General features: G+C 43.0%; 7 protein-coding genes across 16 annotated transcripts; 2 read left to right on the plus strand and 5 right to left on the minus strand.

Moving 5' to 3' along the window:
• The first annotated feature begins 6,966 nt into the window (after positions 1-6,966).
• LOC133929680 (polygalacturonase inhibitor-like) lies at positions 6,967-8,144 on the plus strand. The gene has a single exon (XM_062376466.1). It carries the CDS (start codon positions 6,989-6,991, stop codon positions 7,985-7,987), a length of 999 nt encoding a protein of 332 aa, XP_062232450.1. The 5' UTR covers positions 6,967-6,988; the 3' UTR covers positions 7,988-8,144.
• Positions 8,145-10,412: 2,268 nt separating this feature from the next.
• On the plus strand, positions 10,413-11,791 carry LOC133929656 (polygalacturonase inhibitor-like). The gene has a single exon (XM_062376448.1). The coding sequence runs from the start codon at positions 10,505-10,507 to the stop codon at positions 11,519-11,521; it is 1,017 nt and encodes a 338-aa protein (XP_062232432.1). The 5' UTR covers positions 10,413-10,504; the 3' UTR covers positions 11,522-11,791.
• A 728-nt stretch (positions 11,792-12,519) lies between these two features.
• Positions 12,520-15,140, minus strand: LOC133928243 (eukaryotic translation initiation factor 3 subunit F-like). Its single transcript, XM_062374476.1, has 5 exons — positions 14,457-15,140; positions 13,808-14,037; positions 13,154-13,275; positions 12,964-13,077; positions 12,520-12,873 (listed from the first exon to the last, which is right to left on the minus strand). Exons 1-5 carry the CDS (start codon positions 14,936-14,938, stop codon positions 12,784-12,786), a joined length of 1,038 nt encoding a protein of 345 aa, XP_062230460.1. The 5' UTR covers positions 14,939-15,140; the 3' UTR covers positions 12,520-12,783.
• Positions 15,033-19,011, minus strand: LOC133928244 (E3 ubiquitin-protein ligase CHIP-like). The gene is made up of 9 exons (XM_062374478.1): positions 18,582-19,011; positions 18,324-18,477; positions 17,993-18,060; positions 17,852-17,915; positions 17,647-17,718; positions 16,501-16,634; positions 16,196-16,346; positions 15,982-16,092; positions 15,033-15,622 (listed from the first exon to the last, which is right to left on the minus strand). Exons 2-9 carry the CDS (start codon positions 18,432-18,434, stop codon positions 15,497-15,499), a joined length of 837 nt encoding a protein of 278 aa, XP_062230462.1. The 5' UTR covers positions 18,435-18,477; positions 18,582-19,011; the 3' UTR covers positions 15,033-15,496.
• A 2,510-nt stretch (positions 19,012-21,521) lies between these two features.
• Positions 21,522-26,468, minus strand: LOC133928245 (uncharacterized). Of its 8 annotated transcripts, none has more exons than XM_062374486.1 (12): positions 26,195-26,466; positions 25,584-25,609; positions 25,278-25,491; positions 25,018-25,176; positions 24,437-24,484; positions 24,249-24,311; positions 24,000-24,092; positions 23,763-23,906; positions 23,280-23,387; positions 22,259-22,310; positions 21,922-22,175; positions 21,739-21,838 (listed from the first exon to the last, which is right to left on the minus strand). In XM_062374486.1, the coding sequence occupies exons 3-11, from the start codon at positions 25,374-25,376 to the stop codon at positions 22,105-22,107; spliced, it is 837 nt and encodes a 278-aa protein (XP_062230470.1). In that variant the 5' UTR covers positions 25,377-25,491; positions 25,584-25,609; positions 26,195-26,466; the 3' UTR covers positions 21,739-21,838; positions 21,922-22,104. The 8 variants fall into 8 exon arrangements, with proteins under 8 accessions (XP_062230465.1, XP_062230464.1, XP_062230466.1 ...); XM_062374479.1 differs by having other exon boundaries at positions 21,752-21,838; positions 21,922-21,973; positions 22,102-22,175; positions 25,278-25,609; XM_062374484.1 differs by lacking the exon at positions 21,922-22,175 and adding an exon at positions 22,789-22,849 and having other exon boundaries at positions 21,820-21,838; positions 25,278-25,609; positions 26,195-26,468.
• Positions 26,469-27,575: 1,107 nt separating this feature from the next.
• LOC133928246 (uncharacterized) lies at positions 27,576-34,197 on the minus strand. 2 transcript variants are annotated; one of them, XM_062374489.1, is made up of 12 exons: positions 33,986-34,197; positions 33,521-33,635; positions 33,213-33,419; positions 32,946-33,125; positions 31,965-32,162; positions 31,604-31,869; positions 31,029-31,134; positions 30,871-30,912; positions 30,207-30,371; positions 29,927-30,106; positions 28,177-28,377; positions 27,576-28,084 (listed from the first exon to the last, which is right to left on the minus strand). In XM_062374489.1, exons 2-12 carry the CDS (start codon positions 33,629-33,631, stop codon positions 27,917-27,919), a joined length of 1,824 nt encoding a protein of 607 aa, XP_062230473.1. In that variant the 5' UTR covers positions 33,632-33,635; positions 33,986-34,197; the 3' UTR covers positions 27,576-27,916. The 2 variants fall into 2 exon arrangements, with proteins under 2 accessions (XP_062230473.1, XP_062230472.1); XM_062374488.1 differs by having other exon boundaries at positions 28,177-28,380; positions 33,986-34,196.
• Positions 34,198-38,021: 3,824 nt separating this feature from the next.
• On the minus strand, positions 38,022-47,094 carry LOC133928247 (methionine S-methyltransferase-like). Of its 2 annotated transcripts, none has more exons than XM_062374491.1 (12): positions 46,725-47,094; positions 43,624-43,817; positions 42,816-43,022; positions 42,628-42,723; positions 41,894-42,082; positions 41,508-41,696; positions 41,195-41,431; positions 40,965-41,099; positions 40,561-40,881; positions 40,228-40,407; positions 38,938-39,903; positions 38,022-38,639 (listed from the first exon to the last, which is right to left on the minus strand). In XM_062374491.1, exons 1-12 carry the CDS (start codon positions 47,077-47,079, stop codon positions 38,322-38,324), a joined length of 3,387 nt encoding a protein of 1,128 aa, XP_062230475.1. In that variant the 5' UTR covers positions 47,080-47,094; the 3' UTR covers positions 38,022-38,321. The 2 variants fall into 2 exon arrangements, with proteins under 2 accessions (XP_062230475.1, XP_062230474.1); XM_062374490.1 differs by lacking the exon at positions 46,725-47,094 and adding an exon at positions 44,622-45,186.
• Between the last annotated feature and the right edge of the window lie 6,003 nt (positions 47,095-53,097).

Consider the following 53,097-nt stretch of genomic DNA (forward strand, 5'->3'; position numbering starts at 1 on the left):
ACTTCGGTTTCATCATTTTTTTCCTTACTCAACCAATGAATCTTATATTCATTATCTTGTTGAGCCCACGAGAATCTGACAATCATATTTGTGATTTCATCACAAAGAGTTTTTGTTAGATAGAAACATGACATTGCATAGATTGGCACCGCTTGTGCTACTGCCTTAATAAGGATCTCCTTACCAGCCTTTGACAATATTTTAACCTTCTAGCCTTGAATTCTTTTCCATATCTTCTCTTTTAAATATTCAAAAATCTTCTTTTTTGATTTCCCAACATATACAGGAAGCCCCAAATACTTTTTATTAGTTGTCTCACCATTAGCTTGCAATTCATACAACACTTCCTTTTTCACTGCAGCCTTTATATTGTTGCTGAACATAACGATTCTGGTGCTGTATAATTCTCCATCCCTGCCTTGCCAACATTACAAGATTAAATCCATTTAAATCTCTAAAACCCAGTACACCCAAACACTTCGGTTTCATCATTTTTTCCTTGCTCAACCAATGAATCTTATGTTCATTATTTTGTTGGGCCCACCAGAATTTGAAAATCATATTTATGATTTCATCACAAAGAGTTTTTATTAGATAGAAATATAACATTATATAGATTGGCACTGCAGAAGTGCTCAGCCATGCATATATCTGGAAGGGAGGGATCCATCCAAGTCGGAGTCAAAGTGCATGCTGCGATATTTGATCAGCTGACAGTCTGTCCAGCCGCCGAAGCCGGAGGCCAAACAGAGCCGCGCCAGCTTCCTCGTTGTCCTTCCTGCTCAGTGCTCAGTTGCTCACCTCCCTCCTCGCCGCCGCCAACAAGGACCTCTGCCACTCTCTGCAACACCTACCAATTGGCGACTGGCACGTCGTCGTCAACTTGTTGACGATATTTGACCAGCTGACAGTCTGTCCAGCCGCCGGCGCCGGAGGCCGGACGGAGCCGCGCCAGCTTCCTCGTTATCCTTCACGTTCAGTGCTCACCTCCCTCCTCGCCGCCGCCAACAAGGACCGCCGCCACTCTCTGCAACACCTACCACTTGGCGACTGGCACGTCGTCGACCGCGACAGACTCAACTTGTCGAGGATATGATAGCCGTGTATGTTTTGGGGAAGGTACAGTACATACTCCTTGGTCTTGGTGCATATTTGCATGGTTTGGTTACACACATTAGGAGGAGATGCTAATCTACAAGGTACGATGGTGATTGGCTGAGCCAAGATAAAAGGGCTCCGATCCAACTACATGCTCCTACGGAAGAAATTAAATCGTCTGCAGTTGTAAGAGTAAAGGCACAACTACTGTGAGCATGTCGTTCCTCTAGACTTGTAGATCAAGTTGGTACACATATACAGGGCTAGATGTGTTTGTGTTACCATGAAAGGGGAATACATTTGTAGGTTTTGCAATGTCCTTGTATTTATATCTAAGATAGTTGTCGTCTCTAGTATATATCTTGGAGACTTGGAGTTGCCATTCAATTTACTGTGAGAGGATGGATGCCATCGATTGATAAGAGAAGCCGGCCCTTCTTATTGATTTTGGTTAACAAATTAACAATTAAGTGGTCCAAATATTTTTCTTTTCTCTCTATCAATATCTTGCTCTGATTTTCTTTATATTTTTTAAGACTACTATAGTGTCATGAATACCAACTATTGTTTTCACACATTAAAATACAACTGTCACACAACCGTAACGTGGATCGGCTACTTGTTGTAGTAACAGATGCAGTCGTATAGATGCTGTGAACTACGGGATAAACTCGCACGATTTGAAGAAGGAAGTAGAGAAAATGTCTCCAGTTGTAGTTGCAGTGTCGTAGAGAGGACCATATCATCATCTCAACAAAGGAATGAAAAGAGAGGACCGTGTCATCAATAATGGTATTAGCTAGCAATTAGCAAAGCAATGGCCACTCTAGCTTCTTGTGCATGCCCATCGACCAACATTCAAAAAAGCCACATAAATACTCCCTCTAGCCTCCAAAAACTTAAAAATATTTATGTGGTCTCGGAGGAATTTGAGCTATTTATTTTTTTGGATCGGATGATCTAGCTTGGTTAGAATATTACTTATTATTTAGATGTAGTATGAGTAATATATGAGAGAAGTATATGTAGTATAAGAGTATTTTTGGAAAAAAGAAATATCATAGTAGTTATATCGTACAAATTCATAGATTTAATGTTTAGACTGGTATGAATGCTGATTATTTGATTGAACGATTATTTAGGGATTAGGTATATAAAAAAAAAGATCGTAGTGCCCTTCAATGGCATGATGGGTAAATATTAACACTACTATCGCAATTACAGAAATATCCAATCACGTGGATGGTCAGATTAAATTTATACTACCTCCTGCCTACAGGTAGTATGGACCACCGTAAAAGGACTCAAAACTTAACATTTTGGACATGATCTCACATACCAAGGAGAGGTTAATTAGGGTGTTTTTTTTGGGGCGTATTACCTATTCTGCAAAAACTTGATGTTTTGGACATGATCTACCAAGGAGAGTAGCTTAGCAGCGGGCAGGCAAGGACCCACTTACTTACTGATCCAAAGCTGATGTCGGCAGTTGAGAATTCATTCTAACACTATCGAGAGCAGTATTCTTTGTTTTTTATTTGATCACGAGAGGTTTGTGAAAAAACTTTTATGATCATCTAATACTTTGTTCTTCTTTAATTAGATATTTGTTCTTTTTATCATATATATTTTTTACAAATCTACTTATTTTGTTATTGCGATGGCTCATTGGAATCCTTGGAGAGTTAGGGTCAGCCAGCTTGTTGCTCATCACCTGGATTTGGTTCCAGGCCCCCAGGAAACGTTGCTTCAAGTTTGAGGACGCCAGGTTCATCCAACTCGAAGCCGGTGGATGATGGTTGCTGTTCTTCTCTAGTACGCCCTGGGAACGAACAGCACATGTCAAGTTGCCTTTGATCCCTACGACAACTATTGATATGTTCTCTGCTCGTTACATGATACTGCTCTATTTCTACATGGTCATCTCTACACTGTTGATGACGATAGTGTTGTCTTCACCAGTTGAGCCACATCAACCTAGTGGAAGAGGAAGATGATCTGGCAACCGGTTTAAACCTCAGGAGGGTTTTTTAAACTATTGTAATGAACTTTTATATATGCATTATATATGAACTCTTATGTGATAAACTTTTATATATTATGGTTTAGTATTTATTAATATCATGTTATCTACATTCTGGTTACTTACTTATCTTCGCAATTTTCTATTGATAGTATCACTACCGGTTTGAGGTTACTAACCAAAAGTAATAGAATAGCTATAGTTTCAAGGAAACAACAACCAATACTAACTTGCGGAATTCTAAAAATTGCAACTACACAAGAATACAACTATGTCAAGGTTTGCAATCCTAGGGTGACATGCAACAATTCATATTCTAGAAAAGTAAATTGCACAAGGTAAATTGCATGAATGTAAATTGAGCTCAAGAGATACCACCCAAAGAGACAATGAATTTTATCCCGTGGTATCGATTACTTGCCGGTTACCCCTAATTCACGTTGAGGTGGGTTGAAACATCTAACCGCTCCTCTATCAAGTCACCGATCCTTACAAAGAGATGGACTTGATCCTGAGGCGGAATAGTCCAATGAACCACTCAACACCTCGATTCCACCATAGTTGTACTTGATCGCTCCGGTGAGGCATGCATAAAACCTCTCACAATCATAACCGAGGCTCCTTCACAATCTTCTTGAAGGGATCACCGATTCTAACTCCTTCAAGCTGCCTAGGAGGCGACAACCTCTATGAGTAGCCAAGTCGATGGCGCTTGCTTGAGAAAGAACACACACACACACACACACACACACACACACACAGAGAGAGAGAGAGAGAGATAGAGAGAGAGAGCTCAAATGATCCACCAATCACTATTAAATTCTCTCACAAACCCTCTGATGGTGAAATGGATGCACAAGGGTTTCTCTAAGCTTGCACCGGCTCAAGTGTGTTCTATGGAGGTCCAACTACATATGCAAGTTGGGCAAGAGGTGGTTTATATAGCCTCAATATGAGAAACTAGACGTTAGGGTGTTCTACTGAAAAATCAACATGATCGAACCGTCTGGCTATGGTTCGGTCATGGTCTGCTTAGTCACAACTGTCAATGACTACTGCAATAAATAAATTGATATAGCCGTTGGACTATACAAGTAGATAATCCGTTGAATGTCCAGTCATGATCCGTGTACCAAATAGAAGACTATCATTTTGAGATGAACTCTGGACCATGACACTTTGGTGGTCTGCTCAAGGTCCAGCTAACTGCATGGTCCGCCCAAGGTCCACTGATGATCCGAACCTTTGTGAAAACCGCTCACAAGGCTCCAAATGCCATGAACAAGATATAGACACGCTATATTGTGACAAATGAACAATGTATACTGATATGAGCTGCTCGTAAATGTCTACATGCAAGAATTTGAGCTCTCATCAATTTAAACCACATCAAGTTACTAGCCGATCAACCCCTCTTAATAATACGGCCAAATATAAAACAATGACTAGCAATCCGGCCTTCTAACAAAACACCTTAGGCTAGTAAAAGCTATAAAATGATCCTTTGCCTTCATTTCACCTTTGCCTTGAGCAAGTCCGATGATATTGGGTGAAGCTAGTAGATCAAACATCCTTTTTTTTTTAACCTTGCTAGGACTATTCCTTCATTACAAACTAATTGCAAATGTTAGTCCCGCTAATTCAGTTATCATTAATCATCAAAACATAAAATTAAGGGTCTAAATGCTTCAATGGTGCCTCGATTCCCGTGTCCCATGCATTTATACTATCACTGCCGGTTGTAGTTGTGAACCGACAATGATAGTATATCGTTGCTGATTGTTTGCTTGATACGGCACCGATAGTATCGCTGTCTATATAATTGTCCTTCTCCGTCCTTCTTCAACACTTAGTTGCTCCCGAGCCACCACACCGATGCTGTCACTTGATCCACCCCAACGCCGACCACCTTCACATCGATGCAACTTTCTCCCTGGCCTCCTACACACCAACGGCAAGGCTCCCTCCTCGGCCTCCTCCACATCGATGGCACGGCTCACTCCCCGGCCTCCTCCACACCGACGACATGGTTCCCTTCCTGATCTCCTCCACACAGCTCCCTCCTCGGCCTCCTCCACACCGATGGCACGACTCCCTTCCCATCCTCCTCCACATCGACAGCATGGCTCTCTTCCCAGCCTCCTCAACACCAACGGCATGGCTCCCTTCCTGGCCTCCTCTATGGCTTGCTCCCGTTGGCACAATAGCTTGCTCTTTTTTTTTTTTTATGACTAAAGTGCCCAATAGCTCGCATGGGCATGTGATGATTATACACTTATATGATTGAGGGTCAGTATCTTGACCGGCACTATTAACTCCTAAATGATGCTAATGTATGCAATTTTACATATTAATACCTACTTTTCAATTTCTGTTTAAATGAATGATGAAATCATATGTGAATGATGACATATATATGAACCATATGTGATATTTGAATGATGAACTATATGGGAACCATATGTGATATGTGATGATGAATGAGCACGAACCATATGTGTTTTTTAAAAAAATTATCACCGTTAGTTTTAGTCACGAACCGATAATGATATCAACACTATTATTGCTGATTAATATCATGAACATGCAGCGAAAATAAGCTATCACTGTTAGTTTATAGCTCAAACCGGCAGTGATACTAGGATATCAGTGCCGGTTGCAGAACCGACAATGATAATCCCAAATTATCACTGTCGATTGCACAATGCCATTTCAAAACTGGCCCTGATGGCGGTTTGTGTAGTAGTATTGATTGGTTGTGGTTTGTGTAGTAGTATTAGTTGGTTGACGTTGAGCTAGATGATGGTTTCATCATTCATTTACATAGATGATGGTGTCTGGCTCACTAATGATGCCATGCATGCAGTGGCGGATCCACCGGGGGGGCTATGGGGGCTCAAGCCCCCCCTACGCTGTGCTGCCCCTGAGGAGGAGAGGAAGAAAGAAGGGGGGCTGGAGGAGGAAGAAGGAGGGCTGGAGGAGGAAGAAGGAGATCAGCCCCCCCTTCCACTCAGACCTGGCTCCGCCACTGCATGCATGAACATGTTGTTGACGTTGAGCTAGTGCATCGGCCAATCTCGTGACACCGTCTACCGGGGAGATCAAATCACCTATATCCCTTGTGATGCAGTGGATACAATGTGGAAAGACCAAATTTTCCAAAGATGATTGCCAAACCAAAATTGCCAGAGATGATATGGAAAGTTTGGCTCCATTGACTATAGTTTGACTTATGGAGATCGAAAACAATGGGCACATGGGTTTTTATGGGACCATGCTATTTCGCGTGCAAAACCCTCCTCGCGCGCGATCAGACAACCTCTCCATCTTTCCTTTTTTTGAAAACTTTTTCCCTCCTCATCTTTTCTTTTTAAAATTTTTTCTGAAAACTTTTTTATAAAAAAATTCAAACTCTTCGTAAAACATTTTTCTTAAGCTTGTTGAGAAATCTTTTTAAGAAAAAGATAATGAGAAAAGGTTTTGAGAAAAAACTAACGAGAAAAAATTTGACTTAAAACTTTTGAGAAAACATTTGGTGGATAAGTCGTGCGCTGCTTGCTATGCTCACGCGTGTTCTTGGAACAATATTTTTAGTTTTTATGCGGTAAGAAATTAAAATTTGGAATGACATGGAAAGGATGCTATTTTCTTTTTTGTGCAACAATAACAATAGACTAGACATCTGGCTCTGGCGGGCAGGGATCCACTGCTGTCCACCCAAGTTAGAGTCTACATTGCGATGTTTGACCATGGGTTGACAAACGCGGCCGGCCTTCTTTCTCAGTTGACTCAGTCAGTGCATACATAAAGGGAGGAGTAGCTAGGCAGAGGCAGGGGCAGGCTACCTATGGTCGCCCCGCCCACAAGATGAAGACGACGGCCTTGCTCGTCCTCCTCCTGCTCACCTCCCTCCTCGCCGCCGCCTCCTCCAGCAACAATGACCGCTGCCACCCCGCCGACAATGCCGCGCTGCTCGCCATCAAGGCTGCCCTCGGCAACCCTTACCACTTCGCGTCCTGGACGCCCGACTACCCGTGCTGCCGCTGGTACGACGTCGACTGCGACCCCTTCACGGGGCGTGTCGTCGGCCTCTCCGTCTTCCAGGACGCCAACCTCACCGGCACCATCCCCGACGCCATCGCCGGCCTTACGCACCTCAAGAACCTCATGCTGCACCACCTCCCCGCGATCTCCGGCCCCATCCCGCCGGCCATCGCCAAGCTCTCCAACCTCTCGCAGCTCATCATCTCCTACACCGGCGTGTCCGGCCCGGTGCCGTCCTTCCTGGGCAAGCTCACCGCGCTCACCTTACTCGACCTCTCCTTCAACTCCCTCACGGGCGCCATCCCCGCGTCGCTCGCCGACCTCCCCAGCCTCTCCAGCATCGACCTCAGCCGCAACCGCCTCGTCGGCCCCATCCCGCTGCTCCTCCTCAGCAAATCCCCCGACCAGGCCTACCTCGTGCTGTCGCACAACAACCTCTCCGGCACCATCCCCGCCGAGTTCGCCGCCCTGAGCTTCTCGGAGGTCGACCTGTCAAGCAACGCCTTCACCGGGGACGCCTCCGGTCTCTTTGGCCGGGCAAAGGCACTGCAAAACCTGGACCTGTCGCGCAACGCTTTTAGCTTCGACCTCTCCGGCGTGGAGCTGCCGGAGCGGCTCTACTCCGTGGACGTGAGCCACAACGCCATCTACGGCGGCATCCCGGCGCAGGTGGCGAACGTGACCAGCATGCAGTTCTTCAACGTGAGCTACAACCGGCTCTGCGGCGCGGTGCCCACCGGCGGCAACATGGCGAGATTCGATGCCTACAGTTACCAGCACAACAAGTGCTTGTGTGGAACTCCACTTCCGCCATGCAACTGATCTGACCCATCACCAGTTTTTAATGGTAATCCTAAATAAACATATAGTTTTAAAGAAATAAATAAAATCATCTGCGTTACCGGATGAATACGTTGCCTACAAATTGCCTTTGTGTGCTCATCAACAAGTGGTGTCTCCTACTCTTGTGTGCCCTCCCGCCGTTGTTCTGGATCCGCCCCTGGTTAGTTGAATACCAAGTACTAAAATCTTTGGATTCGTGTGCGTGCTCATTTGAAGGCAAATATATAATCGATTAGTTACACCTTTCGGTACTAGAGATGGCAACGGGTCAATCTCTGTCGGAGAATGTTTTCTCATCCCCGTCCCCATTTAGTTATCGAAGGAAGATTTCTCCTATTTTCATCCCCGCGGGGAATTGTGCGGGGATCGGGTTCCTAATAGGAATGTAAAATTAAATGATATTCCATTATTTTTTATATATTAACAATATGTACGTTGTATAAATAAGTAATTTATTAATACATACAAGATAATTAATACAAGATTGATTAAATATCGTAGGTTAGATAAAAAAAGAGAAATTTATTATTTACTCTACGTAATGTAATATTGTACATTTATATACTAAGAAAAACGTGTATATATATGATATCAGGATACAGCGAGGAGCGGGGACGGAGAGCGTCCCCATCCTCGTATGAGTTTGCAGGGGACAAAATCTTCTTATCCCGTCCCTTAATAGAGGAATTCCCTACGAAAAATCAGGGATCGAGTCTCCAATGACATTCCTATCCGGTACCAATACTTTATGTCGTGTTTCACGGTATACAGTATATATATCGTGGTGAGTGATATGAAATGCTATAACATAACAAGGCGATAGCCGGTAGGTTTGCAAAAACTACCATGTCAAATACAATATACAGGACCAAGAGTGGTTCTACTCGAAGGCACGGTCAAATTCGCCTCCTTCCAACATAGAGTATATCCCCTATCTTTGCCTTGCACCCGGCCAGGTTAATTATCCTGCTGCACAAGGAGTTGTCACAACATTGCATTGCCTTCTCTTCTCTGAATGTCCCGTCGAGAGCAACTCCAACCTACTTACCAACTGGCTCCCTATCGCCACATATAGCGATTCGATGAAAAAAATCGCTCCAACCGGCCCTTTACTCCACTCGCTGTCGCCTGGGGTTCGCCATCTCCTCCGATCCGCTTGCTACTTTCGTCGATGCAAACTCCCTCGCCATATCCAGTTTGCTATCTCCGGCACGGATGCTGACCTGTGGACCCACGCTATGAACAGTATCAATAGCTACAATTTGCATCTTCTCTGTTCAAAACAATAATCTTCTATTGCTTCAAAAAATTTAGAACTTTTTGTACGTGTTCAATAATTTATGTACAACTCATTTTAATTAGATTCACCTAAAAAGCCTGTGTAGAATTTAAACTAAAATTCTTCAAAAAGAGCTACTTTTATAACTTTTAATAAATTTTAGTGCCTCAATTAAATCCCCAAAAATCTAAGAAATTCACAAATATTCTTCTTATATGATGGACTAATTTTTAAAATTATTTTCAGCCATAGGTTATATGGTAAAAAAGTGAGTTCGTTTGTGATGTTCCATTTATATGCATTTTATCATTTCATATTATATTATTCTTTTAATTCAATTTGAATTAAAAAAATCAAACATATACAAAATTTACCCATTGAAAATATAACCATTACAAATATTTTTTATTTATAGGATACTAATAAAATATAGGTGAGTGAAATACCACGCAAGCTCAACTCGCACGATCTGAATAATAAGCGAGTAGATCGACAAAACTATGTACGTCTTACAGGGACGGCCAGATCAATGACCGTAACATGATCTCTTTTAACCTAGCTATTTAAATCTAATATTTTAATACAGGCCACTCTTCAACTAATGTTTTAGGATGTTTGTGCCCATTGCCTAACAGTCAGTAGGTGCGATCCACAAATTAGCTACCAATTCAGTTAAGTCTCTACTTCTCTAAAGAAAATAGTTAAAAGAGGCAGGCAACAACCCACTTACTGAAATTAAAAGGAGCCCTTAATAACAACTCCTATTTTAGACTTCTCTTTTCTGCTACTAATCTTCATTCAATTCAAAGGACCCAGTTGTTTCCCCTCTTTGTTTTGTTCTGTTTTTGTAACACCCTGCGTTTAACCATTTAATAAAACTCACTAAATTTTTTTGAACTTTTTTTAAAAAATCAACAAATCAAATCTAATAAAAATTAGCTAATAATGCTATTATGTTGAAAATGTGTGTATCAATTACTAATTTTTTTTGAACTTTTTAAAAAAAAACAACAAATCAAATCTAATAAAAATTAGCTAATAATACTATTATGTTGAAAATGTGTGTATCAATTACTGATCTAGAAACTGACACGAGATGCTAAACCGGGGGAGTGCAACAGTTTTGAACAAACAAAGGGCGGCAGCCTTTTGCAACTTACAAGCTGTGTAGATATATATGCAGCTGCGCACACACGACAAGGAACAATCCTCACAAGATGGGCGCGTCACACGGACACGCGGTCCTGCTCGTGGTCCTCCTCCTCGCCGCGGCAGCAGCAGGAGCTTCGAAGCAGCAATGCCACGACGACGACAGGGCGGCGCTGCTCGCCGTCAAGTCGGCCTTCCGCAACGCCTCCTACTTCGTGTCCTGGACGCCCGACATCCCGTGCTGCGAATGGTTCGGCGTCAGCTGCGACGCCTCCGCCACGGGCCGCGTCGTCAGCCTGGCCATCATGCGCGACGCCAACGTCACCGGCCCCATGCCCGGCGCAGCCATCGCCCGCCTCACGCGCCTCCAGGAGCTGATGCTGTTCCACGTGCCCGGCGTGTCCGGCACCATCCCCCTCTCGCTCGCGCGCCTCTCAGGCCTCAGGGATCTCACCATCTCCCGGACCGGCGTGTCCGGCCCCGTGCCGCCGTTCCTGGGCAAGCTCACCGCGCTCATGTCGCTGGACCTCTCCTTCAACGCGCTCACCGGCTCCATCCCGGCGTCCCTGGCCGCGCTCCCGCGCCTGGCCAGCATCAACCTCAGCCGCAACCGCCTCACCGGCGCCATCCCGCCGCCGCTCCTCAGCAAGGCCGGTCCGGAGGCGTTCCTCACGCTGTCGCACAACAACCTGTCCGGGACCGTCCCGGCCGAGTTCGCCTCTGTGAACTTCGTGCAGATCGACCTGTCGCGCAACGCCCTCACCGGCGACGCGTCGGTCCTGTTCGGCCGGGGGAAGCTGCTGCTGGGCACCGTCAACCTGTCGCGCAATGCCTTCAGCTTCGACATGTCCGAGCTGGAGTTGCCGGCGCGGTTTGACTCACTGGACGTGAGCCACAACGCGATCTACGGCGGCATCCCGGCGCAGGCAGGGAACCTGAGCCAGCTCATGTTCTTCAACGTGAGCTACAACCGGCTGTGCGGCGAGGTTCCGGGGAGCATGGCGAGGTTCGATGTGTACAGCTTCCAGCACAACAAGTGCCTCTGCGGCGCTCCCCTTCCGGCCTGCCCGCCGATCCACGGGTGAATGAGCATCAGCAAGATTATATTCATGTCCACACCCACATCTACATTGGAGGCCTAGCCTTACATTTGACCACAAATTAATGAAAGGTAGCCTATTCTCGGTTCTCTGATAACTCATGTCAGCTATTCCATACAGAAATCAAATTAGTGAAAGGTAGATGCACTAATGAATAAAGAAAGGGCGCATCTGGAAACTATTTTGTGGCATGTAAAGAATTCTACAAATAAATAATTTTGTTGTTCATGGTGCAATACCTGGTAGTGTTCTTTGTATGGCTCTCCAAGTCTGGTCTAAGACAGAGATGCAAACACCTTGTTGCATATGTTTAAGAGACCGTATGCAGTGAACGTTCACTACTCAAGGAACTAGTGGACACCTTCAACATCTATGAAAACCTAGCAACAATTTCTGAAATCTGATCTAACAATTGTGCAGAGACGTATTCAACATTTATATGTGATAGTATATTGGATTTGTTGAGATGGTTTGTCTGAGCCGTTGAGTTTCAAACATACCAAAATATATGCAATAATGTGAATCTTATCTAGCTCAAACGGTTTTCAAAACGGACACATGGTTTGAAAGGTATTCGCATTTGAATCTTAATAATACCGTGAACTCTACACTTCCACCAAAAAAGAAACCGTTCACAATCTCCATTGCTGCAGGAGTGACAATCTCCGTTCACAATCTTCAATCTCTTTCCATTTGCGACTAGGATTGCATTGCATGATGTACTGATTATGCATGCATGCCTATCGATCGAGTACTTAGTGAAAGCTTTCCAAACATGGAACTGCATATCCCAATTAACACACTGACTGAACCAGCTGACATCAACGTATCATCATCCAGCAAAGTTCACTGCACACAGGCATGCAGTTCCATGTTTGGAAAGCTTGCACTACAAGTCCAGAACTCCAGCAAGTTCAGAGTGCACTCCAGTTGGACCGTCAACAATATACCAATAAAATCACATTTAGGCAGAGAAAAGGAAATCAAGAAATTCATGCCACCATTAACTGTGTTGCTACACAAAATCAAGCATTACAGATATTCGACTAGAAACAAAACACTAACCCCAATAGAAATGTCTCGGCCTCCATCGCTACTAACATTATGGGATCTCATCATGACTAACTCTTTTCTTTTAGATCTCATCTAACGAGTACAAAACTGCATTTCTGCCACTGAATCCAGATGTTTCAATTCGGCAGAGACGCAAAACATAACAAAAAACCCCAGATGCTACACCACCCCGATTACAGGACTTGAGCAGCTGTGTTCAGCTTCTCAGCTATGCTGATCTGTGTCCTTGTGATGCTTGACAGGTATACCAGCGCAAGGTTATCCTGTAGCATTAGTGATTATTGTCTGATCAGCAAACGAAGCAAGGTGGCCACTTTAGACTAGCCAAGGCATCCAAAGGCGCAAGTATTTACCTGAATCTTGTCGTTGAAAAGCTTATCGAAAGCAGCTGGAGACAATTTCGGCATTGAAGCAACCGAGTCAGCGATGAACCTCCCAACTCTGTTGTCAGGTGCCACACGTGCTGCCTACAATATGATACAGAAACATATTCAACATGACAACCCACAAAAAATGGGGAAATTTTGCAAGAAAGATTCTTACCACAACATCATCGACATATTTGTAGATCTCATCAATAAGAATGTAAAGCTTTCCCATTGAAGACTCCATTCCTTCCAGATCATTGGGAAGCTTCTCCACCATTGTAGATTTCAGGATCTCAACTATTACAAAAGCAATAAGGGTGACCAAAGTTCAAAAGGTTTTGCTTCTAAAATGAGAATGTTACAGAGACATTACTGTCAAGCTACTGCTGCGACTATTTATGAGAAATTCAACGAAGTAATGAAATTCAACAAACTAATACAAGTATACAACTGCAAAATGAATTTTCCTCCAACAGCAGGTAAATGTTCCGCAGTATTGGTAGTCTCCACTAATTAGATCAACACAAAAGAGTATAGATGAATTCAACAGTGCAAATACTTCAAAGTTTCTGCTAGTAGAGCTTATGGAATCATTCAGTGTGGTTCATTCGTAAATGTTCCAATATGAAAGAACATAGAACAATTCAACAGTGCAAATATTTCGAAGTTACTGATAGTAGAGTTTTTCGGTTAAACTGAGTTCATTCGTTAATCTAAGCAATTTATATATAACTTGAATAGTATCAGATCTTCAAAGTTCATTTCCAGTAAACCAAAACGATTCATATATAGCATGCGATGAATTAGCAAGCACAAAAGTGACACATACATCCAGCTTTTTCTGCCTCAATCATCCTTAGATCCATAGGAATTTCCTGAAACTGTGCAGCAAGGTGCCTATCTCCGAGGGACAGGTTGGATGAGACATAGGCTTTGATGGAAGCCTCCCCTCTAGTGAAGCCAGTGTCAACTGTAAGATGAATGGGGTTTTGTACTTCCCTTGAATAGAAGTCATGGATGAGCGTACTGCCCCCCGAAACACCAAAGCCAGTGGAGAACCTGCACACAGATAGATAGTAACAAACAGGGTGGAAAAGTTTCGTAAGGACAATTTGCAAACTAATTCACAGAGACTTTGAGATCACTTTGTAAAGCAACTTTTAAAGTGCCTATTAGTGTGCATTTGGTGCTATCAAACCGAACATTCACTGAGAAATAGCTCTACCACTCCAAGCACATGATTTTTACATGCAAGATGGGATCAGCAGTGTAGTAAAACAGGAGAATCAGGCACGTTATCAAACATTACCCTAGCATCAAGTGCAACCGATATAATTTGACTAGTTGATCAAGTGAAACAAAATTAGTGGAATTTGCAAAGATGCCTAGTTTTATATAATCGGCTGTCGAGGTAACAAGAAGAGGTGATTGGCGTACATATACGGATGAAAGAAGAAGGGGGTGGTGTGGTTAATTACCATCCGACGATGAGCTCCTTGGGGTTGACCTTGTGGTGCGAGGCGTACATGTTACGGTGGTAATCGATATCGATTGCGACCTGGTCGGCGGACTCGCTGTGGGGTACGACGTAGGAATTGCGGACGTGGACGGTGCCGTCGGGGAGGAGGGAGCCGAGGAGCGTGCCGATGACGCGCTCCGCCTGGTCCGGGCGGCGCACGTAGCTGTCGCAGATGTTGAAGAGCACCACCGCCTCCACCCGCGCGGAGGATGACCAAGGGAAGAGGAGACCAGGGGAGGTCGCCGGCGCCGTCATGGCCTCGACACGGAGCGAGTCGGAGGAGTTGGCTTGGGCGGCGGCGGCGGCGCTGGCGCAACCAAAAGGGAGAAGGAGCGTGCCTCTCGGGTTGTTAGGGTTTCTTCGCTCTTGTCTCCTTCCTCTCTTTCTCTCCGGCCCGGCCCGGCCCGGCCCAGTTTGATGGGAAACGGGCCTGGACATCATGCTTTGCTACCCAAACACAGCACAGCATCTCCTTCCTCTCAATTCCTCAAAAAATAAATCTCCTTCCTCTCAATTCCTCAAAAAATAAATCTCCTTCCTCTAAAAAAGAATTCTAAAAAGAAAAAAAATACAACACAGCTAATGTTAGCATCAAATGTAGCAGGGCATTCTAGCCTGAACCAGTTGCCAAGTAAAGACACTTTCTCTCCCTAAAAAAAAAAGTTTCTAAGTCAACACACACACACACACACACACACAGTGTTTATGTACCCTTGTCCAATGTTTATGTACATACACACACAGGGTTTGAGCCTCAGGTCAAACTGGTCTAGCTTGTACTGTGCAGTTTATGCACCCTTGTCCAATGCTTGCAGTTACAAGTTGCACAAGAACAAATCAATCAATCTAGCTAATAAGCTCGTCCCAACACACAGTTAGCACACACACACAAACATGGTTACATCACAAAAGGCGAGCGAACAATAATCATTCCCTGTTAGAACTGCAACTCGACGAGCATTTACCAGCATCAGCAGTCCTCCACCAACAGCATGGATCTCAATTCAACCTGTAGGCCCAGCTGTGCTCTTTCAGGTAAGCCTGCACTGCTTCCTTGATGGCCAGGTTTGGAACCAACTGATGCTCTTTCAAAGGTTCTCGCGTCACCGGGTCGAAATTGCCCACCTAAAAAGGAAGAAAATGGTGAGCTGTATGATATCCTCATCTGGTGGAGCAGAATTGTTTCTCTTGAGTACAAACTACACATCCAATTATATGTATGCGGAGGCATAAATTAATTTTATGACCATCACCACATAATAATCCACATACAACAAGGGCAATAGGCTCTTCATACGTTTTGTATAGACAGTATTTTACCATGTGAAACATCATTATATGCAGTGAACTAGTTCTAGAACAACATGGAATTATGCAAGTAGCAATATATATTTTTTTAAAAAAAAGTAGCAAACAGCTTAACTTCAAGATAAACAAAGCAAAGAACTTAAAACATTGAACACAAAATTAGCAAAAAAGGACACCTTTCGAAGATGTTCAAGAAGTACAGCCCTCTCATATGTTACACCACTGGGTGTGATCACAGGATCTCTAAAAATCTCGAAAGTTATCTGACAGCAAAGGTAGTCAGGCACCTACGTTTTGAGCATGGCATCAGCTTTAAGATCACAAATGAAATAAAACAAAAGGTTAACAAAAAAGAAGTTGGTTATAAGGTATCATAAGTATTGCTTTTACATCTATTGGTGTATCCGCAAGTGTCGCTCTAGTGAAGACCTCTGATAGCAGTTTAATTTGTTCTGAATACTCATTGATTGACCTGTCAGAGTCTTCCACAAGTGTACCACTAAGAAAGTGATGCTCCTGCAGAGCATTTTCACATGCTTCCCTACATGTCCATGGAATACATTTCTGTTAGGAAATTTTGAACGCCAGTAAGGTAAGGCACTAAAGTTGTTTGATTGATCCGCAATATCAAAGATGAGCACTACCCTTGGTCTAAAGCAAAGTAATCGTGTTATGTTACTGTATATATAACTTACTTTAAACTTTGCATCTTCCAAACACGCTCAGTGGAATGTTTTTCCCAATCTAGGTACTTTGCGTTTGTAAGAACCTGCCAAATGTCCTCTGCCATTTTGTCCATTGAATTTGCAGGCTTCAAAAGATTCAGAGCCTGGTTTCCATAATAAGATGGACAAGAGATTAGCGATAATGTGGCAGGACAAAAACAACCTGAGTCAAAGCACAGGTATTACAAAAGGAGATGAGTATAACCATTAGCTGAGTTCACTAATAATACATAGCTGCAATGTGCAGTGACATGCAGGCCAGGCCACTGAAGTATGAAGGCATAGCCTTAGCATTTACTGGTATATATATTGTTGCAACTCCAAAATCAGCAGCAGACCATGGGAAGAGGCACCAAAGCAGGTATAGCTTACATAGTTACATCACTGTATTTCTCAAAAGTTCAGCAGGCAGAGTGATCAGTTACGCGCAGTTACAGGGCTGTTAAGAACTCTTCATTTCACCCGGCAATGGTTGCTAATACCAAAAGAGAAGGATTTTGGTGTGGATTCCTTCAAGACAGAGGAAAGAGAATATCCAGATAATTCCAGCGTGGAAGAGCACCGCACAATTCAACCCAACTCTTAACAACTTTGAATGAACAGAAAAGGGTAAAGCGGGGGAGTGCAGGGGATTGCGTTATGTAGGTGAACGAAACAATTGAAGCTTCAAGAAGAATTATAAGGTGTGACTTAGATGCATTAGAAAGCACATGTTTGTATAAATCTAGACAGCTTAAAGCTAACTGTCACATTGGCGCGTCGTCTGCCACATCTATTTAGCACATATAATGGGTATTGCTCCGAAGCATATCTTGATGTGTTGTGTAAAATTGACATGGTAGTATTTTGACGTTTTATTTGCCACACATGGAAACTATTGCATATAGCTGGTGTCTCAGGGGCAAGATATAAATCATCGCAAGTCAGGCAAAAGACATAACAATATCTCTTGGTGTGAATTGCATCAGTTTGTCAAAAGAAAATCCAGCCTGGCAATTCAACAAACTCAGGTATGATTTGACTGCAATAAGGCCAGCCGGTAACAAGGAAACAAATCAATACACAAGGAACCTCCTTCAGTATTTACATCAAGCTTACAAGGGACCAACGGCTAACCTTCTCGAATTCCTTGATAGCGAGAGCAAATTCTTCCTTCTCGAGCAGCGCACATCCCAGAAGATAGTGCCCCTAGATCACAAAAGGAATGTCAGTCTCTAGCAATTGTGTGGCAGCGGTTACTTTATCAATCATTTAAGGGTGGTCATATGATAATACTAGTTGAAGTTGGTGCATTGGTATAAGAAGAGATTAGAGATGTTACCTTGACTAGAGTGCCATCAAGCGCAAGAGCCCTCCTGCTATCCTCTTCGACCCTGGCCCACTCCCTGTGCAAAAAAAAAAAACAGTTTTTTCTTGCCAAAATAGGAGTAGCCAGGAAGGGAACTAGGGATAGTAAACTAACTTGCGCCTGAAATGGCATAGGCCCCGATTCATCCAGTAGACGGCGACGTCCGGGCAAAGCGCAATTGCCTAGCAAGTATTCATCGTGCAGCAACACTGATTAGTGAGCGAATTTTCAAAAAAAAAAAGAGAGAAAAATTGAGAATTAATCGGGAGGGATTAATTAACAGGCTTTTGCATAGGATCAAAGGGGCAAGCACCAATTGTATCGTGATCGAGAGCATTCTGTACATCGCAAGCCATAACGAACTCGCAAGAGTCGATGGCAAGTATCTTTTTTCTCAAGGGGAGAGGGAACTGAGACGGCGGGGGAAGGGGATGGGTTTGCTTGCCTCGGTGTAGCAATCGATGGCGGCGCCGAGGCGGGCCTTCTTGAAGCACGCGTTGCCCTCGATCCGGCGGAGCTCCGCCTGCAGCGCCACGCCGTCCCCGTCCGCCGCCATTGCCGGCTACAAGCCTCCCCCTTGGGCGGACACTCGAATACGTCTTGAGGAGAAAGTGGCGTGGGAAGGGGAAAAAAACAAGTCGTATAAATACCATTCTTTCTCTTTTTTTCGCGAAAAGAGAGAGAGATTTAATTAGAAACTTACAAGAGGGTTACGATCTTGAGCTATTAGGATCTCAACACAGGTAGGAACACGATCCTATCAAACAGTATTATGACATAAACATTTTGCTAACTGGACGAGCTCGTCTGCTACGCTATTCTGCTCTCTCCTTATATGACAAAACACTACCTCAGACAACTTCTTCACTGCCTCTAGACCTTCTAGAATCGTGAAGTGAGACGTCGATCATTATGTCTTCGGCTTGGATAAGTAATGGACCATCATCATACCGTCCGACTCCAGGATTATTCTTGTTGGAGTCCACTCCGCTGCTAAGGCAAGCCCATCACAACAGGCCATGACCTCAACCTCCTCCGCACTATTGGCATCAAAGATAACCTGCCAGGCTGATAGCAGTGCTTTACCTGTGTGGTCTTTGATTATGACGCTGGTGCCTCCCTCTCGGAACGATTCCGTGAATACGCCATCAACTGAGATCTTGATCCATTCCTCTTCTGGTGCTTGCCAGGGAATCTTTGTTTGGTTTACCTTCTTCCACTGAGTTGGGGAAGCACCAGTGTCCACCATTTTGCCTTTACGGTCAACTTAGCCCTTTTGCCTGATTTCGCATAGAGACTCCTAAAGAGCCTCAAGGAACTTGACAGAACCTGTGATCAAGATCTTTCTGTTTGAGTGCACGATACTCATTCCGAATGGACCAGGCGCGCCAAAGCACTAACAGGAGCCAAGCCCGTAAGACCTCGTCGCATGAGCTGATTACATTGAGCAGCCACTCAGGGCCTATATAGCCTAACAAGTCTTCGGCAGGGAGCTTCCAGATAGCCCGTATTGCGGCTATTCTTTCTTACTCATGGGTTAATTAATTTTGTACCACTTTAGGGGAAGACAACTTCCCAAATAACACCTACTCGAGTTAATATTCTCAAATGCCACTGAGGCATAAAAAACACTCTGGTTTGCCATTTTAAACCATTTTCCACGTGCCATTTTTATTTTTTACAAACCTTGCTGACATGAAAATGAACAGAAAATATCCACCATGCAACTTTCGTTCATCACAGCGCCACCCGCACACGCCATCGTCATCGCCACCGCTGCCGTTCATCTCGGGGCCATCCACATTGCCGCTGGATCCTCCCCCGACGTGCACGCCATCTCCCTCGCCCACAACCATCTCCCTTTCGCTCCGGTCGCTAGACCTCTCCAACAATGAGCCACGGTCGCTACAGCTAGGGAGATGGAAAAGGGGGAGAGATGTTTCGAGCGAGCCCGAGGATAGAGTAGACATTTCCCGTTCATTTTTATGTTGGCGCGGTTCAAAAAAAGATGTCACGTGACATAATAACATGGCTCAAAATGGTAAACTAGAGTGTGTTTTTTTCCCTAGGTGGCATTTGAGAACAATCGTTTGAGTGAATGTCATTGTAAAGTTACCATATGCTAGAGTGGTAAAAAATTAATTAACCCCTTACCCATTTACACAAACAAAAATAACTCGTTTAAATACAAATTCAACTATTGAATTTAAGAAGAAAACAACTCATGCAAAAAAATCAAGTCAGCCTTCTCGAAGAACACAGCTTCTGTTAGTACGACCCAAGAAGATGACGAGGCAATCACGTTTGGTTGGCATCACCATGTCTATCTGTGGCAAAAGTAAGGCAAATGACATCCAAATTTGTCACACAACTTAGGCAATTTCATGAGAAGGTGTGTATAACGACTGGACCACGGTGCTAAAAATTATGGTGCCCTAAACTAAAAGAATTTGTCGTAAAAGTCAAACTTGCTTGACTATTGCTGTTGCGAAGTTTCCAAACATGCCTTAAAAACTAAGCTCTTTTCAAATACCATTTCAAACCATTGAATGAAAATCTAACTATCTATATCCTATACATCACTCCAACCTTCCAACATATACATTGCAGCGCATGACAAAAACCAATAACTTCTTTGAACCATGGCATCCACCCATTTCCTAGCCTACGCTACCCATCTCCCCTTTGTTTGCCAGCAAAATAATGCTAGAACATGCACCCTCCTTACCGGTATACATCTATCTTTCTCACACGCAATCCAATCCGTCGCTAGAAAATATTTTCAAATCTATTAATACTATTTTTGTGTGATAAATCCTAATATTTTCATGTATAAAATGATCAAAGTTTCTAAATTTGAACCGTACACATACCTAAATAATATTTATTTATTTTTTAGAACGGAGCGAGTATATGGTAGCAAGAGGCTGCAAATTTGACCTTCACTATTATGGTGCCTGGGCATCACATTGGCCCGAAAATGAGGAATAAATGCGCAATATCACCACTGTGATAAATTAGTAAGGAATAATTCTTTTATGCCATTGTAAATTGCTTAGATCCCTTATTTATCATCGCAAAATGTCTTATCTACTGTACGGCAATCGGTGGCGGTCAACATGGCCGTTAAAAAAAATTCAAAATGCCCAAACTGCCCTGTCTATTGCGGCATCTGTCAAATGGGACTATACGGTGTCTTTTGACCGACAGGTGGGGCCAGGATAAGGTTCTGTGTACAGAAGGGCATATTATGTAGTGAGAGCCCATCAAATTATGTGGTGGACGACAACTCAAATTACTCTATGGTCGTTGTGAACCTTTGAAAAATGTTATGTATTGGTTATTAGCTTGCACTAGTTAATTTCGGCACATCTCTTCATTCGTTAGCAGTCACTGAACATGCATCACAATGGCAGCAAAAGGATTACAAGAACAACACTGTCAGTACACGTCACAATGGCATGAAAGGGATTACAATTTGAACCAGAAGGTCACAGCAGGGGCAAATTGGTCCTTTTGCACTTCCGTCACATGAAGACTACCGGAAAATAGTCAACGATGTCATGAAATTGCAACCCCATGGTATATAAGGGGTAAACAATTTTGCGATGGCAAGGAAAATTGCGATGGCGAATAAAAAAAATTGACCAATTAAATACCAACCAAATCTAGGGATCTCTCTCTTCATTTTGATAGTAACGGTACTTCAAATCTTACAGACATTGCACATATAGGCCACATCATACCAGCAACAGTAGTGCCCGACTCACAGTTCAAGTTCTGCACTATCCAAAAAAATTAGAGACGATTCATTTCCTCGGGCTGCACTGGACTTAACTGAGTACCTCAACTGCAGCCTGTAATCACGCAGATCAACTGTGAATTTCACGCCAATCGCCCTACTCTCAAGTCTTCTTTGCTACTAGCACGGGAAGTTTGATTGCTCTCGAACTTCACCAACTGTAGAGAGGAAGAAATCAGGTGTATGTAATGCATTGGCATTGTAGCAATTCACAAGTGAGGCTATGGTGGCAGTTTTATACCAGGAAGTTCAACTGCAAAGTTAGCTTGAACATCGGCATCTGCGTTAAATTCCTGGGTAACAAGTATGAGTAACAGTGATTTGAAGGATTAGCTGCCAGCTTTTTGGAGAGGCTGTCGGACCAACTTTGAATGCAGGTAAAAAGGGTTTCCGGCAGCAAGCTATGCATGTCCATACTTACAGATCAAAATCTAGAGTTCTTACTGAAGAGGTATTCAGAGAGCAGGAAGTTTGATTGCTCTCGAACTTCACCAACTGTAGAGAGGAAGAAATCAGGTGTATGTAATGCATTGGCATTGTAGCAATTCACAAGTGGGGCTATGGTGGCAATTTTATACCAGGAAGTTCAACTGCAAAGTTAGCTTGAACATCGGCATCCGCGTTAAATTCCTGGGTAACAAGTATGAGTAACAGTGATTTGAAGGATTAGCTGCCAGCTTTTTGGAGAGGATGTTGGACCAACTTTGAATGCAGGTAAAAAGGGTTTCCGGCAGCAAGCTATGCATGTCCATACTTACAGATCAAAATCACTATTGACTTTATCTTGACTACCAAATAAAACTACAAGTCTTATAAATCTATAGAGAAGTCAACCTAAAAGTTGTGGATGCCTTCATCAGGAAGGCTTACCAGCGCCAGAAGACCTGCAAGAAGCAGGCCCAAGCCAGCCTGTCCACGTCATCATCAGCTTAGACATAAACCAGTTATCTTAAGATAAGTTGATTCCTTAGTTATCAAGCCAATTGCGTTATTAGCTAAAGATTGTGTTAGTTAAGATCACGTTAGCATCGGATTGTTAGGGCTGGCTCTATATAAGGAGACCAGGCGCATTCTTTTGAGATTAAGAAAAAAATAAACCTAGTCCCACCTAATTCAGCTGCTCAGAGTCTCCTCGAGAGGGCGACTATCCTTCCATCTCTTTTGCTATCCTACAGCCAAACCACTAGCCATATCACTAAATGTTTACAGATTAGACATATAAAGAAATCTGCTGGAAAAATATGCTAACTAGCACTTGGCATTGAGAGAATCTGAATCAATCATGATTCAGCCATGCACAACCATGTGAGTCACTTGTTACCCCTTCCATTCTGAGGAACTAGTGGCATGCTAATGTACATGAGATAGTTATTATGCGACAATATCAGGTTATACCACCCATCTTTCATGAAGTAAACTGTATGTGATTGTCCAACAAAATTTTCATGACAAACTATATATGGTGCCTGTAGGTTCCATCATTAAAAACATAAGAATAATATAATATGGTGCAGAGAATGTATGTGGCAGGCCACAAAGCTGGCTGATGAAAGATAATTTTGAACAAGGCCAAAAGACAAGGGAAAATGTGATACCTACCCTCAAAACATGGTTGATTTGAAATAAATGAAACATCCCCTTTAGTTCCTTAACTTTCTTGCACAAGTCAGCCATATTATCGTTCCTAGCACGCCAGAGATCTTGGACCTGCTCCAGATAGCCCAACATGTTACTTTTGTTAAGAAAGAGTTGAACGTTGCTAGCTGCCAGCAGCTAGAGAAGCTCTTCGAAGTGCTCTAGTAACTAGGTGTCAATGTGCAGCTCAGATTGTATTCCAAAGCCCAAAAGGGCAGATATACAAGTGTTTACAGATGCAAAGAGCCCCCTATACTAGGGGCCAAATACATCTAATAACATATACATCTAACACTAGGTTCACCAGATTTTCTATGCCGTAGAGATGATCAGATGAAGGCCCCTTAACTGATAACATGTACTTTGGGGTGCATATCTGAAGTGATTCGACAAAAAAAAAGCTGGGAACTTAAACAACTGAGAAATAGCAAAGGAATAACAGCTCACCTGGTTACAGACAAGCTTAGAATCGCCTTGAGCACGAATATACTTGAATCCTTTCTTGGAAGCATATTTTAGCCCCAAGATCAATGCACGATATTCAGCAGCGTTGTTGGTTGTAATACCCAAACCCTCACGTAGTTGAGCAATCTTCAATCAAAGAGTAGAACACAGTAATCAGCTAGGCATGCTAATTGAACACTAATAGAACACGCCAGCTTAGCTACAAGTTGGCATACATACCACAGATCCATCTAATCGTCTTATTATGGCTCCAGCACCTGATCTTCCAGGATTTCCTTTACAGGCACCATCAAATTCAAGAATACAAGAGAGCTGTAAAAGACAAAGTTCGCACGTGAGAACAAGTCAGGTTTCCAGCATAGTGAACATAAGTCGCAAATATAAATGCTAACATCAAATTGTAACTACAGAACAAATCCAGGCAAGGCAGAAGGACGTGTAGTTAGCACATTGCATATTCTTACTCACATGACTATCAGGTAATGGTTCCTGTTCAGCAACTTTGGGATGCTTCGTTGATGGCCCAGTTTCCTTCAGAAAATGATTGCTGGTGTGAGTAAATGAGACATGTAGCAAACTCATCAAGTATTGTAGAGAACATGTTTCAACAGATTGTATATTTGCACTTATCATGAACGAAAAGCGATGCTACTCACCATCTCCTGTGACCTTTTCAAAGTAGACTTTGCAGTTCCATCAGGTTGCTGAAACCAAACTTTCGTAAATCAGCACTCTACAAGAAATGTTACGGAAAAAAGCAAAATCAAGTAGCAACGCAACCACCTGAAGATGTAACTTAAATATCAGCTTAACGCTCAAGGTATGACCCTTGTAACTGTGCGTGAGACAAACTAAGACCTTGAGAATAAGGGGTGGTTGCAAATCAACATTGACTATATGGAAAGCATGAAATTATATTTTTGTTACGATAATGTGTGGCTTTCTATAGATTATTACAATGAATGAATACCATGTTAAGAAATGACTAGGACAGGTTGAAACATAGAGTAGAATGAACTGACATACATAGCAATCTAGTCCAACAAGTACAGAAAATTCCTCGTGAGGAAGTGGTAACATCATTCCCATTACACATTACCAAGAAAAAGTTGTGGACATCAACATTGGACGATAGAGTAAGTGGAATACAGAGAAATTTATCCTTCTATAGGAAGCGTATTAATATGTGGTGCAAAACACTGGCAAGCAACGGAAGCATAGAGCATTTCTTGTTTACCTGAAAAGGGCAGGGAACCAGATCACCAAACAATTCATCTCTTGCATCTGCTGCATCAATGGAATAGAGAGCGTTTCTTAACCCGCGCGCAGCAAGATATTCCTCAGTTTCTTTACGCAGAGAATAACCTTTGAAGACAGTGACAGAAGGGTCACATACCTAGCAGCAGGATATGTTTCATATCGTAAGCAATCAAGCAATGGCTATCTCTGCCTGTGGTAAGGAAAGGGAAGAGTTGTGCTTTGTCTGTGTACTCTTACCGAATTGCTCACTTGAGCTTGGCAGTCGCTGAGGGTCTTATAGATGCCAATGACGTCCCCCTTGCGTATGACATAGAAGGGCTCGCCGGCGGAGTCCATTGGCGGCCTTGCGGCAGCTCTCTTGGTGGAGCGCCGGGGGGAGGAGGAGAAGTGGGCGGACGGCGGTGCAGACGGCCTGGGAGACAAGAGGGGGTAGTGCCTCCTCCACACCGCTCTGGAAATGAATCCACAGAGACAAGAAGAGCAACTCCGAATCACCATTACAGGAGGACAGGGTGAAGGGGGGCTGCAGCTGCTGGGGCTTACCAACAAGCAGTGGCTGACCTAGGGCTCTTGAGCATGGGTGTATGGAGTTAACAAAACATGGGTTAGTAAAGAACTGAAAATTCACAATAGGAAAAATTAACGTCCAAATAGTTCACACAAGAGTTAATATCTAATAATCATATGGATACCTATGAAAACTATAATAATTTAGATAAATTACAAAATAAGCAAATAATTACATTTGAACTGTATGGGGTTTCATCTTTTCAAAAAGGGACAGCGTTATAGCTAACTTGTCGAGAAAGAAACACAGTTTGATAATGTAGCATGAAGTATTAATCCCCCATACTATTTCTTCTTGAACCGTTTGCGCTCTATCCCACAAAGGTTTCAACTTTTGAAGGCTCTACAATGTAAGTTCACGGAGACAGCAAGCAAACATGGATTCTTAGCAAGTGTTGTGACCGCCTGGAAATGTCTCAGTAGATCAATTAAATTGCATACGTCTATATAGAATCAGAAGAAGAATTAGAAAAGTTAATGTTTCCTACCTATTACAATTTACAAAATACAATGCAAATAGTTTCATATTTCCGATTGCAAATGGTTTCTAATTTGAAGATTGAATACCTAATCGCGTGCATAGTTACCTTGCCGCACGGCCTGAGACGAGGACGAAGAGCTGCCGAGAGCAGGCGGGCTGCGGGCACTGGAGCGGCGGAGGCGGTCGGTTCCGGATGCAGCGGCGCCGCAGGGAGAGTTGGCGGAGTCCTCAGGGCAACCGGAGGGAGTGGGCGGGCTGCGGGCACTGGAGCGGCGGAGGCGGTCGGTTCCGGAGGCAGCGGCGCCGCAGGTAGAGTTGGCGGAGTCCTCAGGGCAACCGGAGGGAGTGGGCGAACTGGGCTCTGGGCCGCCGCCGCCGCTTGAGGAGGGAAAGGGAGGCCCACTCTCCATGGGCTCAATTCAGTGTGCTTGCTGTTTGAGGTTTCCCCTCTCTCTCAAAAAAAAAAAAAATACTCACATCTCAAAATCTATAAAAATCCTCTCTTTCCAAGGTTCAATTGGAAATTGATTTTTGCTTAGTTCGGAATTATGGGCACTGTCTGATCGAAGTTGTTCTTAGCTAATTGAAAGTTCAAATGATAGTCCTTTTTTTTCTGCCGGGAAATAAAAACTTGCAATGAACGTGTTACCACCGATACATTCACAGAAGACATTATTTCTTGCTGCTGTTATTCCTTTACTAATTTTCCTGAAAAATATTACTACGCACTTGATAGCACTAGGATTTTCGGACAATTGATAGGTCTCCTCAGGTTGATGGAAGCAATCGATCAGTTACCATTCATCTGAGCCTGAGCCTGAGCCTGATGAGCTTGGGCATTGCCTCCCATAACCAACCAACTCCTAGCCTGAACCGAGTTATGCATGCCATTGCGCGCTCGAATTCGCCGCTCTCCAGAGCAAAGCTGAACCGTACGTGATTTCAATCGAAGCCGACAACATTGATTCGGCCTCGTCAAATACGGCCGGGTGGTGTCGGTGCGCTGCATCCAGAGCCACCGCATCCGCAGGGCAAGACCAGCGATGCGCAGGTCCGGGATGCCCAATCCTCCAAGCACGATCGTGTTATGTACCACGGTCTTGCACGGGATCGGAGAAGAGATTGGAAGAAGAAGATCGGGGAAGAAGAAGAAGAAGAAGAAGGTGGCGAGGAAGAACGGAGGTATATTGTTAGGGAAAATTAGATTCCTGCTATCTGTGGAATAATGCCATTGGAAAGAATGAAATCGGCCCAGTGCCATTATCATTTGCGATTTCTTTGAGATACTCTTTTGAGGATTTTTTAGACCAAGCTGACTCTGTCTTCTTTTTAAAATTAGATTCCTGCTATTATTCTTTTTTTTGTTAATACATGGTGTCTCAGCATTTTCCTTTTTGACTCAACACTTATGCACATATTCAATTTTCCTTACTGGAATGGTTGATTTTTTAAATCCATATATTTTTACAATCTAATACTTTAAAAAATATGGAACGGATTTTCTTTGGTCATAAAAAATGTAGAGCGTATGTTACATTTTTATCCATTTTTTCTTTTGTTATTTTCCACTTCTTTCTCCTTTTTTCCCAAGTTATATATGAATTTGTTGTGCAAATTCTTGTGGCCATGCTTTTTTCTTTTGTGACAAAACAACCCGGCCATGCTTTCCTTGGCATGCAGCACGTGAACACCCTGTCGAGCTATCGATGAACAGGCAGAAGAGGACGAGGCGGGAACGAGAAAAGAAGGTCGTTCAAAACACCCTGTCAACTCTGTCATCTTCACTACGCACAGCAGCTGTCCCCTTTACAGCAACTTCATCTTCAGTTCAACTGTCTTCCCAAAGCCTGAGATACTCCATAGCACGCCTTTTCTGTTCACAAAAATCTAAAAGACGATCACGGGATCTAAGAATTTCTTGTTGGTCATGCTTTGCAATAGTTTCTCCTGCATCATCATGTGCATAAATTATCTTTGATGGCAAATCACCTGCAACCTGTACGAGACAAAGCACAAAGATTTTATCCATGGATTACTTGAATTGTCTGTTTATGTAAAATCTATTCAAAATATTCGCAGCTTTAGTACCTTAGAGAAATCAAATTCATGTCTGGCCTCAGGAACAAGAATTTTTGCAATCACTCTGGCATAGAGCAAGTCGTCTTTAATTGATTCACCAATCCCAGAAACATGATGATCAAATTTATCGCGCAAAGCCTTGGAAATAGTCTTTGATTTTATGTCCAGATTGACCACGTGACCAAACGTGAATATAAAGTTCTTATCAATCTTCTGAAATGGAGGGACAGCATTGTTACAGGAAATAAACACAGCAACAATAACAGCAAAGCCTTTTGTCCCAACTCCCAAGCAAGTTGGGATAACATACAGATGAAACCCAATAAAAACCACAAAATAGATATATATTATAGGAACGTAAAAAATAGTATTAATAACGGTAAAATGGTAACAAACGATCAATTTCCTAAGTCTGATTCAGGAACAGGAATCGCTAATAATAGTAACAGAACAATGAGGCACAGGTAGTGCACTATTGTCTTCTGAATCAAGAACAACCTTTGTTGCAGATTTCATGGAAGGATTTCCCTTTCTTGTGCACTACCATTATTTTTATTTCAAATACACACCTTATGCTACTACTGGCAGAGACGAATTTCTTTATGCTACTGCTGGCAGAGACGAATTTCAACCCTAAATCCCAAGTTACATTATTATCGATGGTATCAAAATATATTAAGCAGCTCAACTACTCCCTCCGGTTATAAATACTCGACACTTTGATCAAAATCCGGTCAAACTTTTAAAATTTTGACCATCAATAGCTTCCAAAATATAGTTATAATATCTAATAAAAATATAATATTATGAAAGTATTTTTCAAGTCAAATCTACACGTATGTTTTTTATGTTTCCAAACTAAATATTTTGGAAGTTATTGACGGTCAAAATTTTAAAAGTTTGACCGAATCTTGTTCAAAGCGTCAAATATTTATAACCGGAGGGAGCATTAATTTACTGATTTAAACAGGCTGGGACTACAGTAGGACGTTTTTGAAACGGACTCAACAAACATTTTGCAAATCTGTGGAATACTTGCACTTCGTAACAAGCTGAGATTAGGTATCATTCTGGATATGAAGGAGCATAGCAAAGATCTTTTGTGTTCTCTAAAGTCTATTTGGTCTGCTTTAATGGAGCTTAGCACGGAGACGAATCTTAGTAACTAAGGTACTTGTGGGCTAATAATGTTCAATGTCTTCTACAGGCATAATTGCATGCCAGTTGTCACCATGCTTTCAACAAGGCATAACCACAAAACAAAAGAACAGCAACTAAATTGGCCTCACTGCATCACTGCAGTCTACAACTGGGCGCAGGAAAGAAGATCAAAGTACGACTGCCTAGGCTGAACTCCAGCCATGATCATGGGCACATGTGCGGCTAAGCATTCACAGCGTTGATGGCAATCTTTGTGATAATTTACTACGGCACTCAAGGGCAGTTTGTTCTCTTCGAAGAGGAGGAACTTTTGCTATGTGATGATCAAGTGTGTCAAGTTGTACGAAGGGTAAATGAAGCTCCCCTCTTAAAAGAGCATGGTGTTAATTGCCTTTTTTAATAAAATAAAAAATAATAACTGCTGGGCAGTTGTCATTTTGAAGGGACCAGCCCATTTTTATAACCCATGAGGATCATTAGTTGAGTTCATTCCAGATGTTAGGAGGATTGCTTGATCTGAATTATTATAGTATGAAAGAGATATATGGAGTACAGAGAATAGAGAATGGCATTACAGTAGCAAGGGGAGAGTAATTACTTTTCTTGGTGAGACATTGATTCCATACACTTCTATGTCCCTTTGCAGTCCCTTGCTCAATGGAAGATAATACTCATCTGTCAGCTTGTCAATCTCTTCAACTATAAAATCACCCAGGAGATACTTTAGTCCCCACATCAAATCACCCACAACTTCCTCATCAGTCGAACATTTGACGTCCTAGAAAACTATACCAACATTAGAATGCTAGACTTGACTAAAATCAGCACTGATAACTTCAACAAGTCACAAACCAAACAACTGAGGAATACAAACTGACCAGTTTTGACTGAATAAGATCTTTAAGCTCAGTGTTTTGAACGACCAATTCCTCATCCTTGCAGAATCTTAGAATGAGTTGTCTCAGTTTGTCGCCAGGATCAGTAACATTGTTCCAGGCAACAGACTTGTGATCAACCTTTACGAAACCAAGGGCGAACACAAACTGACATGATCCATAATTACAACCATTAGAACAATATGGCGGGCAGCACATCAAATTATTAAGGGCCATACAGCAGTTCAAAAAGATCATATGGAATATGGTTCTAATCTCAAGTGACAGAACACATTAATCTTGGAAATTACGGTTGGCCATCATACCATAACATTAATTCAAAGATCGGAAATAACCAATAAACCACTCACTAAAATATCCAAGCAGGTTTTTTGAACGATTAATAACATGAATGGGAAGAAATGATAGTGTTTGTAGTAAAGTTCTATAAGGTGATCAATTAGCCCTCCTTGACAGGGCCTAGGCACAAGGCATGCCCATCCAGCCTAGCCTACCTAGTCAATTTATCCCACATAGGGCCACCTAATCACTGATTAGGTGCTAGGCACTAGTCGGGAATAACAGTGTTTGTAGCATACTGATGGTAGATTACTAGATTAAACTACCAAGAAGAGAGAACAGCAAAATTGTTGCTTAAGAGACCTACATTGCGTGCATCACGTGTATCCGAAAAATATGTCCATACACGCTGCAAAACGGGGGGAGAAAACTTTATCAGTGTGATGATTCATTAATCAGTTGCAAGGGCCCAAAAGAAAAGAAAGGAAAATGGATGATTCATCAAACGGGGTTTGGGACAAGTACCTCAGGATATTTATACACAGACTCGCGAACATTAAATATGGCGAAACCCGAGGGAGTCTCAAGCAGCGTCTTCCTAAACTTCAAACGCTCCAAATCCACACGGCCCCTGCCAGCACAAGTCAAGAACAAAGCAAAACTGATCGTGTGAGTTAAAGAAACAAATCAAGAAGGGTTATGAAACATCATTCAAATGTACTTCGATCCTTTTTTTTTCAAACAGACAAATCCTCATAATAGCTCCCCCCCCCCCCCCGGTTAGGATGAGTGGTAACTCATAAGGTTGTGGTATCTATTTCAAATTTGAACTACATCCTAAGACATTCCAACCACCTAAGGATTCCAATCCAAATCACTCCTGTCCAAACAGGAATCAACCAAGTAAAAGACCCAAATTAGTCTTTTTTCACAAGTAAACTATGATCCTCATAGAATCCTTAAAGAGCTGATATATGATTATGGTTAAACTTGCTAAGGGCTGTACAGGTACAATGCTCAGTTACTACATAAAAAACAAAACCAGAACATAATCAATCCTTAAGGGAATGGAGCAGTTGGAAGGCATATATTGCACTTACCCTACATAACTTTCATCAGGCTTAGTTATCTCATCGCCATTTGCAACACTCATCTCATATATCATCCATGAGATTTCTGATCTGAAACGTGATGCTTCCATATACTTGACAAGCATCAGAATCTTGTCTCTTGCTCTAGGAGCTTTCAAAAGGTATTCAAGGGATCTCATTATATTTTTTATGTCATACAAAGTAAAATCAACTTGAAGTTCAGCTGCAATTTTTTTAGCCTGCTCTAACATCAATGCTGATTCAGGTGATAAAGTCTGTAGAAATGAGCATGGGGAATTATTAATTATTACTCAATGACAAGTTTATGTGAAACGTGTTAAAAATACTAACAACTATCAGATTTACTAACCTTAGAGAAACCATATTTTTTCACAAACGCTGGAACAAGAGCCATTGAAAGCAATTTTGCATAGCTCAAGTCATCTTTAATACTTTCACCAATGCCAACATACTTATCGTAGCATTCCCGCAAGTCATTTGCAACAGCCTTCAAATTCATATCAAGATAGCACAACAAACCAAATTTTGATATAAAGGATCTATCAAGCTGAAATGGAGAAGAGAATCAAGCTGTAACATCAGACTTGTGGAGGACATACAGAAAAAAGAAGGAACATTAAGAATTAGGACAATCATAGGGTATGTAATTAATTAGAAATACTAGCGTGCGATGCATTGTTCCGGAGCATAAATGCACTAGTTTTTGAAATTTAAACAATAGAAATACTAATGTTAGGATACACGAAAAACAAATTAAACAATGAAGGATCTCAATTATCTAGAAATTCATTGAATTGTGATGAACACTCTACCTATTAATAATTTGAGTGCAAATAATTATGGTGTGTATGTTAAATCCAGTGGTAGAAAACAAAAGGAAGGGCGTCCAACAGTCTAAACAATAATTTGGATGACATGGACAAATGCATCAATAACTTCATAAATGAATAGAGGAAGATGCACAATCTACTTATTAATGACTTCGCTGGAAATAATTATGGTACGTAAGTTGAATACAATGGCCGAAGAACATTAGAAAATTGCATGTAACAGTCTAAGCAACAGCTTGGATTGCATGGACAAATGCATCAATAATTCGTAAATGAATTGAGTAAAAGGAGTCTACTTATTAATCAATTAGGAAATATGGTGTATAGTTAAATATAATGTCAGAGAACGTTAGAGGAAACGAAAGGTATGTTACGGCAGGTCTGGACAATACTTTGGATGACATGAATAAATGCAGTGGCAACAATTACATCCAGTTCTGTGGGTATATATCAGGAGTATAGCAATTAGACAATAGTAGAAGAAGCAAGAGAATCATTACCATTCTTGTTGGGATATTTACTAAATAATACTTTAAGGCCTTTAGCAATTCCTTGCTCAATGGAAGACAATACTCGGTCGTTATATTGTCCTTTTCTTGGCGAATAAATTCATGCAGCACATTCTTAACTCCCCACATCAGCTCACCAACAGTGTTCCCGTCACATATACATATGACATCCTGAAAAACATGAGCAAGCCAAGCTATATTAAGAGTCATTACTACTCATTTTACAGAAACCAAACAGTGAAGGGAATATATACTGACAAGTTTTTTCTCAATGGATGCTTTAAGCTCAGCATCTTGGACATATAATTCCTCTCCACTTTTGCAGAACTTTTGAATAAGCTGGCTCAGACCCTTGCCAGGACCAGCATCACCATCCCAAGCTGATTTGTGATCAACTTTTATGAAGCCAAGGGCAAAGAGAACTTCAGATGCTACACGTGAATCAGCAAAGTACAACCAGATATTCTGGAGAGAGAAAAAGAGAAAGGGAAAAACATTATCAGTTTATCAATCAATTGCAGGAAAATGGATAACGCGTTGCAAGAGGAGATCCGGAGGACAAATACCTTATCTTCTTTGAGTGCAAACTTTTCAACATCAAAAATTGCGAAACCTGACGGAGTCTTTAGCAGAACCTTGCACCCCACCAAATGGTCCGTATGCACACGTTCCATCATATTGCTGCAAGAGAAAAGCAAGACCATAGCAAAAAACCGATCATGCAAGGAGAAGAAACTCAGGAAGAGGCGATGTTCTAGCAATCATGCTGAGAGGGACACTATCCTAACTGGGTCTTCCCATTGTACTCGACACAACTAGACTAAACCGGATCAAACCCTAAAGGCTCTGTTTGGATGAGTGGTAACTCGATCGAGATAAGGTTGTGGTTTCATATTTGAACTAGATCCTAAAAAATTCCGATCAAATTAAATACCCATAATCCACACACCGCACCGCTCCGCGCCGCCGCGCGATTCAACAGAAGTTTAAACCGGAGAAGGGTGAAGGGGATTAGGGAAAGCAGATCGTACCTGGAACCCGTCTCGATCCCAACCGCCTACGTGATCCCGTGGGGAGGGCGGCGTCGAGGGGTGGCGGAGAGGGGCGACGGCTCGGCCGAACCCTAATCGCCAGAGGCGGGTGACAGGAATCTCTTGCAGAAATCTCTATCACGCATGATGCACATATGCGACTCTCTTTCTCTCTCACGCATGCAGGCAGACATTAATTACATGCGCTCGGGCAATGCATGCACATGCATGCATGCATACTTAGGACATCTCCACCCGATGATCCTATCTAATTTCTAATAGCTATATTTTAATAATATAACTTAAAAAAAACTACTACAACATATTCCCAATACGACTTCCTATACTTAGCGAGCCTCAAAATCACCCTCCAACCTCGCTACTTGTAGCAAACATCTCTCGCTCCCTATCCGACCACGAAAACACATGAATACCAATTTTTACACGCGTTGTAAGAGAATTTACATGCATGAACACAGTATCGTAACTAGAGTTACGTTGTCCATGCTCGAGTTATAACTATTGTTATCATGACTTGAATGATAACTGCGGTCACAGCACACGAGTTAGAAGAGTATTTACGACACCAACACACATGTTTTAAGAGCATTTACTACACCAGCACATATGTTTTAAGAGCATTTACGATATAAACACGTGTTGTAAGAGTAGTTACCATACGAGTCCATACTTTGTAAGGGAATTTACAAAGTTGATATTTATATGTTAAAAATAACCGTCGATATTTATGTGTTTAAAAATAATTGTTGAAAATATCGTGGTTTGAATTGTAGTTATTTAAAAATATAGTCGTTGGGATATAGAGAGTTAGATATTGGGACTCTGTTGGAGAGTATAGCGATATTGGGAGGAAGTTTTATTGGGAAGACTCCCTATATAAAGATTTTGGAGTGATTTTTTGTAGGCTGTTAGAGAAACCCTTATGACCAGCGCAGTCTCAGTCCAATCATGTCGGCGATTACTACTACCTGCGTGCTGGTATCTGTCGGTGTATCAGGAACCAGGGGTCCCTAAATCCCGAGGCTAGGCCAGCCATCCGCCACATGACGCCATCCCGCGAGGTCTCTCATGTAGGAGGAGAAAAGATCAAGTCCCAGGAGAAGGTGCTCGGGGCCACAATCAGTGGTCCCTGAGCACCCCAGTTCCCCAATGATCCACGGAGTCTAAGTACCGGGAAGAAAGTGCTCAGGGAGGTGTCCGCTCACCCCCGAGCACTCTAGTCCCCCGACGAACAAAAGAGCCAAGTTCCGGGAAAGAGTGCTCGGGGCTGCGTGCAGCAGCTCCCGAGCGCTTGGTTCCCTGAAGATCCGTACAAGAGTGCTCGGGGCTGCACGTGGCAGCCCCCGAGCACTCGGTTCCCCGAAGGTTCGTGCAAGAGTGCTCAGGAGAGAGTGCTCGGGGAGGCGAACGGTACCCCCGAGCACCCGGTACCCCGAGGACAAGGATAGGCGTGCTCGAGAGAGAGTGCTCGGGGATGTGAACAGTACCCCCGAGCACTCGGTGCCCCGACGACCCAGAAAGGCCCCCGAGGGGCCCGCCGATGAGGTGTCAATCAGTCAGAGGTCCGAGGCCGCATTTAATGAGCGTGCATGGCCTGACACCTCCAACTGCTCCCGCCGCACTCAGCGTTAGTTCCTGCCACGTTCTGGCAGAGAGGCGTGTGGTTATTAATTGCACGGGTCCTGTCCCGTGTCATCCGGTTTGTCTTGGGATAACGTCGTCAGGACCAAGACGTTCCGTCTGCCACGCTGCCGTGGCAGGAGAATGGGACAGGACGGGCACGCCGGTTATTCTGCGGCTGCCTGGTGGGCCCTCTCCACGGCGCCCGTTGTCAGGGCGTTTATGGTGACAGGTGACCGGGCGTGCGACGCATTTTCCACCCCCGGTCACTTCATCCAGAAGAAATGATGACGCCATTTCCATTTATGGCGTCTCGGAACTCGAGCCCCTTCCTCTCCGTTCGGGGCATGCCGTGACCGGCGAGTACTTAAAATAGTGGGCAACACAGAACAACAACGAACAATGGACGACAGCGAGAGGCCATCCTAAGGAACAAGACGAAGAGCACAGCGCAAGGGTAGACACTGTGAGCAAGTTTGAGCACAGTTCCAGCCGAAGAACAAGGAGCCTCAAGCTCTTAGTTAGACCAACATTTTTATAACCAGCAACATCCTTGAGGGACTTCCTCAGGGTAGTTATAACATCCATATAGGAGTCGGGTATTACGCCCCCGTACGGCTCGAACCTGTCTAAATTCCGGTGCATTTACTTCTCCTTGCACTAGGTCGACACCCCCACCACCGGCCATTTACATTCATTCTCATTTATTTCTCCGACGAACTCATTCAGGATCATCCCCCGGCCGAATCTCTAAATAGGGGTCTCTCGGGATCCCTGCGACAGGAGTTAATCCTCCGACAGTATCAATATCATACATAGCCTTTGGTGAGGTGAGGATGAGGATGAGGGTTATACTACAACGTCTTGCAATCTCTTGCATTGTTGCTTGATGGTTTTCAAGCTTTTTTGGTTCAACAAAAGGAGAATCTTTTTCCTCCTGATGAACAATAAGACTTAGATATGAAGGTGTTGGTACCGTTTCTCTGCTTCGTAGTCACCAAACTGGTTAAGAGGCTTGGATCCACATGGCCTTGAAGCGCCAAGAGGGATTGGGAGGCTCAAGGCCCTGCATACAACTGTTCATTTATTGGAATTTCGCGTCTGTCTAGTCTCAAGCAAATCCCGCTAACTGGTTTGTTTATACATGGCCAGGTGGACTTGTAATCAGAAAACGGCAGAGTGCAGAATATTGTAGGCATGCCAGAATGCAGCAACAGTTGATATGACAATATAGATGGGCATAATTGTATGAGTAGATGACGAGGACGGCCGCCGCCCGCCGTGCTGGCAAAAGAAACGAAGTAGATCAGTCCACCTGGCCATGTATAAACAAATTTTGCATATATATTTTTTTCAGTTGAACGGAGACTAGCTGGGTTCTCTTCGGTTCGAATTTGATTGAGTTTTGCTGCAAGATATCTATCTAATTACTACTAGTAGGAACGCAGTGGACAAACCTTCTCATGATAATCAAAGATGCGGATCAGAGCAGCCCACATATCTGAACTCAGGAGATGCAATTTCGTCAGAAAATTTGAAAATATATGGCCAGGATCATCAGTTAAGCTCCGCAATCCTGCAGTACCTTGAGTGCTGTGGTTACAACTGAGTGGAACAGTAACATTGCTAACGCCAATCTAAGAAAAGGGAGCACCTGAAACAATAACTCTGAAAAGACCATGAGAAGGATAATCATAAAAAGAAAATCTCTGGAAAATATGACAAGACAATTGATCTAGGATTTGCATCATTCAGAGTTTAAGGACCTAAATCATAATGTTTAGCTTTCAACCATTGGGGCCCACTAGAGCTTGAGAAGCAAGCACTGAAGAGGGAAAGGAGAAATAATGTAGAATATTTTGAGTGAAAAGGTATAGAAAATAATCAATTCTCGAGGATACATCTCTGCAACACTGACTACTGCTCCGAAGACCCCAAAATCGCCATCAACTCGATCAGAGGCATGAACGTCTGAAAATAAAAGCTTTTGGTGTGCGGGTGTTTACCTCCGGGCCACCGAGCTTGAGCGACTCCTTCTCAGCATGATCCGTCTCCGTCGTGAGCTGAACTTGTGGGCTTAGCTTCTGGAAATAGCATAATCACATTGCTGCTTTTTTTTTTCTCAAGTAATTATACATTGCTGATCACTGGCTGCATGCAGTTCACTCATAGAGATTAAAAAGCTAACGAATGAACAAGGCAGAACACATCGTGAGACATGCACACTTGAGATTCCAAACCGGCCCTGAACTTGAAACAGACCAGCAGGACACTCAAATTGCTAAATATTAATGCATGCAAACACAACACATGACAGTGATAATTGTACTACTCCTAGACAGTCCATCTGACTTTATTTTCCTAGCCAGAAAATAGCTACTCCAAATACGAGTCATTAAAAACATCAACACATGACAATAATTATACTACTAGCCAGTCGATCTGGTCCGCACCAGCCAGCTCGGTGTTCTTCCAGTGAGACCGATTTGCTGCTGCATGTAAACCGTCCATCGTACTACTTTTTATTCGATCTCCTGCCAAACAGGTCCTTACAATCAATGTGTTACCAGTAAATACATCACAGCATTTCGTGCTGCTCTTATTCCCTGAACAATGTCACTACGTGCTTCATGGCACTAAGGTTTCGGACAATGCGGGGTGATGGAAGCAATCGACGACCAACGCTCAGTCTCCCTCAGTTACCGTTCATCTGAGCCTGAGCATTGTCTCCCAGAACCAACTCCTTGAACCGAGTTATGCATGCCATTGCGCGCTCGAATTCGCCTCTCTCCAGAGCAAAGCTGAACCGGCAGTAGCCGGGTATCCCAGTCCACGAGCTGCTGTTTATGCACAGGCCAGTGGCTCTAAGGATGGCTTCCCGGATGTTGTAGCCATCCAGCTTGCCCTCGAAACCGTCAACTTTCAAGGGCTTCCCAATGTAGGCAGTCGGTTTCGCCAGCATTGAGATACCACCACAACCACTGGCAACGTCCCAACCGCAGCTCTCAAGTGTCTGTTCATTGCAGAGAGAGAAAATGTCAAACATGGCTGGAAAACACAACAAAATTCAGTTCATAGCAACTACTGTAGTACTCAGTGCAAGTTATATCTAGTAAGTTGTTGCAGTCAGATCATTCTAGTGTAACAACATGGGTAAAGTCGGTTTTTGGAGCCTCCAAGGACAAGGTCCTGTCAATATTTCTCTATTGATCTTAATTCGAAGGGACACAAGTGTGAAACGAGAGGGAATTAGATAGCATTTTCAAATAGAGGGACTTACAGAAGAGGTTCAGAGTGTACAAGGAGCTAACCTTTATCAAGTGGTTGGCACGATTCTTCAGTTCCTCCTTTTGGTCCACCATTACATCGGAGAAATGCTGGTCCTTCTGGTTCTTAAGGCCCAGTAGCTTTTTGAAAGTGTACTTCAGTGTGCTGTGCGGCCGACTCAAGCTTGGGAAACTATAAAATGTGTCAACCAACGATGAATCGTTCAAAATCAGAAACCCATAGGCATGCCCTGCTGCAGCCAGCTCAAAGGACAGCTCTCCTAGCAGGACCACGGTGAATGACGGCTTTGAACAATTCACAGCAGAAAGACATCCTTCCAAATTCCACCTACTCCAGCCATCAGTTTGGTACTCCAGACCAGAGAAGGAGGTATCTATCACTACCCTAGCTCCATATTCAGCACAGACAGAGAGCAGCTCTTGAATATCATTGTTACTGTACAGAAAACCAGTAGGGTTGATTGTGGGGCCACAAATATACACCCATGGCCGAGATACATTCTTAAGAGTGTCAGCTAGAACCTTTGGTTCAATCTTGAAATCTGAACCGAAATTTGTTGGAATAGTCAAGGTGCTTGCGTTCACAAACTTTGCTGCAGAAATGTAACGTCCATTGGTGCCCAAGGGGAAAAGCAAGGTGCCCTGTTCTTGAATGCAGCAAAGAACAAGCTTGTTGAAGAGTGCAAGAGAGGTGTTGCCATAGATAATTTCAGAACAACCATCTGCCAGGAAACCATAGCTATCTTTCACCAGCCGTTGAATGCTGGAACGAACATCAGTTTCAGAATCAGTGATGTTCTGCCTGACAAAACTTTCGAAAACGAAAGCATTCACTGCAGAAGGTACTGGCAGGAAGCTGCGATCTAAATCCATATGAATGATACTGGATTTATTAGAATCAGGAACAAAAAATTCAGCTGCCTTTAGGGTAGACATAGCCGAATTAGAAAATCCTATCATCTTCTGAGGTATCACTTCTGCAGGTTGTCTCTGAAACACGGCAAGGAAAAAAGGCATCAAATAAAAGGAAGCCATTAAGGTCACACAATATTCCATGGGTTTCAGAGGCCGCATTATTACTATTAATCATAATTAGGCAGAAAACAAATGAAAAGACACAATCAAGTATCCTACTGATACATTTAGCTGTTCATTTTGAGTAGGTGTTATCAACTAAGGAAATATTTATGGACAATCTGACTTCTGCTAAGGAGAATGTTCATTAATCATTATGAAAAAGGGCGATTGAACACCGAAGTTGTGGTAAGGATGGGTTATGGCTGAGGCCCAGAGTTGGAGGTAACCCCTGTTTACCTCTTGTTGTGGATGCCGGTCAGCAATTTGAAATGCCAGAAGCTCATGGAAAAGGCAACCATAATAGTGCTGGCTGATCATAGAAGTATGACCCTCCAATAGCTCAATAGTTTGTGACAGTGCTTTATATACAGCTGCATCTTCTGATATGGCAAAAGCAACTTCAAGATCAGAATAAACCTGCAAGTTTAATCCAGAATCAGATAAATCAATGGATTTTACTTCTAATGCAGAAGTAACGATGCAGAAGAAAGTTCAAATACAGTTTCAGGCTGATTGATAATAATCAAGTACACCCATAAAAATCAATTGCTGTGGTAAAGTTGTAAGTACCTGGTTCTTTACTAAACCACACAGTATAGCTGCATGGGAAGGTAGGGTCTTTCCAGCAAGATATTTCAGTACACCATTAGAGCTTGGCAGGCTAGACAACTCCAAATGCTCTGAAATATCTAGGAATAACCGGGAACCAACATCTTTTGTTACGCTCAGTAAGTTCTCGAAAGCAGCACTAGTGATAGCCTCAAATTGAGCCATGCCCGAAACAACAACCTGAGGCTTCAGCTTCCTGATCAATTCAATCAGCAAATCTGATTGGCGTGGTGCCTCAATTACAGTGACTGTGCTTTCAGTATGGTTACAATCTGCTCTTCCCTGAATTTTCAGTAAACAAAAATGTGCGTTGAGGAACATCCAGATACATTATCATATACACAAATAGAGTGAAAGCAAGGTACCTCAATTGCTAGAGATGTTAACCAGTGCTTGGGCAAATGTCTGGTCAAATGTTCATCAACAATCGCAAGTGCCGGTGAGAACAATTGAAGAGCATTTTCTATTGCCACAGCACGAGAAGGGAACACAACGACATTCTAGTGAAGCAGAATAAAAATGAGCATCACGTGAATCATAAGTAAGGAAAAGCATAGAATCGGTAGACTTTAAGACAATAGAGACGAAGTCTTACATCAGGAGTTAAAGGAATGTGGTGGTAGCTCTTCATAAATCCAGCAACAAGTTTCCGAAAGTTTAGACATCCAGCTGGTGGCTCACAGGGGTTAGATTTATTCTCTTTCAAAAAGCTAGCTAGGTATGCTAGGAAGGGAATTTTTTCATCAGCAACAGAATCGTCGTCAAAGGATAAATCAAGAGAACTGCTGACTTCATGGAATCCATCTTTAAGAAATTCAAATATTTTCTTCACCTGAAAGTTCTCTAATTAGTACTATTCCTGTTCTTACATTATTACTTTTAGAAATCATTAGAGAACACAAAGTAACCTGGTTGGGCTGGCGAAGTTGACAGCTATAAACAGACAAAGCATGTGAAATGCGGCCACCAGATTTCATATATGCCCAGGCTGTGCGAGCACAGATAGGCTGATCCCCAACAAGATCCATGAAGAACTCAAAGCGATGTCTGCTATTTTTCTCAATTTCAACTAAAGCTGAAATATCTGTGTCACCAGCCTGCAAACAAACCAATTAATTGGTAATGATGATGAACAAAAATAGTGCTGCAATATAAGACAGTAAGAGTATCAACTAGTAGACGAGAACTCCAGGCCTATTAAAATCTGTTGTGTAACTCAAAGTACATATTGCTGACCAAACCAGGATATATTGCTGACATGAAATATATTTCTAGTCTGTCAAAGCCTGACTACCTGCATAATTTTTGTTTGCCAGAGCTTTGTGATGCGAAATCCTCGACGTTGAAATAGACGTTCACAGACACCTTGTCCTGGCCGACCTCCCATGTTGAATACCATAATACCTGAAGGCTTTATGACAGCTATCCCTTCTTCAACTGCCCGAGCAATCAACCCAAGGCCAAATTGGTCCTCAACGAAACCCTGGATGGAGTAAGATATGTGACAAGTTCACAAACACAACAAATTAAAAAGGAAATCAGAATAGTCCGAGCAGCTGTTGCAATAAGTATTAACTTGAGCAACAGCATGCACAACATTCCTTTTTAACCTGTTAAGAAAATAATGCTAACTGCACCTCTAATAGAGGATTCAACAAATCCAAAGTCAAAAACTATAAGAGATACAACGTGCATGATTTTGGAACTGCAACATGAATAAATATCCTCGTTGTAGTTGCTTACCAAACCACTGGCGTCACCACTCACTTTTCTTCTATCAACAAATTTCACATAAAGTTATTTAACTTGGTGTGCTGGGGTCAATTGTTTAATCGGACATAAGAACAAATGTAGCTATATCAAGGAACCTTGCGGAAATAGATTTCCTCGTGATCCTTAACACCGGCTCGGGAAAATGGAAATGATTTGAAGACAAAACACCATTAGTAAAAAGCAAGGCTCAAGTTTCATGCATATCAATGCATTTTGAATGAGTGCTGAACATATGTAAGAGATCCTTCAACTAACCTGAAGAGCACAGTAATTACTCAAGGAGTACAAGAACTCCTCACTTGAATTTTCGGTTATAATCTTTGACATTGCCTCTGGATTTGGGTTAAGAATCTGAAACACAAATATATTGAGAGTAAGCATTTTCCTTCAATTCTGGTTTACTGTAATTTCCTTTCACCAAACATGGGAACAGCTGACTATACCTGCGGTATGCATCCAACAATGCGATCAAGCTCAATGTTGTTATCTCTGCAATAAGAAAGGAGATCTGACTCATGGAATTCAACTCGGTCGAGCAATGTTTTCCCCTCCCCGTCATAGATTGGGAGACCATCATCATCTAGTGCATTCAAGTACAGGTTTATCCACGCAATCTTCACAGCTCTTGGGTTTATATCCAGACCATAGACCTTAAAAGAAATAACAATGCTTAGCTTGGATCCTGACAAGATAATAAATAGGACGAATCCAACATGGTTTCAGCGCTCAGCAAGTAAAGTTAGATTCAAGATAAAAGGGGGTTCTAGTAAGAAAACATGCTATTAGACTAGTACTCCCTCCATTTCTTTTTATAGGGCGTATTAGGATTTGACAAAGTCTTCCAAAGTATACTTTGATCATTAATTTCTCTTACAATATATTATCAATTGCTACAAAACTAATATCTTATTAAAAGATATGTGAAATATGAATCTATTGATACATCTTTTGTACGCTAAACATGCACATAATTTGACTAATTGTTGGCAAAATTTACGAAGTCTGACTTTCTCGGATCCTAATACGCCCTATATTTTGAAATGGAGGGAGTACAATACTCAAAACATGGAAGCACTATGCTCAGTGTATGTTCTTTCTTTACGAGCACTAAACAAGTTAGACCCCCATGTTATTTCTTGTAAAATGAACAGATGTCCAAGTGTCACAAGATTATAAGACACAAGATTATAATTCTGTCACAAAGAGGAATTAAGGATACGATAAAATGTCCACGGCTCAAGAGATGCCAACCTTCAAAGGGGACCACTTTTCTGCAAGAGCAATGGATATCCAACCGTTGCCACATCCCAGCTCTGCTACAGTCTTATCCCTGAAAATGGAATCTTGATGCCGATTGAGGCCCTCATAGAAAGTGAATGACCAATCTTCAGGAATGAAAATGCTAGGTATCTCCATCATCGTTAGCTTCTTCCTTTGTTGGAAACCTAGAAGCAGTTTGTAAATTTGTCATGAGAAAAACAGCATGATAGATACTTGATAGAGTTCATGTACTAGTGAACTGGAAGCTTTTATCACTAGGCCAACAAAAGAAAGCAGTTTATACACCCAAACAACAAGAGAACTTCCGTCAGGTCGTGAACTCCAGATAATGTAAAGAGCTTATAAATTACAATTGTTCCCATGCAAAGGCTCCCTTCCTATCCAATCCAAATAAAGGGATGGCGCATGTGTCCTATTTTTTCTTAGGATGAACTACAAGAGAACAAGATTGAACTTCCGTCAGGTCGTGAACTATTTGAGATCAAACACTTTGAAGAACATTATTAAACAATAGAGTAAATGTGCTGGCCAGTCTTAAAACTTGTCATGGAGTGTCATCCAGGCCCATGAACTTTGAAACTGCAGATTGAGATCTCTAAACTTGTTAAGCGTGTCATTCGGGTCCAAAATACCCCTCTGGTTGCCGATGTGGCGTGCCAGCGTGGAGACTTGTTATTGACCAAGTCAAAATCAAAGAAGAACAAGAAAAGGAAAAATCCCCTCCGTTTGGGGATTTATTTTAGCACCAAATTACTGGGGATAGACTGTGGTTTGTTTATTTATTTATTGAGGAATAGTGTGAACACATGTCAGACATTGATTCTCCTTTATCAAAAGCAGATCGCGGAATCTGCGAACAGCCGAGTGATGGGTGATAGAACAGCAATAATAGCAGCGGTTCATCCAGATTACTATACTTGGGAACAAATATAATCGGCGCGGTGAGAGATAGATGGGTTAGGTAGGACCTTGGAGTTGGACGTCGTGGATGCGGAAGTAGAAGGTGCGGAAGCAGTCCTCCCCGGCGGCAGGGTCGACGAAGCGTCGGCGAACGGCGCCGAGGAGGCGGCGGGCGGCAGGGCGGGTGGCGGGGGCGTGGAGGCGCTCGAGCACGGCCTTGGCGGCGCCGTACGCGGCGTCGCCCGACGCGGCGCAGTCCGCCAGGAAGGCAGCGACGTCCTTGTGCTCGCCCGCCATTCGTCCGTCCCTTCCTTGGGTTGCTGGGTAGGCTAGGTCAGGAGGAGGAGGAGATCGGACCGCCGGAGAGATGGTTGGAGTCGAAGCAGAAAATGGCGGGGAGGGTGCTGGCCGGGCCGGGCCGGGCCGGGGCCGTGGTCCACGGGAAGGGAGGCGCAGGGGTAAATAGTACTGGCCAAGTGGGCTGCTGGGCCGGGCTGACAGAGCATACATAGGCATGGCCCGTCAAGTCCAGTTATAGAATTGGGTCGTGCTGTGTCGGGCCGGGTCGACACAGCCCATGAGGTATCTTGCCATGTCGGGCTAGCTTGGGGCACGACTAAGGCATAGCTAGGTGATAAGGCACGATGAGGTGGCAGCAGGGTGAGACGGCGAGGCGGGGCGGGGCGGCAACAAGACGGCGAGGTGGCAGGGTGGTTTAGCTGGGTCGAACAGGACCGACACACCATACCGAGGTCTCGACCCAAGCACAATATGACTTATCGTGCTGTGCTGTACTCGAATCGGACCAAAATCCATTAGCACAGTAGTTTAATTGATTTTAGAGTGGACGTGCAAATTTTGGAATAAACAATCCAATTCTCTTATAATATACGTAGTTAGGAAAACTCGAAAGTTAACGAAGACGATGAACCTTTTTTTTTCACCAAGGTCCGTATGTGGACTTTTTTAACATGAATATTCTTCTTCCAAGACTTTTTCTGAGTTTTCATTCACCAAGAGAAGAAAAAAAATAAGAACTTAATTAAGTCCATTTATCGTTTTTCTCTCCAATATGATGAGTATTTGCTAATTAACTAAGATATTCTTTTTCTCTTTACTACTACTACAACTATTGAGATTGAGAATTTGAGATGAGATGCCAGCTAATATATAAGCACTTCTCAAAACACCTCTTGATAATCCATTAATTTTGAAGTCTCTAAATTATACTATATAATTGCCGGTCATACGAATTAATTCATGAAGATTAAGCAGCAGATACATTGAATTTTGTGTTGATGTGGCACAACACACCACACTTGAATTTTGTGTGGCGATGGAAGGCCATGAATCAAAAGCAAAAGGAAGGCCAATAATAGGAGTCTGGAGATGACTTTGACCCAATTTTATGCTTAATATATGTGATCCATGTATGTATTATATATACTTCAGGAGTAGTTGTCTATATCGATACGATGGGACAACACACCATACTACATTGGAATTTTGTGTGGCAATGGAAGGCTATGAATGGAAAGCCAAAGGAAGGCCAATATATAGGGGCCAGGAGAAGACTTTGATCAAAATTTATGCTTAATATATACGATCTATGTATGTATCATATATACTTCACAAGTAGTTATCTCCATCAATATAATGCGACAACACAGAATTTTGCGTGGCGATGGAAGCCCATGAATGGAAAGAAAAAGAAGGCCAGTATATAGGGGCTAGGAGAAGACTTTGACCGAATTTTATGCTTAATGTATATGATCCATGTATGTATTGTATATATTTTATAAGTAGTTGTCTTTATCGATATGATGAGACAAATTTTGCCGGCCTGATATATAGGAAAACTGCACCTCAACTTGTTGCTAGCTTGTTGTGTCGAAAGTATCGTTTGATATATGTTTTCTAGATTTGATTTGGTCGTATAAACATTGTTTTTTTTTCTAGTTTTCGTGGGTCATTCTTGTACTTGAAAATAGAAATAAACATGTATTTGTATATATTTTTTGATTGAGACATTTGTAAAGACAAATCCAACAGTATGATTTTCATATAATCGCTCTTGATCGTTTTAAACATATTAGTAGTCAAACTATCAAAAGTATTCTGAAATTAAAGACAAATGAATTTAGCATGAGTAATGGTAATGGATGACATACATGGAGGCGCAGAGAGGAAAGCGGAGGCGGTGGTTGGGAGGAGCAGCTCCTGGATGCGGAACCCGTACGGCCGGAAGAAGCCGTCCTCCTCCTGCTCCTCGTGGGAGAGCTGCCGTCGGCGGAGCGCGGCGAGGAAGACGCGAGCCTGGCGCCTGGTGGTGGGGTCGTGGAGGCGGGAGAGGAGAGCTTTGAGCTCCGCGTAGGCAGCGTCCCCAGACGGCGCGCACCGCCGCAGGAAGGTCTCCACCTCCGCCGCAGCCTCCACGCCCACGCTGCCCATCGGACCTTCTGCTCGGCTCTGCTTTCCTTCCTTGACGAGAGAGACCTGCACTGCAGGTGAGCTGCGTCCATCCATCGTTTATATAGACGGAGATGGAGGTGGAGCCATGGAGGTAGCCATCATCTCATGGAGCTCAGCTAGCTAGCCATATTTATATGGGATTATTATTATTATTCGAACTCTAATAATAATAGAGCGGCCTCGTGCATATTATATGGGTCGTTGCCACGTGAGACACATTATTGACTACAGTGGTTTTGCTATATTATATCCTACTCGCGGTTAAAATATATAGGCATAGTCTATTATATTTGATTAATTTTAAATAAATTTTAAAGGCTTAACTAAGTAACGTGAGTATATCTTTTAGTCCCATCTTATTAATGGAGTGGAGTGAGATCAATTTAAAAGGACTAGTTATCTACTCGTGCGTTGCGACAGGAGCAAAAAAAAATTCACGAGGTACTATAATTAACTGAGTGACATATAACGAGCTACAACAAAAGACTATCTTGCACCACATAATATTCATGTTCTGTAAGACACAAATAACACACGGTCACTCGAGCCATCATAAAAAATTTGAGTAGAAGCTAAATTTTGAGAGCATTTCAGACAATAGAAAATAAAAATTTTTAAATAGGATGAACGACATGAGCTCGGGCCACCATAAAAAAGTATTATGGTTGCTAACTTCAAATAGAATAGGTGAGCATCTTGCAACGGAAACACAAGTCATACCCAACATAATATCAAAGTTACAGTCAACAATCCGTCTGCACATAAGAATATTAACATATCAGTTTCCATGACAAGCTTGACTTTCTCAGTCATCAAGAAAACAGTGGCACCAAAAAACAAAGTACTTACAAGCTTGTCAAATTGGTTAGATTGGACAGACTTGTTAGGATTGGGCCTTGAATTTTTTTTTCCTTTGAACCTCCTACAAGTTCATAATTTTAACCCCTATTAAGCAGGGTGATGCAAAGTCCATTTGTCATTTGAACATGACAAAAAAGTAGCTCTACATTCAGGATGTTGAGTCAATCAGTTTCATTTGACCACATGAAAATATGCTGCATTTCTGTTAGGAGTGACAAGTGAAAAACGTTCTTGTGCTAATACATATGGAAAAAACATATATAGAAAACTTAGATTACACAATTTCCTGGTTAGGAAAACTTTCTACAAAAGAATATATTGTGAAGCAATTGATAATTAATCTTACAGATCTTGCAACTTAGTCAAGCTCCCGATAAAATCAGGCATTTTGCCTGTGAAATCGTTGTCGGCTGCCCACCTGAAAGCACAAGAAAATCTATTAAATTAAGTGTGTGATATACATCGGACATAACAATTGTAGATGTGGTAATGAGCATACAGGGTCTTATTGGAGATTGGGAGGTTCTTCTGTTCGTCGTGGAGGATGACGCCCATGGAATCACGATTGTTCTCCATTGAGTGCCTCTGATTGGCAATGGTGGCGTGTGTGAATGCCATGCGAGTTGTGCAGGGCGGCGCGGCGCTCGCAGTACACGGCAGCGTGGGAATGCCATGCGAGTTCTGGAGGGCGACGTGGCGCTCGCAAAACACGGCAGTGTGGGGACGAGCTCACCGTCTACCCCAGTCCCACCACCCAGACCCCGTCCTCCTCTACAACGGTGCCACAGCCAGCCCCCGACGCTGCCGACATGCTCCCCACGCCGGTGTTCTCCACCATTGCATCCTCCTCGCTCCTGCCATCGGTGCTGTTATCACAGCAGCCGCAACGGCGACTGCAACCGACGGCGTCATCGGAGTCGGGGATGGCGACGGCGCAATAGCGCAGATCGAGGCGCGGATTGGCGGCAGCGGCCAAACCCTAGGAATGGGTTCCCTTCGGTGGAGCACAGTGCGTGAACGGCAAGGACAGCTGCTGGCGGCGCAGGAACTTCGAAGGTGGGGTCCTGGACGTCATCGACGGTGACTCGTCGGCGGGGAGGCGACCGACGGCGAGGGCAACGCGGGAGGCGACGGCGGCGGCGGCGGCGCGCAGGATGAGGATGCGGATGCGGAGCGTGAGCGCGGGCGCGAGCGGCGCTGGAGGAGTGCAAGATTGGGAGAGGAGCGGAACATGGGAGTGGAACGAGCAGCGTGAGGGCGATCGTGTGGGCGAGGACGTGAGCGGGTGATCGTGCGGCCGAGCGGTGTGCGAAGGGGCAGAGGAATCTAAGGGGTGGCAGAGGAATATTCTTGGCAGACCAACATGCATTACAGCTTTTTTAATTTAAAAAAGGAATTGTGTCCTTCATCCACTTAGCATGTGTGGCTGAGAGGACTAGGAGAATACAAGCACACGCGTGCTCATCTCACTGTGGCTGCACGGGCGCATGAAACCTGCGTGAATGGTGCGGCCTCCTTTTGCAAATTTATATATGTTGATGGCCGCCGTCACAAAGAACATATGTAATTAGGGTTTTTGCCTCTTCTTGTTGTGCTGCCACACTTAGTCTACTACAGTGCACTGACGAACGGGAGAGCAAATCTTCAAAACCCGTTGCTTTTGAGATCCTGCACCGTGAGATGGCAAATAAGATTTTTAGAAGCGCTTGGCGCGACTCGCTTCCTCTATGTCCCCTTTGTCATCGTCTGCTGCATCGTTATCACAGGGACATCTGCATCTCACGCTGCCGATGAGTATGTTCGAGTACGTTCATCGTAATCCATCATGTTTAGCATGTCTGTTTTCTTGCTGCTTACGTCCTGAAATATATTAGAGATAAATATATGTCTAGGATAGACATTTATAGTATGATAATGATAATCGTTAGGTTCCTGTTTATATTATATTTAAAAATTAAATTAAATATGAAAGTGCACATTTATTTTACAGTACATGCATCTTCACTCTCAATCTCTTCTACAGATCGCGAAAAGAATATGCATGCTATTATTTCCATGGTACATCTCATCATTGCCTTTGATCTCGATGCATCTTCCACGAGCTCCACCCATTCTCTATCGCCTGTTTGTAATTTACATGGCATCAAGAGCCACTCTTCCATTAGAGAAACATCACCATGCATGTCCAGCACCTCAAACAACTCTGCCACCTCCGGTGTGTTGACATCTTCATCCACCGGTTTCTTGTCCACTGTCGTTAGAGTCGGTCCTGATATTTCAGTGGCCCGGGACAAAACTAAAAATGGGTCCCATTGAACATAAATATCAAAATATTTATATAACAATTGCAAAAACAATATTTTGGGTAGAGTCCGCCAGCATTTAGGATAAATTGGAACAAACTGGAATGCGTTCGTTACAGTAAGCTGGAACAATCTGAAATGCGTCTGATCCAGCTTATTGTAAATGCTTGCAGGAACAAAATTATCGTAAATGCTCGTGGTAACAAAATTGTGAGGGATCGAAGTACACGTGCGTATGCTTTGTATTAATGTATGCTAGCTAGGTAGAGATACTGAAAGTGCATTTAGTTTCTAAGTATGATTTTGGTAATTAATGACAATATCTATGAACTAACAATATTGTTAAAGTTTGTTAGTAGGTTATTCCATAGGTGATGCATGGAGAAGAGATATGCATCAAGATGAAAGAGCTCTAGATGATGCTCGGGTAAGTTGATGACAATACATATAGACTAATAATTATATTGAGAATTATTAGTAGTTTATTCTGTAGGAGATGCATAAATGACGAAGCATGAATTCATTAAGAAATGCTATGAGATCAAAAGAAATGCATCGATGTTATTGAGCTCTTAGTGATGCTCATGAGAAGAAGAAGAAGAAGAAGAAGAAGCTCGAGATGATTGACAATAAGTATGAAGACTAAGTCGCTTATGGAACTAAGTGACTAAATGTATGATATTGTCAATAGTATTTTATGAACTTACCCGTGTATTATGTGCTTGAGAGTGAGTGGAGTTAGGTTTTATATGAAGATTGCAAATAAGAGTGAAGGCTAAGTTACCTGTAGAGATTAAGTAACTTAAGGTATAACGTTGTCAATTATATCTTAAGGACTAACCTATGTGTTTTGTGCTTTAGAGTGTGTTAGGATTAGGTTCTATAAGAAGTCATGAGTTGAATTAAAATATTCAATATGCTAAATTAGAAAAGTAAGATCAAGACAAGCTTAATAGACAATTTATATGTTTGATACTTACGGTTCATTCATCGGTGATGAACAAAGTGAAAAGATTAAAGATGTCGGGTACAAAATGGCTTCCTATAGCAAAACGGTCAAAGGCAAGTAATACTTGGTGTGATGAACCATATGGTGGTGAAGAGCAAGCAAATGGCTTGGCGTTGAAAGACCAATGCGGTGGTGAAGGACGAGTGAAGGCTTTTGCGGCAATGGACCGTACGAGAGCATGAGAAGCTATGGATGATTCGCATCAATCACATGAAGATCAAGAAGGAAAGTGAGGATGAACATCGTCATCAAGCTCAAGTGAAGAGTTGATGATAAGCTTTGAAGAGCTAGGAGAAGCATTGTGACTAGGATAATGCATTCGTCAAGTCTAATGGGATTGCTCAAGGCAAAAGTATAACTAAAATATGTTTTCTAGTTTTGTCGATCTCAAGAAGCTTAGTGGAAGACCGAGTTACAGGATCTATAGCCGTACTATCAAGAGAGACTGCCAAAAGCGTCGCTCAATCGTAGTGTTAAGTGTTAAAACCACATGCTTAGTGCAGGATCGTAACATCCTAGTTTTTAGCCAAAAGTTAAAAATTTGATTCAAAACTATCTCAAATATATTTTCAACCCAATTTCCAAAACCCCTCAATCTTTTCTCCTCTCTCAGCCCGGCCCACTTCCCTTTTTCTTTTTCTTTTCTTTATCCCCGGCCCGGCCCTCTTCCCCTTCCTCTCCTCCGGCCCGGCCACCCTTCCCCATCTCTCTGGGTCGCTCTCTTTCCCCAGCCCAGCCCAGCCCAGCCCAACCCTTCCATCCGGCCTCACTCCTCCTAGCCTAAACCAGCACTGAGCGACCATGGCCGCCGGAGCTCCTCCTTCGACGCCGGCCGCCGTGGGTGCTCCGCTAGCCAAACCGAGCACACATATAGTTTCCCCATACCACGTATAAGCCTCCAGTGGCTTCAAACCCGAGCCAACCAGTGTCTTCGCGCGTAACCCGTCTCGATCGCCGCCCAATCCAACGCCGGCGTGCAATTAGCACTATTTTGACCATCGCCGTTGATTACATGCCTCCCCATCGTCTCCGACGTATCGTAAGGATCACCGAGAGCCACTCCCCGTCCCAAACCGACCCTGGGAACCGCCGGCGGTGAGTTCTCCGATGAACTTCCGCCGCCGTCTCGCTCTGGCCCGGCGACCCCGCCGCCTCGCGCTGTCAATACCAAGCCGCTGCTGTCATCTCCTTTCTCTGCATAAACCCGACAGGTGGGCCCGGGCATGACATCGTCGTCCGCCGCCGTCATCTTCCCCTCGGGCCGGAGTTGGGCCGACTCAGCTCAGAAGCCAGCCCATCAGTCGAAGCCCACACAGAAGCTAGCCCACTGAGCACAGTACTCTTTCTCTTTTTCCCGAAAACCAGAATTTCCAGAGAATATTTCCCATTTTTCTTTTTCTCGATTTAATCTGCTGACAAATTCTGAAGCCCATATTTCCTCGTTTCAACTCTAATTTTGACGATTATTCCACCGATATTAATCTAAATTCAAACTCTATCTTTTCATACATGTTTCATATTTATTTCAAATTTATTTATATTTTATTTATATTTAATTATGTGTTTGCTTTGTTGTGTGTACCGCGTTTAGAGATCGGAGAATTTGTCGAGGAGGAGGAGGAGGAGCCTGTAACCCAGAAGTTCGAGCAGGACCCTTTCGAGAACTCAACAAAGGTAAGTATCAATCTGTTTTCCTTCTTGATCATATTGAAACCAGTTTTATCACTACGATCCGTAGCAATCGTTTTACACCAGATGATAGTATGATATATATTTGTTGGTATAATTTAAACTATTGAACTAGTTATGACCTACTGTAGAGTAGCCATCCTTTTGTGATCTCCTGAATAATTATCTTGAAAACCCTAGGACTGATTGGCTGACTTTTTGTTACTTACC

The sequence above is a fragment of the Phragmites australis genome, chromosome 9 (assembly GCF_958298935.1).
Source record: "Phragmites australis chromosome 9, lpPhrAust1.1, whole genome shotgun sequence".
In the NCBI taxonomy this organism is placed as follows: domain Eukaryota; kingdom Viridiplantae; phylum Streptophyta; class Magnoliopsida; order Poales; family Poaceae; genus Phragmites; species Phragmites australis.

Excerpts from the sequence above, each read along its gene's own strand:
- LOC133929680 (XM_062376466.1), top strand. The coding sequence starts at position 6,989 with ATGAAGACGACGGCCTTGCTCGTCCTCCTCCTGCTCACCTCCCTCCTC.
- LOC133929656 (XM_062376448.1), top strand. The coding sequence starts at position 10,505 with ATGGGCGCGTCACACGGACACGCGGTCCTGCTCGTGGTCCTCCTCCTC.
- LOC133928243 (XM_062374476.1), bottom strand. The coding sequence starts at position 14,938 with ATGATGTCCAGGCCCGTTTCCCATCAAACTGGGCCGGGCCGGGCCGGG. Across the intron at positions 14,038-14,456 it reads AAGGAGCTCATCGTCGGATG|GTTCTCCACTGGCTTTGGTG; the intron begins GTAATTAACCAC and ends ATCTGTGTGCAG. Across the intron at positions 12,874-12,963 it reads TTTTCAACGACAAGATTCAG|GATAACCTTGCGCTGGTATA; the intron begins GTAAATACTTGC and ends CTAATGCTACAG.
- LOC133928244 (XM_062374478.1), bottom strand. The coding sequence starts at position 18,434 with ATGGCGGCGGACGGGGACGGCGTGGCGCTGCAGGCGGAGCTCCGCCGG. Across the intron at positions 18,061-18,323 it reads CCATCGATTGCTACACCGAG|GCAATTGCGCTTTGCCCGGA; the intron begins GCAAGCAAACCC and ends AATACTTGCTAG. Across the intron at positions 16,635-17,646 it reads CTATCAAGGAATTCGAGAAG|GCTCTGAATCTTTTGAAGCC; the intron begins GTTAGCCGTTGG and ends TATGGAAACCAG.
- LOC133928245 (XM_062374479.1), bottom strand. The coding sequence starts at position 25,538 with ATGGTGATTCGGAGTTGCTCTTCTTGTCTCTGTGGATTCATTTCCAGA. Across the intron at positions 24,312-24,436 it reads TGAAAAGGTCACAGGAGATG|GAAACTGGGCCATCAACGAA; the intron begins GTGAGTAGCATC and ends CATTTTCTGAAG. Across the intron at positions 22,176-22,258 it reads CTTTGCAGTTGAACTTCCTG|TTGGTGAAGTTCGAGAGCAA; the intron begins GTATAAAATTGC and ends TCCTCTCTACAG.
- LOC133928246 (XM_062374488.1), bottom strand. The coding sequence starts at position 33,631 with ATGATGGAACGTGTGCATACGGACCATTTGGTGGGGTGCAAGGTTCTG. Across the intron at positions 30,372-30,870 it reads ATACACGTGATGCACGCAAT|TTTGTGTTCGCCCTTGGTTT; the intron begins GTAGGTCTCTTA and ends GGATCATGTCAG. Across the intron at positions 30,107-30,206 it reads ATCTTATTCAGTCAAAACTG|GACGTCAAATGTTCGACTGA; the intron begins GTCAGTTTGTAT and ends ATAGTTTTCTAG.
- LOC133928247 (XM_062374490.1), bottom strand. The coding sequence starts at position 45,069 with ATGCCTATGTATGCTCTGTCAGCCCGGCCCAGCAGCCCACTTGGCCAG. Across the intron at positions 41,432-41,507 it reads AACTTCGCCAGCCCAACCAG|GTGAAGAAAATATTTGAATT; the intron begins GTTACTTTGTGT and ends GAGAACTTTCAG. Across the intron at positions 39,904-40,227 it reads ACCGGCATCCACAACAAGAG|AGACAACCTGCAGAAGTGAT; the intron begins GTAAACAGGGGT and ends GCCGTGTTTCAG.